Genomic DNA, 72,089 nt, shown 5'->3' on the forward strand with positions numbered 1-72,089 from the left:
CTTGAAACTAGTGGTTTTACTAACCATCAACAATTGATGCTCCTATTTGATTTCTACTTTCGCGGTGTCGCGAATAGCTCAAGGATCATCATATCTATCCCTGATATGTTATAGTTCATCATGAAGCTCTAGTAGCTTGGTGGCAGTGACTTTGGAGAACCATCACTATCTCATCTGGAAGATTAACTCCCACTCGATTCAAGCGATTGTAGTACTCATACAATCTGAGCACATGCTCAACAATTGAGCTTTTCTCCTTAGATTGCAGGCTTAAGAAACTTGTCAAAGGTCTCATACCTCTTGACGTGGGCACTAGCCTAAAATCCCAATTTCAGTCCTTGGAACATCTCATATGTTCTGTGATGTTTCAAAAACATCTTTGGTGCCTCAATTCTAAACCATTTAGCGTTACGCACTGAACTATCATGTAGTCATCAAAACGTGTATGTCAGATGTTCACAACATCCACAACCGACGCTCGAGGTTCAGCACACTGAGCGGTGCATTAAGGACATAATCCTTCTGCGCAGCAATGAGGACAATCCTCAGTTTACGGACCCAGTCCGCATAATTGCTACTGTCAACTCTCAACTAAATTTTCTCTAGGAACATATCTAAAACAGTAGAACAAAAACGTGAGCTACGACATAATTTGCAAAGACCTTTTGACTATGTTCATGATAATTAAGTTCATCTAATCAAATTATTTAATGAACTCCCACTCAGATAGATATCCCTCTAGTCATCTAAGTGATACATGATCCGAGTCAACTAGGCCGTGTCCGATCATCACGTGAGACGGACTAGTCATCATCGGTGAACATCTTCATGTTGATCATATCCACTATACGGCTCATGTTCTACCTTTCGGTCTCTTGTATTCCGAGGCCATGTCTGTACATGCTAGGCTCGTCAAGTCAACCTAAGTGTTTTGCATGTGTAAATCTGGCTTACACCCGTTGTATGCGAACGTTAGAATCTATCACACCCGATCATCACGTGGTGCTTCGAAACAACGAACTTTCGCAACGGTGCACAGTTAGGGGGAACACTTTCTTGAAATTTTATGAGGGATCATCTTATTTATGCTACCGTCATTCTAAGCAAATAAGATGTAAAAACATGATAAACATCACATGCAATCAAATAGTGACATGATATGGCCAATATCATTTTGCTCCTTTTGATCTCCATCTTCGGGGCGCCATGATCATCATCGTCACCGGCATGACACCATGATCTCCATCATCGTGTCTCCATGAAGTTGTCTCGCCAACTGTTACTTCTACTACTATGGCTAACGGTTAGCAATAAAGTAAAGTAATTACATGGCGTTTTCATTGACACGCAGGTCATACAATAAATTAAGACAACTCCTATGGCTCCTGCCGGCTGTCATACTCATCGACATGCAAGTCGTGATTCCTATTACAAGAACATGATCAATCTCATACATCACATATATCATTCATCACATCCTTTTGGCCATATCACATCACACGGCATATGCTGCAAGAACAAGTTAGACGTCCTCTAATTGTTGTTGCAAGTTTTTACGTGGCTGCTATAGGTTTCTAGCAAGAACGTTTCTTACCTACGCCAAAACCACAACGTGATATGCCAATTTCTATTTACCCTTCATAAGAACCCTTTTCATCGAATCCGATCCGACTAAAGTGGGAGAGACACACACCCGCTAGCCACCTTATGCAACTAGTGCATGTCAGTCGGTGGAACCTGTCTCACGTAAGCGTACGTGTAAGGTCGGTCCGGGCCGCTTCATCCCACGATGCCGCTGAATCAAGATAAGACTAGTAACGGCAAGTAAATTGACAAAATCGACGCCCACAACAACTTGTGTTCTACTCGTGCATAGAAACTACGTATAGACCTAGCTCATGATGCCACTGTTGGGGAACGTAGCAATAATTCAAAATTTTCCTACGTGTCACCAAGATCAATCTAGGAGATGCTAGCAACGAGAGAGAGGGAGTGCATCTTCATACCCTTGAAGATCGCTAAGCGGAAGCGTTACAAGAACGCGGTTGATGGAGTCGTACTCGCGGCGATTCAAATCGCGGAAGATCCGATCTAGTGCCGAACGGACGGCGCCTCCACGTTCAACACACATACAGCTCGGGGACGTCTCCTCCTTCTTGATCCAGCAAGGGGAGAGGAGAAGTTGAGGGAAAACTCCGGCAGCACGACGGCGTGGTGGTGGAGCTTGTGGTATTCCTACAGGGCTTCGCCAAGCTCTACGGAGGAGAAGGAAGAGTTGGAGGAGGGAGGGGCTGCGCCAGGGAAGGGGTGCGGCTGCCCTCTCTCTCCCTCACTATATATAGGGGAAGGGGGTGGAGGAGGCGCCCTAGTGTTCCCTAGGGGAGGGGCGGCGGCCACAGGGGAAACCCTAGATGGGTTTGGGCACCCCCACCCCTGGGAAACTTGCCCCCCAAGCCGGGAGGGGTGGCTGCCCTAGGGGAGGCGCCCCCACCTCTCCACATTACTTTTTTTTTGAGAAATCTCCTCTCCACGTTACATGAGAGGGGTTGGGAGGGGCGCACAGGCCCTTAGTGGGCTGGTGTGCCCCATCCCCTTGGCCCATAAGGTCCCCCAATGCTTGCCGGGGCCTCCGAAACACCTTTCGGTCATGCTGGTCGTCACCCGGTACTCCCGGAACAATTCCGGACTCCAATACCCTTCATCCAATATATCGATCTTCACCTCCAGACCATTCCGGAGTTCCTCGTCACGTCCGAGATCTCATCCGGGACTCCGAACAACCTTCGGTAACCACATACTATTTCCCATAACAACTCTAGCGTCACCGAACCTTAAGTGTGTAGACCCTACGGGTTCGGGAACCATGCAGACATGACCAAGACATCTCTCCGGCCAATAACCAACAGCGGGATCTGGATACCCATGTTGGATCCAACATGTTCCACGATGATCTCATCGGATGAACCACGATGTCGGGGATTCAATCAATCCCGTATACAATTCCCTTTGTCCATCGGTATGTTACTTGCCCGAGATTCGATCGTCGGTATCCCCATACCTCGTTCAATCTCGTTATCGGCAAGTCTCTTTACTCGTTCGGTAACGCATGATCCCGTGGCTAACTCATTAGTCACATTGAGCTCATTATGATGATGCATTACCGAGTGGGCCCAGAGATACCTCTCCATCATACGGAGTGACAAATCCCAGTCTCGATTCATGCCAACCCAACAGACACTTTCGGAGATACCTGTAGTGCACCTTTATAGCCACCCAGTTATGTTGTGACGTTTGGTACACCCAAAGCATTCCTACGGTATCCGGGAGTTGCACAATCTCATGGTCTAAGAAAATGATACTTGACATTAGAAAAGCTCTTAGCAAACGAACTACACGATCTTGTGCTGTGCTTAGGATTGGGTCTTGTCCGTCACATCATTCTCCTAATGATGTGATCCCGTTATCAATGACATCCAATGTCCATGGTCAGGAAACCATAACCATTTATTGATCAACGAGCTAGTCAACTAGAGGCTTACTACGAACATGTTGTGGTCTATGTATTCACACATGTATTACGGTTTCCAGTTAATACAATTATAGCATGAACAATAGACAATTATCATGAACAAGGAAATACAATAATAACCATTTTATTATTGCCTCTAGGGCATATTTCCAACAAAGAATGTTTCAAACTCCGACCTTGGTGGTTCGTCCAATGAACCCCAAAATGAAATTTTGAAGTGATTAGAAAATGTTTCTAGATGTATAGTAAACGAATTGTCATATAGTTTAAATGATACTCTGGACTCACGAGGATGGAATTTAAATTCTTTTGTAAATGATTCAGTGAGGCTGAGGTGTTGGTTGCACTTATCTGCAATGTAGGGACCGAGCTCGGCATTGTGAACATATTGCTCAAATTCTTCCTTAATGCCCACACGCGCCATATAATCGTTGCATGGCCATAAACATGATTTGGTGGCGGCATCTCGAATGGCATTTCACTTGGTTCAACATAGGACTGACGAGCGGAGCTGCTACTAGAAGATGCCTCCAAGGACCTCCTCCTCGAAGAACTCCTTCCAAAGAGGTTCATCATATTCGCATACAATTTTCTGAAAAATTTGGGTCACAAATTTTTGTCAACAAAACTTCACAAGATTGATAGCAACTACTCATAGGGATGCATAGAGGCCATATCAAGCATTCAAACTACTTAGAACTCTAAGAATTCAACATGCAGGCTCGTCTACAGCAGCACCAAGAGTCACTAATTATTCTAAATATAAACCACTAAAGAAAAAACTAATTGGACAAATGAAGGAGTCACATACCAATCAACAATCCCCCAAAACAGTTTCGGAAACGGAGCTTCAAGCAAAGAGATCGAAATCCACGGGTTTGAGAGCAAGAACACGAGAGAGAGAGAGAGAGAGAGAGAGAGAGAGAGAGAGAGCAATGGTGATTTTTTCTGGAGGTAAGTGATGATGTGGGACGAAGAGATAAGTGAGGGGGGCCACGTGGGGACCACAACCCACCAGGGCGCGCTTGGGGGTGCTGGCGCGCCTAGGTGGGTTGTGCCCACCTAGAGCACCTCCATCTGATGTTATTTGCACTAAAATTTCTTAAATATTCAAAAAAAAATCGTATTAAATTTCCAGAGCATTCTGAGAACTTTAATTTTTGGGTCATTTTTTAATTGTACGGGAAACTCAGAAAACAAACAAAGCAAGGCACTTTATTTTATCTAACTAATAAAAACAGAAAACAAAAGGTAGGGACAGAAGGTAGTGCTCACTAAATTCATCAACTTCATACCTCTCAAAAATGATTCATTAATAAGGTTGATCAAGTCTTATTAACAACCACTTCTGATTAGCATGAAACCGAAGAACTTTCGCAGAACACTAAGTTACCTCAATGGGGATAAGAATGTCCCCAATGATAAGCATTTCATATTTCTTTTTGGCAGTAGGTAGGTAGTTGAAGACTTCCAATAGTGATTGTCGGAGATTTTTCAATAACATTAATACCATTCACTTGGAATTGTTTCTTCGGAAAGTGCACCGTATGTTCATTACCATTGATATGACAAGTGACCTTGCTTTTATTGCAATCAATAATAGCCCCTGCAGTACTCAAGAAGGGTCTACCAAGGATAATCGACATGTTGTCGTCTCGGGCAGCTCAAGTATAACAAAGTCAGTTAAGATAGTAACATTAGCAACAACAACGGGCACATCCTCACAAATACCGATAGGTATGGCAGTTGATTTGTCAGCCATTTGCAAAGATATTTCAGTAGGTGTGAGTTTATTCAAATCAAGTCTTTTATATAAAGAGAAAGCATAACACTGACACCAACTCCTAAATCACATAAAGCAGTTTTCACATAATTTGTTTTGACAGACAAGGTATAGTTGGTATTCCCGGATCTCCAAGTTTTTTATGTACTCCACCCTTAAAAGTATAATTAGCAAGCATGGTGGAGATTTCAGCTTCCTATATTTTTCTCTTATTGGTGATGATGTCTTTCATGTACTTTGCATAAGGAGGCATTTTTAAGATATCAGTCAAGCGAGTACGCAAAAAGACTGGCCTCAGCATTTCAGCAAAGCGTTCAAATTCTTCATCGTCTTTTTTTTGGTTGACTTAGGTGGAAAGGGCATAGGTTTTTGAACACATGGTTCTCTTTCCTTACCATGTTTTCTAGCAACAGAGTCTCTTTTATCATATCTTTTATTCTTGGGTTGTGGGTTATCAAGATCAATAGTTGGTTCTATTTCAACATCATTATCTGGTTCTTTATTATTTGGTTGAGTATCTTCATGAACCTCATCGTTATCTTTTTCATTATCAGAAGGTGAGTGTTCATTACCAGATTGAGTTTCAGCATCAGAAATAGAGACTTCATTATCATTATTAGGAGGTTTTTCTACTTCATGTTCACTAGAGGCATGCAAAGTCCTATCATTTTTCTTCTTCTTTTTCTTTTTGGAGGGACTAGGTGCATCGGTTTTAACTCTTTGAGGGTCTTGTTCAATTCTTTTTGGGTGTCTCTCAGGATAAAGTGGTTCCCGAGTCATTCTACCTCCTCTAGTCATTACTCGAACAACATGATCATTGATATTATTATTCATTTCATCTGACAACCCTCTTTGAGATTTAGCAACTTGTTCTAGTTGAGTTTGAACCATAGAGGCATGCTTTCCTACATCTCTAACATCATTTGAGATTCTAAATAACAAGTCACTCAAGCGAGCAATCCTATCAGAATTGTATTTCAATTGTTTCATAACATTTGCATTGAAGCGATCTTGCTTTCTAATGTAATTATCAAACTCATAAAGGCATTGACTAGGATGTTTATTATAAGGAATATCACCTTCATCAAACTTTAATAAAGAATTTACCTCTACCACCTTAGGTGGTGGTGGTGTTTCAAGCCCATGTATTTCTTCGATAGGTGGTAAATTTTTTAACATCCTCTGCTTTAATACCTTTTTCTTTCATAGATTTCTTTGCCTCTTGCATATCTTCAGGACTGAGATATAAGATACCCCTCTTCTTTGGAGTGGGTTTAAGTGGTGGTTCATGAAGGATCCAATCATCATAATTTTTCAATATGTTATTCAATAATTCTTCAGCTTGTCCAACAGTTCATTCCCTGAAAACACAACCAGCACAACTATCTAGGAAGTCCCTAGAAGCATCGATTAGTCCATTATAGAAGATATCAAGTATTTCATTTTTATTAAGAGGATGATCAGGCAAAGCATTAAGCAATTGGAGAAGCCTCCCCCAAGCTTGTGGGAGACTATCTTCTTCAATTTGCACAAAGTTAAATATTTCCTGTAAGGAAGCTTGTTTCTTATGAGCAGGAAAATATTTTTCAGAGAAGTAATAAATCATATCCTGGGGACTACGCACACAACTAGGAGCAAGAGTATTATACCAAGCCTTAGCATCACCCTTTAATGAGAATGGAAATAATTTGAGAATATAATAATAGTGAATCTTCTCATCATGAGCAAAGAGGGTGGCTATGTCATTCAACTTAGTAAGATGTGCCACAACAGTTTCAGTTTCATAACCATGGAAAGGATCAGATTCAACCAAAGTAATTAACTTTGGGTCGACAGAGAATTCATAATCCTTATCATCAACAAAGATAGGTGAAGTACCAAACTGAGGATCACATTTCATTTTAGCATTCAAAGTCTTTTCTTTATACTTGCATAATAATTTTTCCAAATCATCTCTATCCTTAAAGCAAGAATGTCTCTAGTTGTCTCCTCATCCATAACATAACCTTGTGGTACCTTTGGCAATTCATATCTAGGAGAACTAGGTGTAAAAGGTGTTTCAAGATTTTTAGTTTCAAGCTCTTCATCAGTTTCAACAATCTCATGTTGTCTTACTCTAGCAATTTGTTCATCAAGAAATTCACCTAGTGGCACATTATCATCAAGCAAGGTACTAGCATCACCAAGAGTAGCATTCATAGCAGAAGTAGCATCATCAATAACTTGAGACATATCAGAATTGATAGCATGTGGTGGTGCTGCAAGTCTACTTATAACAGAAGGTGAATCTAAAGCGGAGCTGGATGGCAGTCCCTTACCTCCCCTCGTCTTAAAGGGAAAAATCTTAGTCTTAGCATCCTTCAGATTCTTCATAGTGATAATTTGATAATAATCCCAAGTGACTCCACAAATATAGCTATGCTCCCCGGCAACGGCGCCAGAAAAAGGTCTTGATAACCCACAAGTATAGGGGATCGCAACAGTTTTCAAGGGTAGAGTATTCAACCCAAATTTACTGATTCGACACAAGGGGAGCCAAAGAATATTTGCAAGTATTAGCAGCTGAGTTGTCAATTCAACTAGCTGGAGATTAACTATCTGCAGCAAAGTCATCAGTAGCAAAGTAGTATGATAGTTTTGATAGTAGTAGCAACAGCAATGGTAACGGTAACAGTGATGGCAATGATTTTGTAGCAAGTGCAATAGTAACAATAGCAATAGTAACTTAGCAAGAACAATATGAGAGAAATTCGTAGGCATTGGATCGTGAATTCGTTGGATGATATTCCTCATATAGCAGTCATAACCTAGGGTGATACGGCACTAGCTCCAGTTCATAAATATAATGTAGGCATGTATTCCGTAAATAGTCTTACGTGCTTATGGAAAGAACTTGCATGCCATCTTTTGTCCTACCCTCCCGTGGCAGCGGGGTCCTATTGGAAACTAAGGGATATTAAGGCCTCCTTTTAATAGAAAACCGGAACAAAGCATTAAAACACGGTGAATACATGAACTCCTCAAACTACGTTCATCACCGGGAAGTGTCCCGACTTCTGTCACTCCGGATTTGCCGGATCATAACACGTAGTAGGTGACTATAACTTGCAAGATCGGATCTATAACATAGATAAAATGGTGATAACATAAACGGTTCAGATCTGAAATCATAGCACCTGCGCCCAAAGTGACAAGCATTAAGCATGGCAAAGTCATAGCAACAACAATCTCACAACATAATGGATACTAGGGATCAAGCCCTAACAAAACTAACTCGATTACATGATGAATCTCATCCAACTCCTCACCGACCAGCGAGCCTACGAAGGAATTACTCACTCCCGGTGGGGAGCATCATGGAATTGGTGATGTAGAAGGGTTGGTGATGACGAAGATCGAAGATCCCCCTCTCTGGAGCCCCAAACGGACTCCAGATCTAGCCTCCCGATGAAGAACAGGAGGTGGCGGCGGCTCCATCTCATGAAACGCAATAATTCTTTCTCCCTGGTTTTTTATTCCGAAAATATGAATTTATAGTATCAGGGTTGAGGTCAGCGGGGCCACTAGGTAGGGACAACCCACCTGGGCGCGCCTGGAGGGGGGCGCGCCCTGGTGGGTTGTGCCCACCCAGTTGCCCCCTCCGGTGGTTTTTGGCTCCAGAAATTCTCTTTTACTGTATACAAAATCCTCGCAAAGTTTCGTTCCAATCCGAGAACTTTTATTTCTGCACAAAAACAACACCATGGTAGTTCTGCTGAAAACAGCGACAGTCCGGGTTAGTTTCATTCAAATCATGCAAATTGCAGTCCAAAACAAGAGGAAAAGCGTTAGGAAAAGTAGATATGTTGGAGACGTATCAATGACCTGCATGGTAGATCTATCCCTGAGTTCATCCTGATCATAAGCATACTGCATTCTTAATGCGAGACAATCTTACTGCATTATATCCAAATCGCAGCTCGAGTGAAGGTCATTGAATTAAAATCTTCATGGTCAATAGATTCCACCCATGATTTTTGTTCCTGATACGAAGATGCTTTTTTTTACAGATATGGATACATCATAAGCAAACCTGATAAAAGCACATATCTTGTTATAAAATTGAAAAGGAAAAATAGTGGCAATTAAAAATTTCCATAGTAACTGTAAACTGAGTTCTACATGAGAAGCCAACCATCTTACTTCTCGCAATTGTTTCAGAGAATCAAAGTAGCCCAAAGAAATACTTTAACTATTCAGACAAAAATCCTACAGATCTTGAGAAAAAAATAAAAAATTCCAAACATCCATGTTTTGAGCAGTATGACCGTGTGTTGCTTATTCACCTTGGCTGACATGGTTTGCTGCTCTAAGGCCGTGCATCCCCCGTGTCCTCCATGGTTTACTCCCCCAAATCCCCCAAGGTTTACTGCTCCTGTGGGCTTCTTCAGGGTAGAAAGTGAGGAAAAAAGAAAGAGAGAGAGAGACGGGAGAAGTGAAAGGAAAGAGACGCGCTCACCTGTGGTCAACCTACCCTGGCTCGACGCGCCAGAAGCGTCTCCATGACGAACAAGGGCCGGCCTGCTTCTCCCGCAAGTCGCCGGTCCCCATCCATCTTGCGAGCAGCTCCACCCCACCAAGACAAGCACTGCCACCGCTGCTTCTTTTCCCTGTCGCCGTGTTCTCCTTGACTCGGGTCGCCCCACCGCAAGCCTCTCCTGCTTCTTCAACCGAACCGTGAAGATCTGGTCATCCCTGCTCTCCACGGATACGCCCGATCTAGAGCGTGTGTGGTCGCGTGGACGATGAAGAAAAGGAAGGCGAGGTGGATCTCCTACGGGAGAGAGGAGGAAGAGGAGGAGACGGTGGCGGCGGCTAGGAGGGAGTAAAAGTGAGGGAGGGGGAAGCCATGTACGTGAGTGCATTAGGTTTTTAGCTGTCCAACCCCAGACTCAGCCACTCGCCGACGCTGTGGGCGCTCAGCCCACCCACTGCTTCTTGGCCCCACAAACGAGCGAGCCCACCGGTCATGCAGTCTCAGCCGAAGCCTGTGCCGCTGTGCATGCAAAAGAGATGGACGGCTGACCAACTGACAACACGGTAAAAGGAGCGACAGTAAATTGATCGTGGGGTGGAACTCAAATTGACGTGCTACAAGTGAGATTCTCAATTGTAAAAAGGGTCTGAAACACTTATTCGGGAAGGGGAGAAATAATACCCTTTTTGTGAAGGGAGCAAATATGATGTAAAATACAATTGCATGAATAGGTATGAACTGAGATAAAACAGTTTTTAATGAAAAGACAAAACTACTTGCCTGGTGCCTTTTCTATGTGCCCATACAGGAAGTGACCACCCAAAAGATTGATCTCTTGTGATCTTACGCCTATTGCACAGGGTCAGTATTTGCATCTGGCTCCATCCATAAGCTGAAAGAAAGCCAAAAGACACTATTTTAACGATCGTACATGAAGCCCTGAACCAATTTGATTACAAGTGCAGAAAAGGATGCTCAATCATTTCTTCTCTTAAAACCATAATGGTAGGACAGATAAATATAGCATGCGAATCTTAATCCTGGTACAATCGATTATAGAAATAACAAAGGGGTGAAGAGCTCAAGAATTAACATGTCACCCTTCAGTCATTCACTACAACGAACAACCGTCTTCATAAACCACAACTTGAAATCCTCTAGATAGTCCCGTTTAAAGAAAGTAAAAATGAACAACCTTCGGATGGCAGAGACAAAAAAATAGCTCAAGTGATGCAGCCATAGTCCGATGTCCATGTATTGTCGCATAGTTGTACTTTTCGAAGCATCTACAGTTCAAACTCAGAAAACCATTTTTTCCCTTTGTCACACATTGGTTGTCACTGTGTAAGTTTTAGCCGTAATTGTAAATGCCATGCCATATAAAAGAAAAAACAAAGAATGTCTAATACCCATCGCTTGTTCAAATCCTTTAACCAAAACAAGAACAAATTTTCTCATCTATGTTACTGCCATCAATGGTCATTTCTATTTAGAATAGCAGAGGCAGACATCCTACGTTGTCAACAAATTTAATAGTTTCGTTTTACACAAATAGCTGATGAAAGGTTTCGTTGCCAACAAATAGAACTTCAGTAGGTAGCAGCGCTGTATCAAAGGATTTATAGAAGCGGGAATAACCAACCAAAATAGAGAATCACATATTCAGCAGATAAATATAAATATGTCTATACAAAACAAATGGATATGGTTCTCGATAGTTCTGGGCACACAGGATAAATTGCAAGCTTGTTTATGTGCTTTATTACCTTTTGAGCTTCTATCAAGAGAATTCTTCAAGTCCTTTGCTTAGAGCAGCACCGTCATCTTGTGCCATATACTCTGAACATTACCATATCATGTCTAAAACAATGCAATTGGATACATGGGTATGTAATTTCGTTGACCAACTTTAATGTCAATAAAACAATGTTTTGTATTAATCTCCACAAACTGCCAGGCTTCCTTGGGAGGAAAGCATAAATTGTTTAGCTCAATCAGAAGAAACAGGTGATTCACTCATGATTAGTGTGGAACACATAACTGCCGAGCAACAAAACCTTGAATAGCTTTATAGGTGCAACAGTCCATCAAAGCCAACAAAATCGAACTACTCGTTGTAGTGGTGGCGCCGGGCTAAAATAAAAGAGGAGAAAACAAACTTGCAAAAGTCGGAAACAACAAGCCAAAAGCTAAACGCGTGCATGTTTCAACTATACGTACCGAATACGACAAAGTTTTCCAATTTTAAATGATGTTCTTAATCTAAACAATTATACACTGCAAGCTCTTGTTTTGAGATCCGATATTATGACGCCTATGCTCGATTTTGTCCGGATCACACCAAATCAAATGCTAGAAGTTTGGAAATAAAGAATGACCACCACATCAAAGATCTGATGTTTCCGATACACACGGAAAAAATTACTTTTGAAGCCACAATTTAAGGTTGCAGCCAGCTCGTGGTATAATTTGACCGAATAATATTAATAAATATGACTACATTGAGATCTAAAGGAATACCGGACCCATAGGTAACTTGGTTAGCGGCTTTTCTACTTCAGCACCCATTTGAAAGGAGCTCAACAAAGAATTTCACAATTTCTCAACACCTTCGAGAAAAAATAGAATGGCTTAAATGGTAATAACACTTGAATGAACAGAATCGCGGAGATAAATATTCAAACTTGGTAAATGGTCAAAAAACTATGGATGTTGGAAAACCATGTACCCACAAAAATATTCCCCAACCTTTAAGAATACCATACCCTCGAAGAAATCAAGAGTAACACAATAGAACTAACTTTATTTATATCTACAAAATGCAAAATTAGCAAGATATTTGTCATGCACATCTCAGAAACTTTCTCTGCATGCCGAGGCCATTTTTCTCAGCAGCCATTCACAACTACAGCTAATTACAGAGTGGCAAGAATGACCTGCATGATAGATCTATCCCTGAGTTCATCCTGATCATAAGCATACTGCATTCTTAATGCAAGACAATTTTACTGCATTATATCCAAATCACAGCTCGAGTGAAGGTCATTGAATTAAAATCTTCATGGTCAATAGATTCCACCCATGATTTTTTGTTCCTGATACGAAGATGCTCTTTTTACATATTTGGATACATCATAAGCAAACCTGATAAAAGCACATATCTTGTTATAAAATTGAAAAGGAAAAATAGTGGCAATGAAAATTTTCCATAGTAACTATAAACTGAGTTCTACATGAGAAGCCAACCATCTTACTTCTCGCAATTTTTTCAGAGAATCAAAGTAGCCCAAAGAAATACTTTAACTATTCAGACAAAAATCCTATAGATCTTAAGAAAAAAAAAATCAAAACATCCATGTTTTGAGCAGTATGACCGTCTGTTGCTTATTCACCTTGGCTGACATGGTTTGCTGCTCTAAGGCCGTGCATCCCCCGTCTCCTCCATGGTTTACTCCCCCAAATACTCCATGGCTTACTGCTCCTGCGGGCTTCTTCCGGGTAGAAAGTGAGGAAAAAGAGAGAGAGAGAGAGAGAGAGAGAGAGAGAGAGAGAGAGAGAGAGAGAGAGAGACGGGAGAAGAGAAAGGAAAGAGACGCGCTTACCTGTGGTCGACCTGCCCTGGCTCGTGGCGTCAGAAGCGTCTCCATGACGAACAAGGGCCGGCCTGCTTCTCCCGCAAGTCGCCGGTCCCCTTCCATCTTCCGAGCAGCTCCACCCCACCAAGACGAGCGCTTCCACCGCTGCTTCTTTTCCCCGTCGTCGGGTTCTCCTCGGCCCCACCGCAGGCCTCTCCTGCTTCTTCAGCCGAACCGTGAAGATCTAGTCATCCCTGCTCTCCACGGAGACGCCCGATCTAGAACACGTGTGGTCGCGTGGACGATGAAGAAAAGGAAGGCGAGGTGGATCTGCTACGGGAGAGAGGAGGAAGAGGAGGAGACGGCGGCAGCGGCTAGGAGGGGGTAAAGTGAGGGAGGGGAAAGCCATGTACGTGCATGCATTAGGTTTTCACCTGTCCAACCCCAGACCCAGCCACTCGCTGACGCCGTGGGCGCTCAGCCCACCCACTGCTTCTTGGCCCCACAAACAAGCGAGCCCACCGGTCATGCAGTCTCGACCGAAGCCTGTGCCGCTGTGCGTGCAAAAGAGATGAACGGTTGACTAGCTGACAACACGGTAAAAGGAGCGACAGTAAATTGATCGTAGGGTGGAACACGTCGCGCGAGCGCAAGTGCGCTAGAACGACGGGCAGCGTAGCCAGGTTTATATGTTCGATTGGCGTACCTATGAACTCAAAGTAATATTAGATCCCTAAAAGCTAGAGAAGTATCCTTATTATTCATAACACTTGATCCTTAGATCTTTTTAGGGGTCAAGAATCATCTTCCAAACTAAGTAAGGTTGGCGTAAATGTTTGGTGAAAGGAAATCCACAAAGAGTCACACGTGCAAAGCTTTCACGGGGACTGGGTAACGAGAATGTCCACATAGTCTGGTTTCTATAAGAACACAGACCATATGTCTGGAACACATTTGAATATGTTGTGATATGCTTAGTAACACAGTAAAATATGCAAACACGACTTCTAGAGATAGCTATGATATTTCAATATGAACTATAGAGTGTGCAGAAGTTGACAACAACTTATTAAACACACTGCAATTTTTTGCTTGCTTATACCTTACGATACATTCGAAACCTCAATATTGATATATTTTTAGATTGTATGTTTTTGATCTCTACCAAGAAGTAACATATATGTGCACCATTCTATTCATTACCATGTACAGAGTATTCACAAGTTGCCAACTAGTCATTGAACACATCGGATTTTCATGTTTGCTTATATCTACTCTAAGAACCTCGATGGGGATATTTGTTCTCTAACAAGATTTTGTAGAGATCTTTAGCGCGAGATGTAACATGTGTGTGTGCGCGCGCGCGCGCAATATAACATTATAACTAATGCATGTGTCACAAATTAGACTGTCGAGGCATGCTTCTTGCATTTAAGGGATTTTGTTTTAACTAAATATATTTTCAGTGGATGTCTTAAAAATGAAAACTTGCATGACTTATATACAAAGTACCATTTTAGTTTGCCATTGTACAAGTGTATATTTAATGATAGACGTTAGAATTGTATAACATGATAAATCATATATTAATATTAACCACAATTGTATTTGGTTAATAATGATAAATAATAGTAAATACAAATTAACAATATTGTCTTATAAAATTAAAATACAAACAAGTATATAGGTTTAATATAAACACAATATTCACTCACATGTGTTTTCAAAAGTTGTGCACAACAGTCGAGCTTGTTGATCTGTTGATGACACACTCAATTACAACTCACTCTGATCAAATACCACTCAGGTATAGGATTTTCAGCGGAAAGGTAGCCTTGCTCACTTCTTTACCCTTGTACGCACAAATCTAGCTCATAGCAGCACTTTCGAGTTCGGTTACTTAAGTACAGAGATTGAACAACTTAGCGCGGGAAGTCTCATATCTTTTCTTAGCGCGGGAAATTTTACAATATTCAACGACAATAATGTCACAGATTTTAATATATCTAACTCTTCAAAAATTGATTGGATTTTCTTAGTAGTCACTGCTACGTAGGCATGAGCTCTTCAACATGGTTGGTGGACGTAAGATCACATGATTAGTAAAATGTGGTTAGAGGGAAAACTAGTCGGCGTTGTTATAAGGTTGGTAGTGTTTTGTAGCTCCCCCGACTCTATTAGAGGGTATCTGTTGGGGGGAAACATGATTATGCATGGTTGACGTCAATCCAAGTGAAGTGCCTTGCAAGATACAGTGGGGAACATGATGAATATGTTAGAATAAGATTTAATAAAGTTAACACCTACCATTTTAGATGGGTTTATATTTCGAGATCAAGTTGTTATAAATCCTAACTTGTAACTTGACATTGTGCAATATATACAAGAGGCATAGCCTGGTTTTTAAAATTAAAAAAAAGTTACTCCATTCTTTCCAATAAATGAAATCAGAAGTAGAGTATGTCCAGCAAAACACACCACCACCTCAAGCATTTTCAACATCATGCAAAATATGCCACCAAAAAAATATTTAGTTCGGTAGCGAGCGACAACCTAAACCCAACAACAAGACAGAGCAAAAGCTTAACAGGACACCAGTATCAATCCTATTCTTTCTTCATGCTTCTCTTGTTGAAAAAAGGAAAGAAGCTTTCATCAGCATCCACATGAGCTCGGGCTTCAACCAGTTAGCCTTGGGATGCATGCCGTCCAACTTCCTCATACTCTAAAATTTCAATTTTGACATACCCCGTAGCTTTGCGCGGTGTTTCAGCTTTAGTAGTTTGTGGACGACTTCCATTGAAGAGAACTCCACAAACTAATCCAGCGTAGAATTCTAAAAGCAACATCAACATGTTGAGAGGGCAATCTTTTATGAAAACAAGCTATATTACGCGCTTTCTGGATTTCATCTCTTCCCATGATGACCTTTACGCCGACCATTGAAACAAGCAACTATGCACATCTTACTATGTTCCAGATCTATTTTGCTAGAGGGCATTCAATGAATAAATGATAAATGGATTCATTTTCGCTGTAGACAAGACAGATTTCCTCGCAAATACCCCCCCCCCCCCCCCTCCCCCATCCAACAATGTCTTAATATGCTTTTAATCAGCACTAACCAGAGAAATGTTTTCACTTGGATGGGGTTTTACAATGTCCAACGAATCCAAAAGGTACAAACCCAACACTCTGCATAGCTTATACCTCCCAAACGTATCCCTAAGTTTTGCTATGTCCATGCTACTTTTATACTACTAGATGACCCGTTGCGCCAATTGGCGTAGAGAGTATTTGAAGGACTTTTTTATCAACTATCCGCAAATGATTATGTTCATAATGCGGAATTTCTCATTTGTTGCAACCGACAAGGCAAAAGCTTCTACCGCTGAGCTTTTTTGTTACCACGACGATTGGCGGAAGTAGCGACCAAGAGGTGGTTCGAAGCAAATGATGTGTTACTGGCAAAGTTAGAGCTGGAACCAGCTTTTGGTTTTGCTACAACCGGGTAAGCCGAAGCTAGAACCAGCAAACGGTTTTGCTGCATCGTCGCAGTGTTATTCTGCGGCGATGACGACGGAGCACGTGATCTATTACAACCGGGAAATCCAGAGCTGGAACCAGCATGTGGTTTTGCTGCAATCGGCTGAGTGATTTTTGCGGCGGCGACGACGGAGCACGTGATCTATTACAACCGGGAAATCCAGAGCTGGAACTAGCATGTGGTTTTGCTGCAATCGGCTGAGTAATTTTTGCGGCGGCAACGTTGAATCCATGTGTTTTGTTGCAACCAGGAACCGCAGAAGTTTCCACTAGTAATCTGTTTTGCTACAACCGGCAAATCCAGAGTTGGAACCGGCATGTGATTTTGCTTCATTGTCCGTTTTGTTTTCTGTGGCGATGACAGCGGACGTTCTCATTTGTTGCAACCGACAAGTAAAAAGCTTCTACCGCTGAGCTTTTTTGCTACCAAGGTGAAATGGTGCCCGATGACGATGACCGCGACGAGTTTCGACGAATAGGATCGGTGCACCAAGCTGCAACGGCGAGATGCATGGGGCAGCTGGACGTGGCGTCCATAGATGCTGGGGGAGGCGAGCTCCCGTGTTGGGACTGGGGCGAGTGCACGGCGTGGCGAGGTCTTGCCAGAGATGTGAGGCACCGGTCTGCTGCAAGCCGCGAGCTCCCGCCAGAGTCGCGTGACAAGCGTCGTCGGCGAGCCTCGATGAGCAGCGTCGTGGGGACGAGGCAAGGAGGAGAGGACGGGAACGGGTGTCGTGGGGCGCGTGGGAGAGGGGCGACTGCCATGTGGCGACCTACGTGCGGAGGAGAAGTCGCGGAGGGGGGCGGCCTGGGTGGATAGAAATACAATGGCACGGCTTGGGACGGGTCAATCTGATGGCCGGCGTGCGACCGGCAGAAACGTTGGGACGCGCGCCAACACCTAGCATTGCCCAGAAATTTCTCTAGCAATGTACTCCCTCCGTCCCAAAATAAGTGTGTCAACCTTAGTACAACTTTGATAAGTGTCTCAACCTTAGTACAAAGTTGAGACACTTATCAAAGTTGTACTAAGGTTGAGACACTTATTTTGGGACGGAGTACGTAGTACTTTCTGTAAAACTCCTCTGTTTCTCATTTGTCCTAAATGGACGTTGATGCTCCCTTTGAGACTTTTTTTTAGGGTCCCTTTGAGACTCTTTGGAAGGTAAAACTTATGGATCACGGGCACTAATAATAGCACGGCACCCCATTTCCAAAGATTTCCTGAAGTTAAACATAGTCCCCACGTTCTGTCCACCCCTTTTCTTTGCCCTTTCCCGCCAGCAATCCCCATAAATACTCCCCGCCGACCAACGGATGCTAGGCTCAACACGCCGAAGGAAAGCGTCCCCGATCAAGTTCCCCAACCGGGATTGATTGCCATCCATGGATGCCCTGCAAACGCAACACGCCGCCGCGGCAGCGTCGCCGGCGGCGAGGCGCCTCCGGGGAGGAGGAGCCGGGCACGCTGCGCCGCGGAGGGTGGAGTTCGGACGGCCGCGGCGCGGCGGCAGCGCGAGGGACGTCCTGAGCGTCGCCGGGCCCGGCCGCTTCTCCGTCCAGGCCGCCGGCGCCGTCGTCCAAGGCGGCACCAAGAACAGCCGCGATGTGGTGGGTGGTGGTGCTTAATTGCAGAATGGGCTTCAACTAATTAAGGCGCGAATTATTTTGACGGTTGGAACGCTGCGTGCATGATGATGTCAGGTGGAGGACGTGGGCGCGGTGCGGCTGTTCGTGGGCCTGCCGATCAACTCGGTGACGGACGGCGCGACGGTGAACAGCGCCAGGGGCATCGAGGCCGGGATGCGCGCCGTGAAGCTCCTGGGCGTGGACGGCGTGGAGCTGCAGGTGTTCTGGTCCGTGGTGCAGCCGGAGTCGCCGGACAAGTTCTCGTGGGCCGGGTACCGCGCCGTGGCCGACATGGCCCGCGACGAGGGCCTCAACCTCCGGGTCTCCCTCCGCATCCACGGCTCGCCGGGCGGCAGCGTCCCCAAGCTCCCGTCCTGGGTCGGCGCCGCCGCCGCCAAGGACCGCGACATCCTCTTCACCGACGGCGCCGGCGGGCGCCACGAGGACTGCCTCTCCTTCGCCGTCGACGAGCTCCCCGTGCTCGCCGGCATGTCCCCCCTCCAGCGCTACGAGGCCTTCTTCCGCAGCTTCGTCGACGCCTTCGACGACCTCTTCGAGTCCACCATCACCGTACGGAATCAATCACGACAAACTTAATCAGCCAATGTCTCCATTTTGTCATGCATTTTAAACTAGTAGGGTCGACCGATGGTGCTCAGGACGTGACGGTGGGGCTGGGGCCGAACGGCGAGCTCCGGTACCCGTCGTACCCGCCGGGGAGCGACGTGACGCAGTTCATCGGCGTGGGCGAGTTCCAGTGCTACGACAAGTACATGCTGGCGCAGCTGAGGCAGCACGCGGAGGCGCTGGGCAACCCGATGTGGGGCCTCGCCGGCCCGCACAACGCGCCGGGGTACAACGAGTCGCCGGACTCGAGCGAGTTCTTCCGCGACCACGGCTCGTGGGACAGCCCCTACGGCGATTTCTTCCTCTCCTGGTACGCCGGGAAGCTGCTCAGCCACGGCGACCGCGTCCTCGGCATGGCGAGCCGCGTGTTCGGCAGCAAGCCGGTGGAGCTGTCGGCCAAGGTGCCGTTCATGCACTGGTGGCACGGCGCGCAGTCGCGGCCGGCGGAGGCGGTGGCGGGGTTCTACAAGAGCAACAAGAAGAACGGGTACAGCCCGGTGGCCAAGGTGTTCGCGCAGCACGGGTGCACCATGGTGGTGCCCGGCATGGACGTGTGCATGAACAAGCAGCAGCGGAACACGGGGTCCAGCCCGGACAAGCTGCTGGTGCAGATCAAGAACGCGTGCCGGCGGCACGGCGCGCGCATCGCCGGCGAGAACGCGTCGCTGGTGATGACGCACACCAGCAGCTTCCCGCGGATCAAGAGCAACATCGTCACCGCGGAGCTGATGCGGCCGACCTTCTTCACCTACAGGCGGATGGGGGCCGAGTTCTTCTCGCCGGAGCACTGGCCGCCCTTCATGGAGTTCGTGCGCAGCGTCGTCTGCGGCGAGTGGGACGAGGACGACGAGACGGCCGCCGCCGTCTCCACCTACGACGAGCTGCCGCAGCCAGTTTGACGCTTTTTTAATCATCCATCAGCCCAGATGAGATGAGATATGAGATATGAATATATGATCCGACCCAATTATTAATAATTGGATCGAGAGTTCAAGTGTATATGAATTTCATATTTTTCTTCATTTGATGAGGCTGCTGTATTATGGTTATACTGTCTCAAGATGAGACTTTTTTCATAATAACTAAGAAGATATAGGTCACTGCAAATGCAAATGCAAATTTGTCAACTGATGTTGGAATTATCATGGGTCGTGTTAATTCAGTTCCCAGTTTTCCTGGCATCCATATCATTCAAAAATGTAATTGCCGCCACTGAATTTACGGTGAACCGAATTGCATCCCAGTTTGACATAATTCTCTAACCTTGCTGTTAAAAACTGATTCCAGATAGCCATAAAACATTAGTACAAATATTTCTATAATCGACAACTCAATGAGGTTGCTGGGTAACCGCAAACACAAAACACAAAAATAACTTGTTTTTTCATCTGCGACGAACCAGGTAGAAAATCATGCTTCTACCTGGGTATTTCCAATGCACATACAACGGGAGTAAAGAAAGTTGACTTTATCAGGAACAAATATAACCACACCCAGCTAGACTGATATTTACATTATGATATCATTTAACAGGACATCAGCCTCTACAACTACCTGTCCCCCTCCAGCTTCTCATATCGAGCATCAAATTCTGGATTATGCCAGCAACTCCCTTCTACACTCTATTGGTTGTTCGACACCTGCAGGTAAAATGGTGCTTCAAAGTCAGGTTTAATATAATGTATTTGTCAGGTAGGTGACACAATCTGCAGGTCAGATATCCTTAACACCCAGCAGAAATGCTGGATTGAAGCTAACTCTTCTTGTGTCTGAAGGTCTCTAGAAGTTCGAAGCAACTCGGATAAGCGTGTGACCAACTTCCAGATGTACCATTAACATATGACTCATCATCAAATTGTTCGTTTGATTGGCATGTCAGTAAACATGACACAAACAAGAAACTAAGAGACGCACCTCTTCATTCGCGCGCTAATTTGGTGTCGAAGCTGCTGAGGCAGATCGCAAATGCCTGAAACGCCGATACCGGGTAACGGTAGTCGAGTGTGAACAAGTCCTTCCCAATCTTACCAAACTGGAGGGTGGTGTCGTCATTCTCCTCGTTAGCTGGAGCACTCTCATCTGAAGCCACCAGCTGAAAGTTTTTCACTGATGCAACCGTCACCCGTCCGTGGAAGTTGAGGCACCAGCACCGCAGATGTTCGTGCCACCTGGGGGACTTGTTCTTAAGCACCAGCTTACTTTCCACTTGACTGGATAATGGAGTAATTGAGCTATCCATTCGAGATGATTTGGGATTGAAGAAAGGAAACGCAGTCTGTGTTGGAGCTGTTCCTCCTTGTTCAATTGCTGATACAGGGATAGATTCCATGATACAGTTCATTCTTCTTGGGCCCCTACAATAAGCAAATATGCCGTAACATAGTGTCTTAGTCATGCTTCTTACATGAAGAAATTTACACTAGTTACGTGATATAATTAGTTAGTCTCATGTGGTTTCGTTTCTCTGAAATGGAACCAGGGGCGAGGCCCCTGTTGATTGGGAAAAAAATAGTTAGTGGTGCTTCATACATGACATAATTACACTACTTATAAATGATAATAAGTACTTCCTCCGTCCCAAAATAAGTGTCTCAACTTTATACTAACTTTAATACGAAGTTGTACTAAGGTTGAGACACTTATTTTAGGACGGAGGGAGTATTAGTTAGTGGTGCTTCACACGTGACATAATTACAATACGTGATAAAAATTAGTTGGTGGCGCTTCCTATATGATAAAATGTTTTCTGTTGCATTATAAATAAACACATAGCTTTGTTTACCCACTACCAAGACATGAAGTCTAAACCTGATTTTACAAGATTTTGTATATTTCAGGTGAAATCACACTTAAGCAGCCCTGCCTCCTATGGTAATCCAGAAAACATCATTATCCCACTGTGGTTTTCGATCTGCTGATCTTCAGAAATTATAGTGCACTTAAATAACATCGTTATTCCTCTTCAAAAAAAATATAATGCATTTAGATAACATCGTTATTCCACTGTGGCTTTGGATCTGCTGATTTTCAGAAATGGTAATGCATTTAAAGTTTATGAAGAGTAAGGCTGTTATCAGCATTGCAAATAGCAGTTACTGTGTTCTCAACATTTTTGGTCAGTAAATGGATTTGTATGCAAATAATATGGTCTTAGGATAACATAAAAAAATATGTGCGCACATCAAATTTACGTAATGGAAGGGTTACCGAATAAGATGGCATACCTAGATCCCAAAACATTCACTTCATAATTAATTTGTATAACTGGATAGTCGCCAGCAGGCCATCTCTTTGAAACCACAGGTCCAGCATGAGGTGGATGCGCATCATAGACAGTAAACTTCGTTCTCAAGAAATTCGATCTGTTCAGAAAAGAGGAAATGTTACTAAATAGGTTTCTCTGCTTCAACATGCTGTTCTGATCTTATGTATGTCGCTGAAGAAACTACGGCAACTCATAATTTTCAGATATAAATGCCAAACAATCACCTTAACTTGCCAACGCAGGTTTGACTCCCCTTTGACATATCAGTCTTGTCAAGTGAAATTAGATATTCGGTGCATGTTGGCCTATGGTATTTGCGTGCAGCAAGTAGGAACTTCCCAGTATCAGCTAGCGCTGCACAAAGAAAAGGAAAAACTATTCATGAACAAAATAAGTAAAATCCAGACTGCATATGCCCAATGAGAAACGCATACCATCAGTCAGTCCAATGTAGAGGAAATATGTCTGAGTAGCCCGGTGCCTCCGAATGAAACATTTGATGGGAGCATCTCTTGGTCCAGGCTACATGTTAGAGAGGTAAAAGTAAGTTCAAAGCAAACAAATCTAGCAACAAAGCCACATGGTTTATAAAACTTGAATTAGGCATCACTGTTCTACAAAGGATGGTCAACTACATCTGAAGTATCTGACAACAAAGCTTTCCTATTAAACCCGTTTGACAACGACTGTTCGAACTGAATAACAGTTGACATTGGACATTTCATACTAAACCAGACAACCAGTCATTATTTACTAATCTGACTTTTCAAGTTTCTTCTCAATATAGACATATTTCTCGGTCTCAACTACTGTACTTTCTAGGATTAAATAAAAAAATAGAAAATGAAACAAACATGACAGAGTAGATGGGGCTACCCAACGTTAGAACTCTTTTCACACAGACCTTTCTTTGACATCTTCCAATCAGGAAAAAAGAAGGGTCGCTACGTTGCGTGAAATGGTGGACATCAAAAGGCGCTCACACAATTCTAAGAAAGAAAAACTGAACGCAATCGCCATAATTGAAGTTTGCGGCCAGACGTTTCATCAACTAATAGCTCTTGATTTACTACTAGACAATAGACAATCTCATCAACAGAGAAAAATTTTGGTGACTAATCTAAGAACTTAATATGAACACCGGGCTGCCATTGAGTAGCAGCTGAATGAACAACAGCATGGATGGTGACCAGGGAGCGAGCGAGAGAGAGAGAGAGGGATTCAGAGTTGCCATGAGCGGCTACCTGCTTGAGAGAGATGGGGAAGGTGAGCCGCCCGGACACCTCGGGAACGCGGACGATCTCCCTGACAACACCCCTCCAGGTCCGGCAGACGCCGGCGCACGCCACCACGTCGCGGCGGCGCGGCCACCGCGGCTCCGACGCCTCGACCCGCGCCAGCACCTCCCGCAGGAGCTCCGGCGGCAGCTCCGCCCAGCAGCAGCCCTGCCGCGCGGCCTCCTCCTCCGTCGCCACCGCCGCCACCCGCCGGACGCCGCGCGCCGACGGAAGCGGCCGGCGCCGGGCGATGGCGTCCACCTCGCCCTTCATCTCCCGGACCATGCTCCTGAAAGACATCGCCTTCTCCGCCCGCCCCCGGCGGCCAAATCCGCCCAATCCCCCACCGAATCCTGCCAAGAAACCGCGGTTCCAAGCAATCCCACCAACTTATGGCACAAAAAAGGTGCCGCTGGGATGTCAACGGATTGCAATTCTCTGCAGCGGCGGCATCAATATGGCATGGACGGATGTGGGTGGGAGATGGTTGCTGCTGCCTTTGGGTAGCGGCTTGGTGATATGCGTGGAGGGAGACAGGGACAAGGATGTGGAGCAGTGAGGGAAAGAACAAGAATGCTCTACGAACAAATTTGTGCTTTGCCCAGTTGGCAGGGAAATTGTGCTGGTAGTAGGAGTGCTAATATACTCCGGCATCTCTGTCAGGACAAAGTGGGAGATTCTGGTAGGAGAAAGTTGGTTATGGCATTTTCCTCTGATGGCTTACCTGGTCAAATATAGTACTACTACTCCTACTAAGGTTCAGTAAATCAGTAAGATAAGACCATTTCTTATTTCTTTTTTTTACGGGAAAAGATAAGCCCATTTTCATGTCAAAAAAAAAAATAGATAAGGCTATTTTCCTTTTCTTTTTTTCTTTTTTGGAAATTTTCCTTTTCTTTATGAAGTGATAAGATCATTTTCCTTTGCTAAAAAATGAGAGAAGAGGGAGGCAAACGTTCACACACGCACGCACAGTGGCGGAGCTTGACAAGGATCTATGTGGGGTTGGGGGGGGGGGGGGGGGGGGGGAGCCAAAGACACATAAAAAAATTAACCAACTGCAACAAACCAGAATTTGCAGCCTCCAGGTAAATTTATATTTATATTATCCATATTGGTCGCAAAATACATACATAATTAGCAATATATACTTCATATAAGACAACAAACTAAACCAAAATGTACGACTTGTCTACATGAATATACCGCTCTACCTGAAGCTCCAAAGACATTCTCTGAGCCAATGAAGAACTACAAAAGGAGTGGTACTACAGATCAGCTTTTCGATCCCTCATGCTCTTGAATTCCGTTCAAATATCCTCAAAGTTGTACTTCTCTACGATTTTCGCTCTATGTGAACAACCAAGTTATTGGCAAGATCCCCATCTTCCATCATTCACCTTCTTCCAATTATCAAAACCATAAATCACAGCCCCCGAGTGACCGAGCCTGAAGTGAGCGTGCGTGGACGATGGTTTGATGGGCCATTAGCCCATTACTTAGATTATTACTAATACCTAGTAAAAAAATTACATCCGGGCTGGGGGGCCATGCCCCCTCAGGTCTCTACATAGCCCCGCCATTGTACACACATACTCTTCACTGCGAACGCACGCACGTGCAGGCCATCTGTATGAGCACCTTCGAGAGACTGAGTCAACAGATGTTGGTATTGACAAATTCACCACAAACGTCTCGTCACCTCCTGCTAAAAGAATATCTTACTTTATGAGACATGCATGTGTCGAAAATCATGGTGTTTAATTTCTTGTGGGGTAGGGGATACATCCACCCTCCTAACCATCCAGCATTCAGATTTTGATCTCTTCTCATGCCCTCAACGTCTCCACCATCCTTCCCGGACATCACACGGTGGGAGGAACCATGGATCAATCTTTCTTTGTAAGGTAGATTAAGTTTCTTTCGTTTTAGGGTCATGTATTGTTTATTTTTATTACCTCTTGTGTTGGAGGCGTTGTCACGCAAGAGTAATACAACCCTCATGGCTCCATTCGTGTAATTGTTTTATGACAGAAAAGTGGTGTCAAGTTTGTTTTGGTCCACGGGTTCGACGAAGCATATGTTGCAAAGGAAGTATCCTGGTCAGAGTGCATTATGGTTTGGCAACCTATGTTGCAAGAGAGGTGTCCTGGTCAGAGTGCATCCAACGATGTATACTTGTCACCACCTATCGGGGTCCACGACACGAAACCGTTAAGGCTAGTCCAGTTTTACCTTTTTCTTTCTCCGCAACCATGGAGAAACCTCAAGATGCAAAAGGCGGAGCTATGTTGGACCATTTCGAATGATGTCAATGAAAATTTTTGGTTTTACCGACAATCTATTATGTTCATATTACCCCTGTTCTAAAATTCCTGTCTTAGATGTGTCTGGATGCCAATGTATCTAACACTAAGACAGAGGATTTTGGGACAGAGGGGGTGCTTGTTACATCACCTTTGGTCTGATATACGACTTGATACGATTATTAATCAACAAGGTCAGATTACTTTCCAAAAGAAAGGTGGTCATTTGGGAGTTGCTACCTAGAAGGTGATCTCTCATTTTCCTATTTTGAGAGGGACTCTACTCTACTTGCACTAGCAGCAACCGGCCACCCGTCGATGAATTCGTGATGAGGAATGATTAGCCTCCCGGTGAGGGTAGTGTCACCATCCCATTGTCCCAAAAAGCATGGACATGCAACCAGTAACCATATCCACATTTATAATGATGTCTCTTCCGAATGCTCACAGCACCGGCCTAACCAGCCAAACCCTTTGGGCTTTCCCGGTATGGGAACTGAATCTGAAACATGCCGCTCTGGGCAACGGACCAAACCACCCAGCTCAAGAGGGAAAGCAGACAATAAATCTTGCAATGTACAGTACATTAACTAAATCTTGCTCAATTTGGCTGCTCCTAGTAGTGTGTTGCTACAAAAGTAGTGTGAAATGGACCTAATTATGCTGCAACAGCAGGCTAACACGAAAAGATATCAAGCTCCTCACAAAAGTAGATTTATATTTTGACAGATTATAACAAATTTTTGGCATCATAACGACAGCCGTCGACGTACAAGAGGCAAATTCAATTCAAGATAGATATAGATAGATAACTTGTCTGAGATGAGTTCTTTGTAGCAACCAGGCCACAAGATCATCACTCATCTGGCACAACTTGGCAGGATACACACCAATCCATTAGGAGATTGTAAGTAAGGGTAGATGCAGGAGGTCAGACGCCTGCCTGCTAGCGGAGATCTCATAGGATACAATTGGCTTGTTAATCTACATACAAAACTGTACAGGCTTTGTCGTAACCGATAAGGCGCTGATGATACTCGCATCACCGTTACTAGGATTCATCTTCCTGTCGGTGCCGTAACCAACCGTTCATCTGAACCATCATCGGAGGGCCGCCTTCTTCGGCCTTCCGAGTCAGCCAAACGCTATAGTATTACCTGAGACTTCATCTTCTTCTGAAGCTGCGACACTTGCTTCTCTTCATGTTACAGTTCAGAGTGTCTCCTGAAGCTGTAGTGGATTCTCCGTTGCTTCTTCGCGACGTTCATTCCACGAGTACGTTCGGATCGGTGGGTGATCCTGGGGAGTAGGGCACAAACCCGCGCCCACCGAACATCGGGCGCATCAGCGCGTCGTCAAACTTGCGCCAGTAGTAGTGGATGGTGTGGGTCGGCTTGGTGATGAGCATCCGGAGGCTGGAGGGCCTCACGATGGGGAGAGGCGCCTCCAGGTCCGAGCCTAGCTGGCTTGTGAGGAGAGGAGAGTGCAGAGACTTCGGTGACGCGGGGTCCGAGGCGGCGCCGTTGCTCGACGCGGGCAGCAGGAACCGGATCAGAGGCTTTGTCAAGATGCCAAACAGCTGGTAAACACGATACATGATGTCAGATGGTTTCCGAACAGTCGACACGTTCAGAATGATCTCGGATGATAAGCTGGTACATTGCATTGGATAGGGATTTGCAACATGAGATGTCTCACCATAGTGCTAAACAGAACAACAGTGATGGTGCTGGTGATCATTATCGCGTTGCCGTGTAGCTGTGTGTGGCCAGATCTTGTAAACTGCAATTCCAAGGCAAAGAGTTAAGCTTGCAGAAAAGAAACTAGACATTTGTAGAGTTAATATGCGAATTTGAGTAAAGCAAGGTGCACAAAGATTCTGGCATCGACCTTATTGTAAGAAAGGGTTTAGAACCAACCTTATTGTAAGCAAGAGCGATCGACACAGCTCCTCTCATCAGCCCAGCCCACCATATTACGATCTATCAAAAGAAATTCAGTTAGCAGATGTTAACTCGATCCAACTGCCAGATAGTCTAATGCAACAAATTACTCACTTGCTGCCTCCAGCTTATTTTTTCAAGCTCCGTCTTCTTTGTCAGGTTGGATAAGAACGAGAGCGGGAAGACGAAAGCAGCTCTTCCAACCAGAACCAATCCGAGCAAAATTGAGCTTATTCCAATGGATTTGCCAGGGCTGCAAGAAGAAAGACTTAGGACCGAATCTTTGGGGGGGGGGGGCGGGGGGGCGGCGGGGGGAAAGGCCATAAATGAAGATTAGGCAATGCAGTTTAGAGGTGACAAGTACAAATCTCTGACCTGTCACTAGCAAATTTCCACTTCTCAATATCCAGTGCATCCATCCCAACATAAAGGAAGAGAAAAGTCTCGGCAATGAAGGACAAGGTTGCAAACGCATGCCTAAACAGAAGAAAAAGGAAAAAAGTTAGCCGGCAGTTTTTGACTGAACAGAAGATTACTTATGTTTAAATAACACAGACTAAGAACTATGATTACTTTGTTGTAACTCTTGAGCTCTCTGTCACGTTATGCCAGGTGTAATGTGACATCACAATACCACAGAAGAATACAGTGAGGATACCACTCAAATCTAGCAGCTGCAAAGATCAGATAAACAGGGTGAGTTCTTAGATTCAGACTACTACTGGTAGTGTAAGTTTCTATGTTGTATCCAACCAGAAGCACACCTCAGCTAGCATATATGAGAGGTAGGCCATGAGCATCACAAGTGCGACCTCACGGTCAGTAGAATGCCTGAAATAAGTTGAGCAACACACCAAGTTAGTATCGCGCATGAAATCGATGCTTGATAAGAAAGAACTCGAGGGTTGAACAAACCTTCCTATGTATAACTTCTTGATGACGTATGCACTAAGCAATCCAGTCTGCCAATTGTGGAAGAAATGTTAAATCCATGTGGCCGATGATCATTTAGTTAAGCAAAGGAGTGCAAAGGTGAGACTCCAGAATGAACTTACAAACACTCCAAGGAAGGTGCTTGACACGAATAAGTAGCAGAAGTTCCCCAAGAACTTAAGAATGACGATCGCGTCGATCTGGTTAGGATCGAAGTTCTGGAGCGCGTTGAAAAGCACGACCGATGTGGCATCGTTCACAACACCTTCCCCGAACACTAGACTGTACAAAAAGGGCGTCTCGTCCTGATTGAGAACCTGTTTTCCAGAAGAAAAAAAATATGGGTAAACAGTGGATTGAGTCATGGTTTTACATGAGCTGCTTATTCAGATAATAATCATGGCAATTACTCTGAAAAAGAAAAGGAGAATCATGAGAAAATTTGTCAACAAACCTGTAGAGTGCAGACAGAATCTGTCGCGGAAAAGATAGCTCCAATTGCTGCATATGGGAAAGAAACATCAGAAAGAGATGAGGTTCACATGCTAATAGCTTCAGCTGCAGGGTGCAGGTCATGTGGAAATGCAATGACGGCTTACCAAGAAAATCTGATACATCCAGTGTCCCAATGTTCATCCTGCTGAATATCGCAATGGCAGCTGAAACGTAGTAATCGACGTCGTCAGAGAAGTCCGAGGTAACCCCGCAGAACAAACATCTATTCATCTACTCTGCCCAAAAATTCCCGCGAAGAAAACAGCGAGCAGATTTTGTGGAGGATGAAAGTGGCATACCAAGAGATATTGTGAAAAACGACATCATCGTCCCAACGGCACCAAATAGTGTGATTGTCATGAAATTCCGGAAGAACTGCTTCTTCTTCACCTGGAAACTGATGAGAAATAGTTATGAGAAACTGAGAACATTCAAATTTGTACTAACATTCAGAAGAGATCCAAATGCTGAACCAAAATTCAGCCTATTGATGATGGGGCAGATTCTTCTAGAGACAATCAATTGCTTAATGGGACAGGATTACTGGCACCCAGCAGTATAGACAAGTGTTAAATGCCATGAACAAAATGGGTGGTCCTACTCGCAGTAAAAAGGCAAATCCTATGGAAATTACACTGGTAAGAACTGCAGATTATTTATTAATGTTCCAGGATGGAACAACAGTCAATATTGCCAATCAGCAGCTGCTGGATCCTAAGAAAAGATAAAATAATAATATACAGCTCCAGCAGCTGCTGCTGGCAGATCCAGATATGCCAGCCAGGGGGACGGTAGAAACATCCATGTTTGGTACTAGGAGAAACTGATATAATTAAGTAAAGAACATAAATTCGTTGAATAAAGAACGCACACCACATGCACAGGCCATTTTTGATACGGTGGGCAGCTAGGCTGGGCCGGGAAGGGACAAGATCGAAAGTAACACACGCGAGAATCGATCGAGATTCGACGGGAAAGCTCCGTGAGCTCGGAGGAACGGATGGTTCCTTCCTTTCCCTTACCCGGCGTTGAAGATGATGGGAGGCAGGAGGTAGATGAAGAAGAGGTCCTCGCTGAAGACGAGCACGTGCGAGCTCTTCCCCTTGGTGGTCATCAGGATCACCACGCCGGTGCACAGCCCCTGTTCGTCCGTCGGTCCAGGGTGAAGAGGAAGGGGGACGAGCATTAGCGACGGCCGCCGGCCGAGCAGAAAGAAATTGGAAGGTTAATCGTTAATGGGAGGGAGCTTACGATGATGAGGGCGGTGATGGACTCGTTGAGCCAGCGGTTCTCCTCGAGCAGGTGGCCGAGGACGATGCAGGCGCAGAGCAGCGCGACGAAGAGGGTGATGGAGACCACGGAGGCGTGGTCCGAGGTGCCCAGCGCGCCGCTCAGCCGCGCCAGCTGCGCCGCCACCACTTGGTACCCCATCCCGCCGCCGCCTGCTCCTCCGTCAGAGAGAGAAAGATTCCGGGGAAATACGCGAGCTTTGGATCAAATCAACCCAGCTCGAGCCGCCCTTGGCTAATCCGGAAACGAATCGACGGGGAGACGAACAACGAAGCTTCTCCTTATCTTCCCCCGCCGGCTCCTCCTGCCCCGTCTCCGCCGCTGCTTCTTCTTCCCCAGGTCCGGGGGTGGGCAGGGAAGAAAGAAGAGAATAGCGCACGGGAAACTCGGGAGAAGAAGAAGAAGAAGAAGATGCGCAGCCGCGGGCTGGGGCGAGCCGGCGGATCCGCGACGGGGAGGTCGGGATTCTTTCTCGGGCTGGCTTTTGGTTTCGCGCGGGCGGTATCGGAAAAGGTTCCGTCGTAATTTGGCTGGCCCGGCTGGTATTTAAAGCCGCCGGAGGAAGGAGGAGGCAGGCTGGGCTGGGCGGGGCGGGGGGACGCGTGGTGGGTGGCCAGGGGCGCGCGACGGTGGTTGGGGTTCGGGGGCGGAGCGGCGGATGGGGGGCTGACGTGTCCGGCGGCCTCGTGCCGATCTGGAGCGCCCAGGTGGGTCGCCGGCGTCCACCCGTGTTCCCGTCGTGACAGGGTGGTCAGTTCCGATTTCGGGTGTCTCCCTTTCCCCTATCCATGGCCGGTGGTGGGGTTCGTTATTGTGTTCAACTTCTTTTCCTATAGCCGAAATAGACTTACTATTTCCTATGAAAATAAGCATTTTTCGTTGCACCGTGTCGAAAACATGAAGAAAAAATGTTGCTGCGTTTTCAAAAACACCCACACAACAAACATTTGTGTGTGCAACCGCTCATCATTGGTCGTAGCAAAATCAGAGAGAGAGAGAGAGAAGTGGGATGTGCGCGGTCTACAGCATGGGCAGGACATTCGAAGCAGGCCCCCCGAGTCATCGCGGCATGGTGTCTGTTCGTATTGGAGCACCCACATCGTTGTAGCCCCGTCGGTATTGGATCAAGCGACACCGAACCAATGCCCTTGTAGGCACGGTGCCTCATCGGAGCTCACTAGCATGAGCTCGAGCTGCACCATGGAGTCACCACGTCGATGGCGCCAAGCTTTTGTTGGAACATCTAGGGCCAAGCTTCCACGGGGACATCTAGGGCGGGCGATGGGGCGTCTAGAAGGAGGGAGAGGGGAGTAGGGTGAGGGGATGCCCGAGAAGAGAATGAAACAGGGGATACATTCATGAGGCAAGAGAGAAGGGAGTGGGGTGTGTGTGGAGATGAGAGGCTCCTGGCAGAACAAGCGGCTCGGTTGATATTAGTTGCTTGATTAGTCAGTTGTTTTGAAAAGTTTTTCTCTTTCTTTCTTTCTTCCTCTTTTCATCATGTATGAAATGCAAATGTTGTATTGAACACATGTGTTCATTTGTCATCAAATGCTTGCTACTATAGGCAGCTTGCCTTCTTAAGATCGTCAAATGTTATCTTAAGAGAAACATATGTGTTGTTAGAACAATTCTAGCAGATTCGTCATTCTCCGTATCGGCAATAGTCATCCACCGTATGGATATGGAGCCTGCGGCGGCTATGCGCAAACACAAATTCACAAAGAAGGCAACCTCCATATTTTTCATACATGTGCATCCCACTTGTTATTTAATATAGTGGTTCTTTCCCAAAATCAGAAATCCAGAACACATATGATCCCATATTAGTTCGATTTTGATTCAGTCGCCACAGCCACAACCGACGTAGAATGTTGGATGGCTTGGAAATGCGCCTCAGCTGGGTCGTCCTAGGCCGGATGTTCATCCACGGTGGCGGGCACGGTGGTCAAATATATTGCTCCATCTGCGCAGCCTCCTCCATGGCCACGTCCATCTGGTTCCAAAAGGGGGGCCAAGGATCTGCAAGCTCCCCCTCTACATCCCAAATTTTAAGACGAAGGGATGCTCCCCCGGGTGCGCCATTGACGAGGAAGCGGGTGATGAACTGAAGGCATGAGAGATGGGAAATAGGAGGCGCCTGAGAAAGGATTGAGCCGAGAGATCAAAGGGCGCCAGACTTTTATAGGCCACCACAGGCGCCATATAGGAGGTAGCCGAAGAGGCGGCAGGCAGGCAAAGGTGTTGTCTCCTGGTAAGAAACACTGCAGCGACCTGATTGGCCACTTTCGGCCTGCTCACATGGGTCTTCCCGGCATGCTAACACGCGAGTCAGAAGATGATGCCACATGACGAACATCCGACGGGCCACAACGAGAATCCAAGGGCGCGGGTGTGGCTAATGGTTCAGTGCCCGTCGCCGGTTGTGTTTGGGAGGCCGGGATGTTTCAAATTCCGTGTGCGCCTCGAAGAGAAAGAAGCTAAAACATCTCTCCCGCGTTAGCGGCTGGATTTGGCATGATCTCCATATTGTCCCTCATCAGCCTCTAAATATGGAGGCTGCGAGCTCGTTTATCGAGCGAGCTCCATAAAATATGACGATCGAGAGCCGCGTCTCTGCTAGAGTGTCACTTTGGATCAGAATCTTTATATTGACGGTTATTCTGGCGATCACTCTTCTTCTAGGGTTCTTGACTCCTTTAACCCCATGCTTATCTATACTTCTATACTAGTATATAGTGTACCAGTTTGAATTGGAGTTGGCCATCAATCCTAACCATTTTATGTCCCAAATCCAATGGCTAAGAGTTGTTGGTTTTGAAGTGAAATAGTGCATGGTTACTACATCCACCATGTTATAGAACGATTGTGTGATCCTTCTCAGAAAAGTGGCCCATACTGATTCTTCTTCGGCCATGTTGCAGCTTGAGGTCGAAGAAGTGTTGCCCCCAAAAAGATGGTTTTGGCAGAGAAACATAAAGTAAAATTAAATTCCAATTTTTTGAATTATTTTCCTTATTAACATTTTTGGGGATTCTTAGTGAAGACAAATAGATTAAAAGTTTTCTCATAAAAAAAATTTCAGTTCCTTTATAATATAATTTATTTATACGCCATATATCAAGAAAAAAAATCCTTGAATCTATTAGCAAGTCTATGTGTTTTTCCTACCAAAAATCACCCCATAGTGTTAAAACGTGCATTGCACGTGCATACAAACTATGAAGTAGTCTCTTTATTCCATAATGTAGTGCGTCTGCGCTTTCCGAGATCTAACTTTCACCGTAAATTTAACCAACGAGACCAACTGCGACGGAAGCAAATTTTTTTACTCCCACAGCAGTTGATCTAGGAAAACACGGGTTCCCTATATTGTGGAATGGAGGGAGTAGTATACCAAAAGAAAAAGAGCGCTGGTGCTAGCAAGCCCTGGAAACTGGTGGGGTTCCATGCACCCCCGCGCCGCAAATTAGAACTCTCTAGCGAAGCGAAGCTTTTCGTGCGTGACCTATCCATGACCCAATGGTGTGCGTGATTACGATAGCGCTAGCTAGCTGCAAATCACAAGAAAGTTGACGGATGGAGTTTCTTTCAGGCAACAAAAACAACTGGTTTTGTTATGTTCGCTCTTACTTTTATCAGTTTTATTTGTCCTGAGCACGGCCACATCATGCATACGTGTCGTGATGGACGATCTTTTCCTTGAAGATCATGCAGTGGTTGAGCACCGGGCGCCTTCAATCCATCCACGTAGCTAGCTACATGGCGTTGCATGGGTTCAAACGTAGTGATCTGGATTAAAAATTATGTCGACGATCTGTCGCTTTGTTGTTCAATCTAAAGTGACGCAGTGATGCATCATGCATTTATATCATCTAGCGAAAGTTCCTATCTAGCGTCACGTAATAGTTTTTTTATGATGATACGTATCTCATTGGTATCATAAAGATTAAAGTACAAGTCACGTAAAGACTGAAGCGACAAAATTAAAAGGATGACAGAACATTTCTGAGTTTGACACCAACATCCATCATCTGCCTCCGACACCACCGAGTGGTTGAACACGGAGCTCCTCATCTGGTGCACGTAGCTAGCTAATGGTACCAAACTACGGTGCATGCATACAATACAGACGTAATCTAACTTGTAATTACTGTAAATCATTGCTTGCCGCTTGTGACGCATCATCTCCGGCCATGGCCATGGGGCACGCGGCACGTGTGCATGATTAGGAACCAACTGAGAGCAGCTTATGTAGCAGATTAGGCGATCGCAGGAGCATCAATTGATTAAATATTTTTCCCGAAAAAATAAAGCGCGAGCATGTACGTACCAGCTGGTTCTAGAATGGCATGGAACGAGATCACACTAGTAGCTACCTGCCTGACCTCTCATTTGACAGATCAGATCTGTCGACATCGTCCTTCGTAATAACCAGGTCCCCTTATCACGTGGGGGCCGTGCCTAGCTGGCTAGTTATGCGCACTCCACATGCGACGTGCAGATCTGCCACATGTGCACATCACATGAGTAGCTGTTGCTAGGCCGATCGAGTAGCGCGCAGCACAAAACAAAAAAGTCAGTGCCGATCGAGTAGCGCGCAGCACAAAATAAAAAAGTCGGTGGTCTATAGTGTACTTCAACCGTAAACTAATATAAAAGCGTTTAGATCATTATTTTAATAATCTAAACGTTTTTATATTAGTTTACAAAAGGAGTACATACGTAGTACTGTAGTACAGTACTCTGCATTATTTCACTCTGCAACCAACTTGAATTTGCTACTCCGAGTACAGTAATACATGTGCGGTGCGTGCGCAAGGGAAGGCTCGGCTTCCTTGTAGGAGTTGTGATCAGATGGTTGATTCTTGATTGATCAGGCAGGAGGAGGCGCACACGCACGCATCATGAGTGGCGGCTTAGCCGTTTCCTGGTACGAGTATGGACTCGGACGTAGAGGACGTGTCAGTCAATGTTGTTGCTCTCGCTAGATGGCTGCTGCGATTGCGTGATACGGGCCTTGTATTATCGTCATCGCCACCCGTCGCCGTCGGAGAGTCAGTGCACAATTCCACCTTGGATGCACCGCTGATGATTCTCCGGCCGCCGCCTCTCGCCCGTCCTCCAGAATGACCCGCGAGCATACGAGGCCAACTCCAACACACGATCCCAGATGGTCCGTCGTGTCCATTTAAGGCCAAACGAACACAAAACACGATCCAACGCATAAGAGCAAACAAGTTTTTATTTTTCGATCCAATTCCGGCCAAAATTTGGGCCGCGTTTCCATCGAGACGAAAAGCGCATGGACGGTCGGGACGCGCGCCCTTGTCCTCCCTTGGCCTTCCCGTCGGTGGCACAAACACCCTTTTCCTCTTCCCCTTCCCCTCCCTTCGCCGCCGCCACCCGTCGACGCCCATTTTCCTGGCCGCCTTCCTCGCTTTCCAGCCAGGCCGTCCCCAAACCACCACCACGCCATGCCATAGCCCGCCCATGCCCGCGTTTCAAAGGGCGTTTTTGTCGCCGTTCGTGGCTCTTTTGGTGCTGCAACCGGTGGGAGAGAAGCTACGGCCGCCGCCGTCGCCCATCGACCTCATCAGCTTCCAACAGGCGCTGCCTAGCCGTAGGGCGCCGCCCCCTAACTTCAACCTTGCCTGCTGCCTGTGAGGGGAGCTCGAGGTGCTCTTCCCGGCCGCTTCTCCACCACGACCGCGAGGTGTTCGACACTATGCTCACAAGGTACCATGGATAGTGGGGATGAGTATTTCTTCCACAACTTTATTTGTTCATCGGATGATCCGTCCTCGGATGAGGAAGACCTTTTGTGAAGGAAATATGCCCTAGAGGCAATAATAAACTTGTTATTTATATTTTCTTATATCATGATGAATGTTTATTATTCATGCTAGAATTGTATTAACCGGAAACTTAGTACATGTGTGAATACATAGACAAACGGAGTGTCCCTAGTATGCCTCTGCTTGACTAGCTCGTTAATCAAAGATGGTTAAGTTTCCTGACCATAGACATGTTGGAAATATGCCCTAGAGGCAATAATAAAATGGTTATTATTATATTTCCTTGTTCATGATAATTGTTTATTATCCATGCTAAAATTGTATTGATAGGAAACTCAGATACATGTGTGGATACATAGACAACACCATGTCCCTAGTAAGCCTCTACTTGACTAGCTCGTTGATCAATAGATGGTTACGGTTTCCTGACCATGGACATTGGATGTCGTTGATAACGGGATCACATCATTAGGAGAATGATGTGATGGACAAGACCCAATCCTAAGCCTAGCACAAGATCGTGTAGTTCGTTTGCTAAGAGCTTTTCTAATGTCAAGTATCATTTCCTTAGACCATGAGATTGTGCAACTCCCGGATACCGTAGGAATGCTTTGGGTGTACCAAACGTCACAACGTAACTGGGTGGCTATAAAGGTGCACTACAGGTATCTCCGAAAGTGTCTGTTGGGTTGGCACGAATCGAGACTGGGATTTGTCACTCCGTGTAAACGGAGATGTATCTCTGGGCCCACTCGGTAGGACATCATCATAATGTGCACAATGTGACCAAGGAGTTGATCACGGGATGATGTGTTACGGAACGAGTAAAGAGACTTGCCGGTAACGAGATTGAACAAGGTATCGGGATACCGACGATCGAATCTCGGGCAAGTAACATACCGATTGACAAAGGGAATTGTGTACGGGATTGATTGAATCCCCGACATCATGGTTCATCCGATGAGATCATCGTGGAACATGTGGGAGCCAACATGGGTATCCAGATCCCGCTGTTGGTTATTGGCCGGAGAACGTCTCAGTCATGTCTGCATGGTTCCCGAACCCGTAGGGTCTACAAACTTAAGGTTCGATGACGCTAGGGTTATAGGGAATAGATATACGTGGTTACCGAATGTTGTTCGGAGTCCCAGATGAGATCCCGGACGTCACGAGGAGTTCCGGAATGGTCCGGAGGTAAAGATTTATATATGGGAAGTCCTGTTTTGGTCACCGGAAAAGTTTCGGGTGCTATCGGTAACGTACCGGGACCACCGGGAGGGTCCCGGGGGTCCACCAGGTGGGGCCACCGGCCCCGGAGGGCTGCGTGGGCCAAGTGTGGGAGGGGACCAGCCCCAGGTGAGCTGGTGCGCCCCCCCCCCACCAGGGCCCAAGGCGCAGGGAAGGGGGAGGGGGGAAACCCTAGGCTCAGATGGGCCTAAGGCCCACCTAGGGTGCGCCCCCCCTCTCCCCCCCTCTCGCCACCCCCCCTAGATGCATCTAGGGCTGGCCGCACCCCTTGGGGGGGGAACCCTAGATGGGGGCGCAGCCCCTCCCCCTCCCCTATATATAGTGGGGGTTTTGGGGCTGCCATACAGATGAGTCTCCCTCTCTCTTGGCGCAGCCCTACCCCTCTCCCTCCTCGTCTCTTGCGGTGCTTGGCGAAGCCCTGCTGGAGTGCCACACTCCTCCACCACCACCACGCCATCGTGCTGCTGCTGGAAGGAGTCTTCCCCAACCTCTCCCTCTCTCCTTGCTGGATCAAGGCGTGGGAGACGTCACCGGGCTGCACGTGTGTTGAACGCGGAGGCGCCGTGGTTCGGCGCTTAGATCGGAATCAACCGCGATCTGAATCGCTACGAGTACGACTCCTTCATCCGCGTTCTTGCAACGCTTCCGCTTAGCGATCTACAATGGTATGTAGATGCACTCCCCTTCCCCTCGTTGCTAGATTACTCCATAGATTGATCTTGGTGATGGGTAGAAAATTTTGAATTTCTGCTACGTTACCCCAATAGTGGCATCATGAGCTAGGTCTATGCGTAGTTTCTATGCACGAGTAGAACACAAAGTAGTTGTGGGCGTCGATTTTGTCAATTTACTTGCCGTTACTAGTCTTATCTTGATTCGGCGGCATCGTGGGATGAAGCGGCCCGGACCGACCTTACACGTACACTTACGTGAGACAGGTTCCACCGACTGACATGCACTAGTTGCATAAGGTGGCTAGCGGGTGTCTGTCTCTCCCACTTTAGTCGGATCGGATTCGATGAAAAGGGTCCTTATGAAGGGTAAATAGAAATTGGCATATCACGTTGTGGCTTTTGCGTAGGTAAGAAACGTTCTTGCTAGAATCCCATAGCAGCCACGTAAAACATGCAACAACAATTAGAGGACGTCTAACTTGTTTTTGCAGGGTATGCTATGTGATGTGATATGGCCAAAAGGATGTGATGAATGATATATGTGATGTATGAGATTGATCATGTTCTTGTAATAGGAATCACGACTTGCATGTCGATGAGTATGACAACCGGCAGGAGCCATAGGAGTTGTCTTAATTTATTGTATGACCTGCGTGTCAATGAAAACGCCATGTAATTACTTTACTTTATTGCTAACCGTTAGCCATAGTAGTAGAAGTAATAGTTGGCGAGACAACTTCATGAAGACACGATGATGGAGATCATGATGATGGAGATCATGGTGTCATGCCGGTGACGAAGGTGATCATGCCGCGCCTCGAAGATGGAGATCAAAAGGCGCAAGATGATATTGGCCGTATCATGTCACTTTATGATTTGCATGTGATGTTTGTCATGTTTACATCTTATTTGCTTAGAACGACGGTAGCATAAACAAGATGATCCCTCACTAAAATTTCAAGAGACGTGTTCCCCCTAACTGTGCACCGTTGCGAAGGTTCGTTGTTTCAAAGCACCACGTGATGATCGGGTGTGATAGATTCTAACGTTCGAATACAACGGGTGTTGACGAGCCTAGCATGTACAGACATGGCCTCGGAACACATGCGAAACACTTAGGTTGACTTGACGAGCCTAGCATGTACAGACATGGCCTCGGAACACAAGAGACCGAAAGGTCGAACATGAGTCGTATAGTAGATACGATCAACATGGAGATGTTCACCGATGATGACTAGTCCGTCTCACGTGATGATCGGACACGACCTAGTTTGACTCGGATCATGTATCACTTAGATGACTAGAGGGATGTCTATCTGAGTGGGAGTTCATTAATCAGATGAACTTAATTATCATGAACATAGTCAAAAGGTCTTTGCAAATTATGTCATAGCTTACGCTTTAGTTCTACTGTTTAAGATATGTTCCTAGTGAAAATTTAGTTGAAAGTTGATAGTAGCAATTATGCGGACTGGGTCCGTGAACTGAGGATTGTCCTCATTGCTGCACAGAAGGCTTATGTCCTTAATGCACCGCTCGGTGTGCTGAACCTCAGCGTCGTCTGTAGATGTTGCGAAACATCTGACACACACGTTTTGATGACTAAGTGATAGTTCAGTGCGTAATGCTAACGGTTTAGAATTGTGGCACCAAAGACGTTTTTGAAACGTCGCAGAACATATGAGATGTTCCGAAGACTGAAATTGGGATTTCAGACTAGTGCCCACGTCAAGAGGTGTGAGACCTCCGACAAGTTTCTTAAGCCTACAAACTAAGGGAGAAAAGCTCAATCATTGAGCGTGTGCTCAGATTGTCTGAGTACTACAATCGCTTGAATCGAGTGGGAGTTATCTTCCAGATGAGATAGTGATGGTTCTCCAAAGTCACTACCACCAAGCTACTGGAGCTTCGTGATGAACTATAACATATCAGGGATAGATATGATGATCCTTGAGCTATTCGCGATGTTTGACACCGCGAAAGTAGAAATCAAGAAGGAGCATCAATTGTTGATGGTTAGTAAAACCACTAGTTTCTAAAAGGGCAAGGGCAAAAGGGACACTTCATGAAACAGTAAATCATTTGCTGCTCTAGTGAAGAATCCCAAGGTTGAACCCAAACCCAAGACTAAGTGCTTCTGTAATGAGGGGAACGGTCACTGAAGCAGAACTACCCTAGATACTTGGTAGATGAGAAGGCAGGCAAGGTCGACAGAAGTATATTGGATATACATTATATGAATGTGTACTTTACTAGTACTCCTAGCAGCACCAGGGTATTAGATACCGGTTCGGTTGCTAAGTGTTAGTAACTCGAAATAAAAGCTGCGGAATAAATGGAGACTAGCTAAAGGTGAGATGACGATATGTTGGAAGTGTTTCCAAGGTTGATGTGATCAAGCATCACATGCTCCCTCTACCATCGAGATTGGTGTTAAACCTAAATAATTGTTATTTGGCGTTTGCGTTGAGCATAAACATGATTGGATTATGTTTATCGCAATACGGTTATTCATTTAAGGAGAATAATGGTTACTCTGTTTATTTGAATAATACCTTCAATGGTCTTGCACCTAAAATGAATCTCGATCGTAGTGATACACATGTTCATGCCAAAAGATATAAGATAGTAATGATAGTACCACATACTTGTGGCACTGCTATTTGAGTCATATTGGGATAGAACGCATGAAGAAGCTCCATGTTGATGGATCTTTGGAATCACTCATTTTTGAAAAGATTGAGACATGCGAACCATGTCTATTGGTATATATGCATGAAGAAACTCCATGTAGATGGATCGTTTGGACTCACTTGATTTTGAATCACTTGAGACATGCAAATCATACCACAGGGGCAAGATGACTTAAAGGCCTCGTTTTCAGTAAAATGGAACAAGAAAGCAACTTGTTGGAAGTAATACATTTTGATGTGTGCAGTCCAATGAGTGCTGAGGCATGCAGTGGATATCGTTATGTTCTTACTTCACAGACGATTTGAGTAGATGCTGAGTGTATTTACTTAATGAAACACTAGTCTGAATTATTGAAAGGTTCAAGTAATTTCAGAGTGAAGTTGAAGATCATCATGACAAGAAGATAAAATGTCTATGATATGATCATAGAGATGAATATCTGAGTTACGTGTTTGGTACACAATTAAGACATTGTGGAAATTGTTTCACGACTAATACCGCCTGGAACACTATAGTGTGATGGTGTGTCCGAACATCATAACTACACCCTATTTGATATGGTGCATACCATGATGTCTCTTATCGAATTACCACTATCGTTCATGGGTTAGGCATTAGAGACAACCGCATTCACTTTAAATAGGGCACCACGCAATTCCGTTGAGACGACACCGTATGAACTATGGTTTAGAGAAACCTAAGCTGTCGTTTCTTAAAAGTTTGGGGCTACGACGCTTATGTGAAAAAGTTTCAGGCTGATAAGCTCGAACCCAAAGCGGATAAATGCATCTTCATAGAATACCCAAAACAGTTGGGTATACCTCCTATTTCAGATCTGGAAGCAAAATTGATTGTTTCTAGAAACGGGTCCTTTCTCGAGGAAAAATTTCTCTCGAAAGAATTGAGTGGGAGGATGGTGGAGACTTGATGAGGTTATTGAACCATGACTTCAACTAGTGTGTAGCAGGGCACAGGAAGTTGTTCCTGTGGCACCTACACCAATTGAAGTGGAAGCTTATGATAGTGATCATGAAACTTCGGATCAAGTCACTACCAAACCTCGTAGGTCGATAAGGATGCGTACTACTTCAGAGTGGTACGTAATCCTGTCTTGGAAGTCATGTTGCTAGACAACAATGAACCTACGAGCTATGGAGAAGCGATGGTGGGCCCGGATTCCGACGAATGGCTCGAGGCCATAAAATCTGAGAGAGGATCCATGTACTTGATGGTCGTAAGGCTGTTGGGTGCAGATGTATTTTAAAAGGAAGACAGACAATAATGGTAAGTGTCACCATTAAGAAAGCTCGACTTGTCGTTAAGATGTTTTCCGGCAAGTTCAAGGAGTTGACTGCGATGAGACTTTCTCACTCGTAGCGATGCTAAGAGTCTGTTAGAGTTATATTAGCAGTTACTGCATTATTTATGAAATCTTGCAGATAGGATGTCAAAACATTGTTTCCTCGACGATTTTCTTGAGGAAAGGTTGTATGTGATACAACCAGAAGGTTTTGTCAATCCTGAAAGATGCTAACAAGTATGCAAAGCTCCAGCAATCATTCTAAGGACTGGAGTAAGCATCTCAGAGTTGGAATGTACGCTTTGATGAGATGATCAAACATTTTGGGTTTATACAAAGTTTATGAGAAACTTGTATTTCCAAAGAAGTGAGTGGGAGCACTATAGAATTTTTGATGAGTATATGTTGTTAACATATTGTTGATCAGAAATGATGTAGAATTTCTGGAAAGCATACAGGGTTATTTGAAAAGTGTTTTTCAATGGAAAACCTGGATTAAGCTACTTAAACATTGAGCATCAAGATCTATAAGGATAGATCAAAAATGCCTAATAGTGCTTTCAAATGAATACATACCGTGACAAGATTTTGAAGGAGTTCAAAATAGATCAGCAAAGGAGTTCTTGGCTTTGTTACAAGGTGTGAGTATTGAGTAAGACTCAAGACCTGACCACGGCAGAAGAGAGAGAAAGGACGAAGGTCGTCCCCTATGCTTTAGACGTAGGCTCTACAGTATGCTATGCTGTGTACCGCACCTAAAGTGTGCCTTGCCATGAGTTGGTCAAGGGGTACAAGAGTGATCCAGGAATGGATCACATGACAGCGGTCGAACTTATCCTTAGTAACTAGTAGACTAAGGAATTTTCTCGATTATGGAGGTGGTAAAAGAGTTCGTCGTAAAGGGTTACGTCGATGCAAGCTTTGACACTAATCCGGATGACTCTGAGTAGTAAACCGGATTCGTATAGTAGAGCAGTTATTTGGAATAGCTCCAAGTAGCGCGTGGTAGGTACATCTACAAGATGACATAGAGATTTGTAAAGCACACACGGATCTGAATGTTGCAGACCCGTTGACTAAAACCTCTCTCACAAGCAGAACATGATCAAACCCTAGTAAACTCTTTGGGTGTAGTCGCATGGCGATGTGGACTATGAGTGTTAATCACATGGCGATGTGAACTAGATTATTGACTCTAGTGCAAGTGGGAGACTGTTGGAAATATGCCCTAGAGGCAATAATTAAATGGTTATTATTATATTTCCTTGTTCATGATAATTGTTTATTATCCATGCTAAAATTGTTTTGATAGGAAACTCAGATACATGTGTGGATACATAGACAACACCATGTCCCTAGTAAGCCTCTACTTGACTAGCTCGTTGATCAATAGATGGTTACGGTTTCCTGACCATGGACATTGGATGTCGTTGATAACGGGATCACATCATTAGGAGAATGATGTGATGGACAAGACCCAATCCTAAGCCTAGCACAAGATCGTGTAGTTCGTTTGCTAAGAGCTTTTCTAATGTCAAGTATCATTTCCTTAGACCATGAGATTGTGCAACTCCCGGATACCGTAGGAATGCTTTGGGTGTACCAAACGTCACAACGTAACTGGGTGGCTATAAAGGTGCACTACAGGTATCTCCGAAAGTGTCTGTTGGGTTGGCACGAATCGAGACTGGGATTTGTCACTCCGTGTAAACGGAGATGTATCTCTGGGCCCACTCGGTAGGACATCATCATAATGTGCACAATGTGACCAAGGAGTTGATCACGGGATGATGTGTTACGGAACGAGTAAAGAGACTTGCCGGTAACGAGATTGAACAAGGTATCGGGATACCGACGATCGAATCTCGGGCAAGTAACATACCGATTGACAAAGGGAATTGTGTACGGGATTGATTGAATCCCCGACATCATGGTTCATCCGATGAGATCATCGTGGAACATGTGGGAGCCAACATGGGTATCCAGATCCCGCTGTTGGTTATTGGCCGGAGAACGTCTCAGTCATGTCTGCATGGTTCCCGAACCCGTAGGGTCTACAAACTTAAGGTTCGATGACGCTAGGGTTATAGGGAATAGATATACGTGGTTACCGAATGTTGTTCGGAGTCCCAGATGAGATCCCGGACGTCACGAGGAGTTCCGGAATGGTCCGGAGGTAAAGATTTATATATGGGAAGTCCTGTTTTGGTCACCGGAAAAGTTTCGGGTGCTATCGGTAACGTACCGGGACCACCGGGAGGGTCCCGGGGGTCCACCAGGTGGGGCCACCGGCCCCGGAGGGCTGCGTGGGCCAAGTGTGGGAGGGGACCAGCCCCAGGTGAGCTGGTGCGCCCCCCCCCACCAGGGCCCAAGGCGCAGGGAAGGGGGAGGGGGGAAACCCTAGGCTCAGATGGGCCTAAGGCCCACCTAGGGTGCGCCCCCCCTCTCCCCCCCTCTCGCCGCCCCCCCTAGATGCATCTAGGGCTGGCCGCACCCCTTGGGGAAGAACCCTAGATGGGGGCGCAGCCCCTCCCCCTCCCCTATATATAGTGGGGGTTTTGGGGCTGCCATACAGATGAGTCTCCCTCTCTCTTGGCGCAGCCCTACCCCTCTCCCTCCTCGTCTCTTGCGGTGCTTGGCGAAGCCCTGCTGGAGTGCCACACTCCTCCACCACCACCACGCCGTCGTGCTGCTGCTGGAAGGAGTCTTCCCCAACCTCTTCCTCTCTCCTTGCTGGATTAAGGCGTGGGAGACGTCACCGGGCTGCACGTGTGTTGAACGCGGAGGCGCCGTGGTTCGGCGCTTAGATCGGAATCAACCGCGATCTGAATCGCTACGAGTACGACTGCTTCATCCGCGTTCTTGCAACGCTTCCGCTTAGCGATCTACAATGGTATGTAGATGCACTCCCCTTCCCCTCGTTGCTAGATTACTCCATAGATTGATCTTGGTGATGCGTAGAAAATTTTGAATTTCTGCTACGTTACCCCAACAAGACATGTGTTGTCATTTGATCAACGGGATCACATCATTAGAGAATGATGTGATGGACAAGACCCATTCGTTAGCTTAGCATAATGAGCGTTTAGTTTTATTGCTATTGCTTTCTTCATGACTTATACATATTCCTCTGACTATGAGATTATGCAACTCCCGAATACTGGAGGAGCACTTTGTGTGTTATCAAACGTCACAACGTAACTGGGTGATTATAAAGATGCTCTACAGGTGTCTCTGAAGGTGTTTGTTGAGTTGGCATAGATCAAGATTAGGATTTATCACTCCGTGTATCGGAGAGGTATCTCTGGGCCCTCTCGGTAATGCACATCACTATAAGCCTTGCAAGCAATGTGACTAATGAGTTAGTTAAGGGATGATGCATTACGGAACGAGTAAAGAGGCTTGCCGGTAACGAGATTGAACTAGGTATGATGATACCGATGATCGAATATCGGGCAAGTAACATACTGATGACAAAGGGAATGACGTATGTTGTTATGCGGTTTGACCGATAAAGATCTTCGTAGAATATGTAGGAGCCAATATGAGCATCCAGGTTCCGCTATTGGTTATTGACCTGAGATGTGTCTCGGTCATGTCTACATAGTTCTCGAACCCGCAGGGTTCGCACGCTTAATGTTCGATGATGATTTGTATTATGAGTTATTTGTTTTGGTGACCTAAGTTTGTTCGGAGTCCCGGATGAGATCACGGACATGACGAGGAGTCTCGAAATGGTTGAGAGGTAAAGATTCATATATTGGAAGGTTATATACGGACACTGGAATGGTTCCGAAGAAGATCAGGGATTTTTCGGAGTACCGGAAGGTTACCGGAACCCCCCGGGAAAGTTATTGGGCCTATTGGGCCATAGTGGAGGAGAGGAGGCAGGCCACTGGAGGAGGCGCCCCCCCCCTTGCCCAATCCGAATTGGACAAGGGGAGGGGGCGCGGCCCCCTCTTTCCTTCTCCCCCTCTCTCCCTTTCCCCTTTCCCTCTCCGTTGGAAGGAAGGAGGGGGGCCCAATCCTACTTGGACTGGGAGTCCAAGTAGGACCCCCCTGGCGCGCCCTCCTTGGCCGCCAGCCTCCTCCTCCCCCCTTTATATACAGGGGCAGGGGGCACCCCAAAGGCACATCAATTGTCCCTTAGCTGTGTGCGGTGCCCCACTCCACAGTTTACCACCTCGGTCATATTGTCGTAGTGCTTAGGCGAAGCCCTGCGCGGATCACATCACCAACACCGTCGCCACACCGTCATGCTGACGGAACTCTCCCTCGACCTCTACTGAATCAAGAGCTCGAGGGACGTCATCGTGCTGAACGTGTGCTGAACACGGAGGTGCCGTACATTCGGTACTTGGATCGGTTGGATCATGAAGACGTTCGACTACATCAACCGCATTAACATAACGCTTCCGCTTTTGGTCTACGAGGGTACGTGGACACACTCTCCCCTCTCGTTGCTAGGCATCTCCTAGATAGATCTTGCGTGATCGTAGGATTTTTTTTTGAATTACTACGTTCCCCAACAGTGGTACCAGAGCCAGGTCTATGCGTAGATGATATGAACGAGTAGAACATAATGAGTTGTGGGCGATAATAGTCATACTTCTTACCACCAATGTCTTACTTTGATTCGGTGGTATTGTTGGATGAAGCGGCCTGGACCGACATTACATGACCGCGTTCATGAGACTGGTTCTACCGACATGCTTCACACACAGGTGGCTGGCGAGTGTCTGTTTCTCCAACTTTAGTTGAATCGAGTTTGACTACGGCCGGTCCTTGTTGAAGGTTAAAACAGCACACTTGACAAAAAATCGTTGTGGTTTTGATGTGTAGGTAAGAACGGTTCTTGCTAGAAGCCCGTAGCAGCCACATAAAACTTGCAACAACAAAGTAGAGGACGTCTAACTTGTTTTTGCAGGGCATGTTGTGATGTGATATGGTCAAGACGTGATGAGATATAAATTGTTGTATGAGATGATCATGTTTTGTAGAAGTTATCGGCAACTGGCCGGAGCCTTATGGTTGTCGCTTTATTGTATGAAATGCAATCACCATGTAATTGGTTTACTTTATCACTAAGCGGTAGCGATAGTCGTAGAAGCAATAGTTGGCGAGACGACAATGATGCTACGATGGAGATCAAGGTGTCAAGCCGGTGACGATGGAGATCATGACGGTGCTTTGGAGATGGAGATCAAAGGCACAAGATGATGATGGCCATATCATGTCACATTTTTTGATTGCATGTGATGCTTATCTTTTGTGCATCTTCTTTTGCTTAGTACGGCGGCAGCATTATAAGATGATCCCTCCCTAAATTTCAAGGTATAAGTGTTCTCCCTAAGTATGCACCGTTGCTACAGTTCGTTGTGCCGAGAAACCACGTGATGATCGGGTGTGATAGGCTCTACGTTCACATACAACGGGTGCAAACCAGTTTTGCACATGCAGAATACTCGGGTTAAACTTGACGAGACTAGAATCCAGATATGGCCTCGGAACACTGAGACCGAAAGGTCGAACGTGAATCATATAGTAGATATGATGAACATAGTGATGTTCACCATTGAAAACTACTTCATATCACGTGATGATCGGACATGGTTTAGTTGATATGGATCACGTGGTCATTTAGATGACTAGAGGGATGTCTATCTAAGTGGGAGTTCTTTTGTAATATGATTAATTGAACTTAATTTATCATGAACTTAGTACCTGATAGTTTTTGCATATCTATGTTGTTGTAGATCAATGGCCCGTGCTACCGTTCCCTTGACTTTTAATGCGTTCCTAGAGAAAGCTAAGTTGAAAGATGATGGTAGCAACTACACAGACTGGGTCCATAGCTAGAGGATTATCCTCATTGCTGCACAGAAGAATTGCGTCCTGGAAGCACCGCTAGGTGCAAAACCCGCTGCAGGAGCAACTGCGGACGTTATGAACATCTGGCAGAGCAAAGCTGATGACTACTCAATAGTTCGGTGTGCCATGCTTTACGGCTTAGAATCGGGACTTCAAAGATGTTTTGAACATCATGGAGCATATGAGATGTTCCAGGAGTTGAAGTTAATATTTCAAGCAAATGCCCGAGTTGAGAGATATGAAGTCTCCAACAAGTTCTATAGTTGCAAAATGGAGGAGAATAGTTCAGTCAGTGAACATATACTCAAAATGTCTGGGTATCATAACCACTTGACTCAACTGGGAGTTAATCTTCCTGATGATAGTGTAATTGACAGAGTTCTTCAATCACTGCCACCAAGCTATAAAGGCTTCATGATGAACTATAATATGCAAGGGATGGAAAAGACAATTCCCAAGCTCTTCGCAATGCTAAAGGCTGCGGAGGTAGAAATCAAGAAGGAGCATCAAGTGTTGATGGTTAACAAGACCACTAGTTTCAAGAGAAAGAGCAAAGGGAAGAAGGGGAACTTCAAGAAGAACAGCAAGCAAGTTGCTGCTCAAGGGAAGAATCCCAAGTCTAGACCTAAGCCTGTAACTGAGTGCTTCTACTGCAAAGGGACTGGTCACTGGAAGCGGAACTGCCCCAAGTATTTGGCGGATAAGAAGGATGGCATAGTGAAAGGCATATTTGATATACATGTTATTGATGTGTACCTTGCTAATTCTCATAGTAGCGCCTGGGTATTTGATATTGGTTCTGTTGCTCATATTTGCAACTCGAAACAAGGGCTACGGATTAAACGAAGATTGGCTCAGGACGAGGCGACAATGCGCGTGGGAAATGGTTCCAAAGTCCATGTGATCGCCGTCGGCACGCTACCTCTACATCTACCGTCGGGATTAGTTTTAGACTTGAATAATTGTTATTTGGTGCCAGCGTTGAGGATGAACATTATATATGGATCTTGTTTAATGCGAGATGGTTATTCATTTAAATCAGAGAATAATGGTTGTTCTATTTATATGAGTAATATCTTTTATGGTCATGCACCCTTGATGAGTGGTCTATTTTTGTTGAATCTCAATTGTAGTGATACACATATTCATAATATTGAAGCAAAAAGATGCAAAGTTAATAATGATAGTGCAACTCATTTGTGGCACTGCCATTTAGGTCATATTGGTGTAAAGCGCATGAAGAAACTCCATGTTGATGGGCTTTTGGAATCACTTGATGCTTGCGAACCATGCCTCATGGGCAAGATGACTAAGACTCCGTTCTCCGGAACAATGGAGCGAGCAACTGACTTATTGGAAATAATACATACTAATGTATGCGGTCTGATGAGTGTTGAAGCTCGCGGCGGGTATCGTTATTTTTTGACCTTCACAGATGATTTGAGGAGATATGGGTATATCTACTTAATGAAACATAAGTCTGAAACATTTAAAAAGTTCAAGGAATTTCAGAGTGAAGTGGAAAATCATCGTAACAAGAAAATAAAGTTTCTACTATCTTATCGTGGAGGTGAATATTTGAGTTATGAGTTTGGTCTTCTTTTGAAACAATGTGGAATAGTTTCACAACTCACGCCACCTGGAACACCACAGCGTAATGGTGTGTCTGAATGTCGTAACCGTACTTTATTAGATATGGTGCAATCTATGCTGTCTCTTACCGATTTATAGCTATCGTTTTGGGGTTATGCTTTAGAGACGACTGCATTCACGTTAAATAGGACACCATCTAAATCCATTGAGACGACACCGTATGAACTGTGGTTTAGCATGAAACCTAAACTGTCATTTCTTAAAGTTTGGGGCTGCGATGGTTATGTGAAAAAGCTTCAACCTTATAAGCTCGAACCCAAATAGGAGAAATGTGTCTTCATAGGATACCCAAAGGAGACTGTTGGGTACACCTTCTATCACAGATCCGAAGGCAAGATATTCGTTGCTAAGAATGGATCCTTTCTAGAGAAGTAGTTTCTCTCGAAAGAAGTGAGTGGGAGGAAAGTAGAACTTGATGAGGTAATTGTACCTTCTCCCGAATTGGAAAGTAGTTCATCACAGAAATCAGTTCCAGTGATTCCTACACCAATTAGTGAGGAAGCTAATGATGATGATCATGAAACTTCAGATCAAGTTAGTACCGAACCTCGTAGGTCAACTAGAGCTCGATCTGCACCAGAGTGGTATGGTAATCCTGTTCTGGAAGTCATGTTACTAGACCATGATGAACCTACGAACTATGAGGAAGCGATGATGAGCCCAGATTTCGCGAAATGGCTTAAGGCCATGAAATCTGAGATGGGATCCATGTATGAGAACAAAGTATGGACTTTGGTTGACTTGCCCGATGATTGGCAAGCAATAGAAAATAAATGGATCTTCAAGAAGAAGACTGACGCTGACAATAATGTTACTATCTACAAAGCTCGACTTGTTGCAAAAGGTTTTCGACAAGTTCAAGGAGTTGACTACGATGAGACCTTCTCACCCGTAGCGATGCTTAAGTCTGTCCGAATCATGTTAGCAATTGCCGCATTTTATGATTATGAAATTTGGCAAATGGATGTCAAAACTGCATTCCTTAATGGATATCTTAAAGAAGAGTTGTATATGATGCAACCAGAAGGTTTTGTCGATCCTAAAGGTGCTAACAAAGTGTGCAAGCTCCAGCGATCTTTTTATGGACTGGTGCAAGCCTCTCGGAGTTGGAATATATGCTTTGATAGTGTGATCAAAGCATATGGTTTTATACAGACTTTTGGAGAAGCCTGTATTTACAAGAAAGTGAGTGGGAGCTCTGTAGCATTTCTAATATTATATGTGGATGACATATTGTTGATTGGAAATAATACAGAATTTCTCCATAGCATAAAAGGATACTTGAATAAGAATTTTTCAATGAAAGACCTCGGTGAAGCTGCTTATATATTGGGCATCAAGATCTATACAGATAGATCAAGACACTTAATTGGACTTTCACAAAGCACATACCTTGATAAAGTTTTGAAGAAGTTCAAAATGGATCAGTCAAAGAAAGGGTTCTTGCCTGTGTTACAAGGTGGGAAGTTGAGTCAGACTCAATGCCCGACCACTGCAGAAGATAGAGAGAAAATGAAAGTCATTCCCTATGCCTCAGCCATAGGTTCTATCATGTATGCAATGATTTGTACCAGACCTGATGTGTGCCTTGGTATAAGTTTAGTAGGGAGGTACCAAAGTAATCCAGGAGTGGATCACTGGACATCGGTCAAGAACATCCTAAAATACCTGAAAAGGACTAAGGATATGTTTCTCGACTATGGAGGTGACAAAGAGTTTGCCTTAAATGGTTATGTCAATACAATCTTTGACACTGATCCGGATGACTCTAAGTCACAAACCGGATATGTATTTATATTGAATGGTGGAGCTGTCAGTTGGTGCAGTTCCAAGCAGAGCGTCGTGGCGGGATCTACGTGTGAAGGGGAGTACATAGCTGCTTCGGAAGCAGCAAATGAAGGAGTTTGGATGAAGGAGATCATATCCGATCTAGGTGTAATACCTAGTGCATCGGGTCCAATGAAAATATTTTGTGACAATACTGGACCAATAGCCTTGGCGAAGGAATCCAGATTTCACAAGAGAACCAAACACATCAAGAGACGCTTCAATTCAATCCGCGATCAAGTCAAGGAGGGAGACATAGAGATTTGCAAAATACAAACGGATCTGAATGTTGCAGACCCGTAGACTAAGCCTCTTCCACGAGCAAAACATGATCAGCACCAAGACTCCATGGGTGTTAGAATCATTACTATGTAATCTAGATTATTGACTCTAGTGCAAGTGGGAGACTGAAGAAAATATGCCCTAGAGGTAATAATAAAGTTGTTATTTATATTTCCTTATATCATGATAAATGTTTATTATTCATGCTAGAATTGTATTAACCCGAAACTTGGTACATGTGTGAATACATACACAAACAGAGTGTCCCTAGTATGCCTCTACTTGACTAACTCGTTAATCAAAGATGGTTAAGTTTCCTGACCAAAGACATGTGTTGTCATTTGATCAACGGGATCACATCATTAGAGAATGATGTGATGGACAAGACACATCCGTTAGCTTAGCATAATGATCGTTAAGTTTTATTGCTATTGCTTTCTTCATGACTTGTACATATTCCTCTGACTATGCGATTATGCAACTCCTGAATACCGGAGGAACGCTTTGTGTGCTATCAAACGTCACAACGTAACTGGGTGATTATAAAGATGCTCTACAGGTGTCTCTGACGGTGTTTGTTGAGTTGGCATAGATCGAGATTAGGATTTATCACTCCGTGTATCGGAGAGGTATCTCTGGGCCCTCTCGGTAATGCACATCACTATAAGCCTTGCAAGCAATGTGACTAATGAGTTAGTTAAGGGATGATGCATTACGGAATGATTAAAGAGACTTGCCGGTAACGAGATTGAACTAGGTATGATGATACCAACGATCGAATCTCGGGCAAGGAACATACCGATGACAAAGGGAATGACGTATGTTGTTATGCGGTTTGACCGATAAAGATCTTCATAGAATATGTAGGAGCCAATATGAGCATCCAGGTTCCGCTATTGGTTATTGACCTGAGATGTGTCTCGGTCATGTCTACATAGTTCTCAAACCCGTATGGTCCGCACGCTTAACGTTCGATGACAATTTGTATTATGAGTTAGGTGTTTTGGTGACCGAAGTTTCTTCGGAGTCCAGGATGAGATCACGGACATGAGGAGGAGTCCCGAAATGGTCGAGAGGTAAATATGCATATATTGGAAGGTTATATATGGACACCGAAATGGTTCCGAAGAAGGTCGGGGACTTTTCGGAGTACCGGGAGGTTACCGGAACCCCCCGGGAAAGTTATTGGGCCTATTCAGCCATAGTGGAGGAGAGGAGGCAGGCCACGGGAGGAGGCGCGCCCCCCTTGCCCAATCCGAATTGGACAAGGGGAGGGGCGTGGCCCCCTCTTTCCTTCTCCCTCTCCCTCCTTTCCCCTTTCCCTCTCCGTTGGAAGGAAGGAGGGGGCCGAATCCTACTTGGACTGGGAGTCCAAGTAGGACTTGAAGGAAATATGCCATAGAGGCAACAACAAAGTTGTTATTTATATTTCCTTATATCATGATAAATGTTTATTATTCATGCCAGAATTGTATTAACTGGAAACTTGATACATGTGTGAATACATAGACAAAACAAAGTGTCCCTAGTATGCCTCTACTAGACTAGCTCGTTAATCAAAGATGGTTAAGTTTCCTGACCATAGACATGTGTTGTCATTTGATGAATGGGATCACATCATTAGGAGAATGATGTGATGGACAAGACCCATCCGTTATCTTAGCATAATGATCGTTAAGTTTTATTGCTATTGCTTTCTTCATGACTTATACATGTTCCTCTGACTATGAGATTATGCAACTCCCGAATACCGAAGGAACACCTTGTGTGCTATCAAACGTCACAACGTAACTGAGTGATTATAAAGATGCTCTACAGGTGTCTCCGAAGGTGTTTGTTGGGTTGGCACAGATCGAGATTAGGATTTGTCACTCCGAGTATCGGAGAGGTATCTCTGGGCCCTCTCGGTAATGCACATCACTATGAGCCTTGCAAGAAATGTGACTAATGAGTTAGTTGCGGAATGATGCATTACGGAACGAGTAAAGAGATTTGTCGGTAATAAGATTGAACTAGGTATGATGATACCGACGATCGAATCTCGGGCAAGTAACATACTGATGACAAAGGGAATAACGTATGTTTTTATCCGGTTTGACCGATAAAGATCTTCGTAGAATATGTTGGAGCCAATATGAGCATCCAGGTTCCGCTATTGGTTATTGACCGGAGATGTGTCTCTGTCATGTCTACATAGTTCTCGAACCCGTAGGGTCCACACGCTTAACGTTCGATGACGATTTGTATTATGAGTTATGTGATTTGATGACCGAAGATTGTCCAGAGTCCCGGATGAGATCACGGACATGATGAGGAGTCTCGAAATGATCGAGAGGTAAAGATTCATATATGGGAAGGTTGCATTCGGACATCGGAATGGTTCCGAGTGATTCGGGCATTTTTCCGAAGTACCGGGAGGTTACCGGAACCTCCCGGGGAAATCATGGGCCTTATGGGCCATGGGAGAGAAGAGGGGACAGCCCACAAGGGGGAGGCGCACCCCCCCAAGTGGAGTCCGAATAGGAAGGGGAGGGGGCGTGCCCCCCTTTCCCTCTTCCCCTCCTCTCCTTCCCCCTTTCCCCCTCTGTAAAAGGAAAGGAGAGGGGAATCCTACTAGGACTAGGGAGTCCTAGTAGGACTCCCCACCTGTGGCGCGCCCCCCTTGGGCCGGCCTTCTCCTCCTCCCCCCTTGATATACGTGGGAGGGGGCACCCCAAAGGACACACAAGTTTCTCTTAACCGTGTGCGGTTCCCCCCTCCACAGTTACACACCTCGGTCATATCGTCGTAGTGCTTAGGCGAAGCCCTGCGCCGGTAACTTCACCATCACCGTCGCCACGCCGGCATGCTGACGGAACTCTCCCTCGTCCTCAACTAGATCAAGAGCTCGAGGGATGTCATCGTGCTGAACGTGTGCTGAACACGGAGGTGCCGTACGTTCGGTACTTGGATCGGTTGGATCGCGAAGACGTTCGACTACATCAACCGCGTCACTAAACGCTTCCTTTTTCGGTCTATGAGGGTACATGGACACACTCTCCCCGCTCGTTGCTATGCATCTCCTAGATAGATCTTGCGTGATCGTAGGTAAAATTTTGAAATACTGCGTTCCCCAACAGTGGCATCCGAGCCAGGTCTATGCATAGATGTTATATGCATGAGTACAACACAATGAGTTGTGGGCGATAATAGTCATACTGCTTACCAGCAACGTCTTACTTTGATTCGGCGGTATTGTTGGATGAAGCGGCCCGGACCGACATTACATGACCGCGTTCATGAGACTGGTTCTACCGACCTGCTTCGCACATAGGTGGCTAGCGGGTGTCTGTTTCTCCAACTTTAGTTGAATTGAGTTTGACTACGCCCGGTCCTTGTTGAAGGTTAAAACAACACACTTGACGAAAAATCATTATGGTTTTGATGCGTAGGTAAGAACGGTTCTTGCTAGAAGTCCATAGCAGCCACGTAAAACTTGCAACAACAAAGTAGAGGACGTCTAACTTGTTTTTGCAGGGCTTGTTGTGATGTGATATGGTCAAGACGTGATGAGATATAAATTGTTGTATGAGATGATCATGGTTTGTAACCATTATCGGCAACTGGCATGAGCCTTATGGTTGTCGCTTTATTGTATGAAATGCAATCGCCATGTAATTGCTTTACTTTATCACTAAGTGGTAGCGATAGTCGTAGAAGCAATAGTTGGCGAGACGACAATGATGCTACGATGGAGATCAAGGTGTCAAGCCGGTGATAATGGAGATCATGATGGTGCTTTGGAAATGGAGATCAAAGGCACAAGATGATGATGGCCATATCATGTCACATACTTTGATTGCATCTGATGTTTATCCTTTATGCATGTTATTTTGCTTAGTATGGCAGTAGCATTATAAGATGACCCCTCACTAAATTTCAAGGAACAAGTGTTCTCCCTAAGTATCCACCGTTGCGACAGTTCGTCGTGCCGAGACACCACGTGATGATCGGGTGTGATAAGCTCTACGTTCACATACAACGGGTGCAAGCCAGTTTTGCACATGCAGAATACTCAAGTTAAACTTGACGAGCCTAGCATATGCAGATATGGCCTCGGAACACTGAGACCGAAAGGTCGAACGTGAATCATATAGCAGATATGATCAACATAGAGATGTTCACCGTTGAAAACTACTCCATCTCACGTGATGATCGATGGTTTAGTTGATATGGATCACGTGATCATTTAGATGACTAGAGGGATGTCTATCTAAGTGGGAGTTCTTAAGTAATATGATTAATTGAACTTTAATTTATCATGAACTTAGTCGTGATAGTATTTGCATATCTATGTTGTAGATCAATAGCTCGCGTATAGCTCCCCTATTTTATTTTTGATATGTTCCTAGAGAAAACTAAGTTGACAGATGATAGTAGCAATGATGCGGACTAGGTCCGTGATCCGAGGATTATCCTCGTTGCTGTAGATAAGTATTATGTCCTTGATGCACCACCAGGTGATGAACCTGTTGCAGGAGCAGATGCAGACGTTATGAATGTTTTGCAAGCTCGGTATGATAACTACTTGATAGTTTAGTGCACCATGCTTTACGGCTTAGTACCGGGACTTCAAAAATGTTTTGAACGCCATGGAGCATATGAGATGTTCCAAGAACTGAAATTGGTATTTCAGACTCATGCCTGTGTCGAGAGGTATGAGACTTCTAACAAGTACTTTGCCTACAAGATGGAGGAGAATAGCTCAGCTAGTGAGCATGTGCTCAGAATGTCTGGGTACTTCAATCGCTTGAATCAAGTGGGAGTTAATCTTCCAGATAAGATAGTGATTGACAGGGTTCTCTAGTCACTATCACCAAGTTTCTAGAACTTCGTGATGAACTATAATATGCAAGGCATGACGAAAACAATTCCCAAGCTCTTCGCAATGCTGGAATCAACGAAGGTAGAAATCAATAAATAAGCATCAAGTGTTTATGGTTAACAAGACCACTAGTTTCAAGATAAAGGGCAAGGGAAAGAAAGGGAAACTTCAAAAGGAATGGCAAGCAAGTTGCCACTCCCATGAAGAAGCCCAAAGCTAGACCCAAGCCTGAAACTGAGTGCTTCTACTTCAAAGGAAATGATCACTAGAAGTGGAACTGCCCTAGATACTTGGCGGATAAGAAGGATGCCAAAGTGAACAAAGGTATATTTGATATACATGTTATTGATGTGTACTTTACTAGTGTTTATAGCAACCCCTCGGTATTTGATACTGGTTCGGTTGCTAAGAGTAGTAACTCGAAATGGGAGTTGCAAAATAAACAGAGACTAGTTAAGAGCGAGGTGATGATGTGTGTTGGAAGTGATTCCAAGGTTGATAAGATCACCATCGCACACTCCCTTTACCTTCGGGATTAGTGTTGAACCTAAAATAAATGTTATTTGGTGTTTGCGTTGAGCATGAATATGATTGGATCATGTTTATTGCAATACGGTTATTCATTTAAGTCAAAGAATAATTGTCGTTCTATTTACATGAATAAAACCTTCTAGGGTCATACACTCAATATAAATGGTTTATTGAATCTCGATTGTAGTGATACACATATTCATAATATTGAAGCCAAAAGATGCAAAGTTAATAATGATAGTGCAACTTATTTGTGGCACTGCCGTTTAGGTCATATTGGTGTAAAGCGCATGAAGAAACTCCATGCTGATGTGCTTTTGGAATAAAAAACTTGATTATGAATCACTTGATCCTTGCGAACCATGCCTCATGGGCAAGATGACTAAGACTCCGTTCTCCGGAACAATGGAGCGATGCTACCTCTTGAGCACTGTGTTGGTTTTCCCTTGAAGAGGAAAGGGTGATGCAGTAAAGTAGCGTAAGTCCTCAGTTTTTGAGAACCAAGGTATCAATCCAGTAGGAGATCACGTACAAGTCCCACGCACCTACACAAACAAATAAGAACCTCGCAACCAACGCGATAAAGGGGTTGTCGATCCCTTCACGGTCACTTACGAGAGTGAGATCTGATAGATATGATAAGATAATATTTTGGTATTTTTATGATAAAGATGCAAAGTAAAATAAACGGCAATAAAAATAGCTAAGTGTTGGAAGATTTATATGATGGAAAATAGACCCGGGGGCCATAGGTTTCACTTGTGGCTTCTCTCAAGAGCATAAGTATTACGGTGGGTAAACGAATTACTGTCGAGCAATTGATAGAATTGAGCATAGTTATGAGAATATCTAGGTATGATCATGTATATAGGCATCACGTCCGTGACAAGTAGACCGACTCCTGCCTGCATCTACTACTATTACTCCACACATCGACCGCTATCCAGCATGCATCTAGAGTATTAAGTTCATAAGAACAGAGTAATGCTTTAAGTAAGATGACATGATGTAGAGGGATAAACTCATGCAATATGATATAAACCCCATCTTTTTTATCCTCGATGGCAACAATACAATATGTGCCTTGCTGCCCCTGCTGTCCCTGGGAAAGGACACTGCAAGATGGAACCCAAAGCTAAGCACTTCTCCCATTGCAAGAAAGATCAATCTAGTAGGCCAAACCAAACTGATAATTCGACGAGACTTGCAAAGATAACCAATCATACATAAAAGAATTCAGAGGAGATTCAAATATTGTTCATAGATAATCTTGATCATAAACCCACAATTCATCGGATCTCGACAAACACACCGCAAAAGAAGATTACATCGAATAGATCTCCAAGAAGATCGAGGAGAACATTGCATTGAGATCCAAAGAGAGAGAAGAAGCCATCTAGCTAATAACTATGGACCCGAAGGTCTGAGGTAAACTACTCACACATCATCGAAGAGGCTATGGTGTTGATGTAGAAGCCCTTCGTGATCAATGCCCCTCCGACGGAGCGCCGGAAAAGGCCCCAAGATGGGATCTCACGGGTACAGAAGGTTGCGGCGGTGGAAATAGGGTTTTTGCTCCGTAGCTGACGGTTTGGGGGTACGTAGGTATATATAGGAGGAAGAAGTACGTCGGTGGAGCAACATGGGCCCCACGAGGGTGGAGGGCGCGCCTGGGGGGGGGGGGGGTAGGTGCGCCCCTACCTCGTGCTCTCCTCGTTGATTGCTTTACGTAGACTCCAAGTCCTCTGGATCACGTTTCTTCCGTAAATCACGTTCCCGAAGGTTTCATTCCGTTTGGACTCCGTTTGATATTCTTTTTCTGTGAAACACTGAAATAGGCAAAAAAAACAGCAATTTGGGCTGGGCCTCCGGTTAATAGGTTAGTCCCAAAAATAATATAAAAGTGTATAGTAAAGCCCATTAAACATCCAAAACAGAATATAATATAGCATGGAACAATAAAAAATTATAGATATGTTGGAGACGTATGAAGCATCCCCAAGCTTGATTCTTGCTCGTCCTCGAGTAGGTAAATGATAAAAACAGAATTTTTGATGTGGAATGCTACTTAGCATAGTTTTCAATGTAATTCTCTTATTTGTGGTATGAATATTCAGATCCGAAAGATTCAAGACAAAAGTTTAATATTGACATAAAAATAATAATACTTCAAGCATACTAACTAAGAAATTATGTCTTCTCAAAATAACATGGCCAAAGAAAGTTATCCCTACAAAATCATATAGTCTGGCTATGCTCTATCTTCACCACACAAAATATTTAAATCATGCACAACCCCGATGACAAGCCAAGGAATTGTTTCATACTTTTGATGTTCTCAAACTTTTTCAATCTTCACGCAATACATGAGCGTGAGCCATGGACATAGCACTATATGTGGAATAGAAGGGTGGTTGTGGAGAAGACAAAAAGGAGAAGATAGTCTCACATCAACTAGGCGTATCAAAGGGCTATGGAGATGCCCATTAATAGATATCAATGTGATTGAGTAGGGATTTCCATGCAACGGATGCACTAGAGCTATAAGTATATGAAAGCTCAACAAAAGAAACTAAGTGGGTGTGCATCCAACTCGCTTGCTCACGAAGACCTAGGGCATTTTGAGGAAGCCCATCATTGGAATATACAAGCCAAGTTCTATAATGAAAAATTCCCACTAGTATATGAAAGTGATATCATAGGAGACTCTCTATCATGAAGATCATGGTGCTACTTTGAAGCACAAGTGTGGTAAAAGGATAGTAGCATTGTCCCTTCTCTCTTTTCTCTCATTTTTTTTCTTTGGGCCTTTTCTCTTTTTTTATGGCCTCTTTTTTCTTTTTTTTTTCGTCCGGAGTCTCATCCCGACTTGTGGGGGAATCATAGTCTCCATCATCCTTTCCTCACTTGGGACAATGCTCTAATAATGATGATCATCACGCTTTTATTTACTTTAGAACTCAAGAATTACAACTCAAAACTTAGAACAAAATATGATTCTATGTGAATGCCTCCGGCGGTGTACCGGGATATGCAATGAATCAAGAGTGACATGTATGAAAGAATTATCAACGGTGGCTTTGCCACAAATACGATGTCAACTACATGATCATGCAAAGCAATATGACAATGATGGAGCGTGTCATAGTAAACGGAACGGTGGTAAGTTGCATGGCAATATATCGCGGAATGGCTTTGGAAATGCCATGATAGGTAGGTATGGTGGCTGTTTTGAGGAAGGTGTATGGTGGGTGTATGATACCGGTGAAAAGTGTGCGGTATTAGAGAGGCTAGCAATGGTGGAAGGAAGAAAGTGCGTATAATCCATGGCCTCAACATTAGTCATAAAGAACTCATATACTTGTTGAAAAAATCTACAAGTTATCAAAGCAAAGTATTGCGCGCATGCTCCTAGGGGGATAGATTGGTAGGAAAAGACCATCGCTCGTACCCGACCGCCACTCATAAGGAAGACAATCAATAAATAAATCATGCTCTGACTTCATCACATAACGGTTCACCATACGTGCATGCTACGGGAATCACAAACTTTAACACAAGTATTTCTCAAATTTACAACTACTCAACTAGCATGACTCTAGTATCACCATCTTCATATCTCAAAACAATTATCAAGCATCAAACTTCTCATAGTATTCAACACACTCATAAGATTTTTTTTACTAATCTTGGATGCCTATCATGATTAAAGCAAATTTCCATGCTGTTTAGTAGGACTCTCAAAATAATATAAGTGAAGCATGAGAGAACAATAGTTTCTATAAAACAAATCCACCACCGTGCTCTAAAAGATATAAGTGAAGCACTAGAGCAAAAACTATATAACTCAAAAGATATAAGTGAAGCACATAGAGTATTCTAATAAATTCCGAATCATGTGTGTCTCTCTCAAAAGGTGTGTACAGAAAGGATGATTGTGGTAAACTAAAAATCAAAGACTCAAATCATACACGATGCTCCAAGCAAAACACATATCATGTTGTGAATAAAAATATAGCTACAAGTAAAGTTACCGATGGACGAAGACGAAAGAGGGGGTGCCTTCCGGGGCATCCCCAAAATTTGGATTTTTGGTGTCCTTAGATTATCTTGGGGTGCCATGGGCATCCCCAAGCTTAGGCTCTTGCCACTCCTTGTTCCATAATCCATCAAATCTTTTACCCAAAACTTGAAAACTTCACAATACAAAACTCAACAGAAAATCTCGTGAGCTCCGTTAGCGAAAGAAAACAAAACACCACTTCAAGGTACTGTATTGAACTCATTATTTATTTATATTGGTGTTAAACCTACTGTATTCCAACTTATATATGGTTTATAAACTTTTTACTAGCCATAGATTCATCAAAATAAGCAAACAACACACGAAAAACAGAATCTGTCAAAAACAGAACAGTCTGTAGTAATCTGTAACTAACGCAAACTTCTGGAACTCAGAAAAATCTACCAAAATAGGACGACCTAGACAATTTGTTTATTGATCTACTTCAATTGGAATCAGTATTTTATCACGTTCTGGTGATTTTAAACAATTGTTTTCGTGAACAGAAAGTTTCTGGAATTTTCAGCAAGATCAAATAACTATCATCCAAGAAGATCCTATAGGTTTAACTTGGCACAAACACTAATTAAAACATAAAAACAAATCTAACCAGAGGCTAGATCAAATATTTATTCCTAAACATAAGCAAAAACCAAAAAAACTAAAATAAAACTGGGTTGCCTCCCTACAAGCCCTATCGTTTAACGCCCCTAACTAGGCATAAAAGCAAGGATAGATCTAGGTATTGCCATCTTTGGTAGGCAATTCTTCAATAAGACCCCTATAACCCCTAGGAGTTTCTTTCTTTTTATTTATCAAACTCCTAGGCACAAAATCAGGAATAACATTTGTAGCAAACGGTTCCTTAATGATAGCAAAAAACTTGGGATGAACACTTATTGATTTTAAATCCGCAGTTTCCTTACTAGAGGATTCACCCTTATTTTTAGGAACATAAACAAGCTTGGCAATTTTGGTAGGAGCATTTGGAGTGTTTTTAACGGAAGAAAAAGTGGACCCTAAGTTGGTGATAATTCCCTCAAGTTTATCGATTCTAGTAGAATCTTGATCTATTCTTTCATTAACTATGGGTTCTTTTTCCGTAAAACTTTTCAGAGTAACTCCCACCTTAGATCCATATTGGGTAATTCGGTTGTGGATCGTTTTATCCAAATTCTCAATCAGCTCTACAGTAGCAACTTTATTTTCAATAATTTCAAGTCTTTGCATCACATTTTCCAAAGTTAACATAGTTCCATTAACCAAAAGAGGTGGTGAGCCAAACAAATCTATCATAGCATTATAAGAATCAAAAGTATGACTACCCAAGAAATTCCCTCCGGTAATGGTATCAAGAATATATCTGTACCAAGGGGTAACGCCTACATAAAAATTGCGGAGAAGAACGAAAGAAGATTGCTTCCTGGTAGATCTATTTTGAGCATTGCAAATTCTATACCAAGCGTCTTTTAGATTTTCTCCTTCCCTTTGCTTAAAATTAAGAACTTCATTCTCGGGAGACAACGGAGAAGATAAGGGACTAGCCATAACGATAAGGTAAGCAAGAAAGTGACGAACGGAAAAGAGAGGGCGAATAAAACGACAAGGGTCAAGTGGGGGGGAGAGGAAAACGAGAGGCAAATGGCAAATAATGTAATGCGAGGGATAAGAGTTTGTGATGGGTACTTGGTATGTCTTGACTTGACTTGAATCTCCCCAGCAACGGCGCCAGAAATCCTTCTTGCTACCTCTTTAGCACTGCGTTGGTTTTCCCTTGAAGAGGAAAGGGTGATGCAGTAAAGTAGCTTAAGTATTTCCCTCAGTTTTTGAGAACCAAGGTATCAATCCAATAGGAGATCACACACAAGTCCCACGCACCTACACAAACAAATAAGAACCTCACAACCAACGCGATAAAGGGGTTGTCAATCCCTTCACGGTCACTTACGAGAGTGAGATCTGATAGATATGATAAGATAATATTTTTGGTATTTTTATGATAAAGATGCAAAGTAAAATAAACGGCTATAAAAATAGCTAAGTGTTGGAAGATTAATATGATGGAAAATAGACCCGGGGGCCATAGGTTTCACTAGTGGCTTCTCTCAAGAGCATAAGTATTACGGTGGGTAAACGAATTACTGTCGAGCAATTGATAGAATTGAGCATAGTTATGAGAATATCTAGGTATGATCATGTATATAGGCATCACGTCCGCGACAAGTAGATCAAAACAATTCTGCATCTACTACTATTACTCCACACATCGACCACTATCCAGCATGCATCTAGAGTATTAAGTTCATAAGAATATAGTAATGCTTTAAGTAAGATGACATGATGTAGAGGGATAAACTCATGCAATATGATATAAACCCCATATTTTTATCCTCGATGGCAACAATACAATACGTGCCTTGCTGCCCCTGTTGTCACTGGGAAAGGACACCGCAAGATTGAACCCAAAGCTAAGCACTTATCCCATTGCAAGAAAGATCAATCTAGTAGGCCAAACCAAACTGATAATTCGAAGAGACTTGCAAAGATAACCAATCATACATAAAATAATTCAGAGGAGATTCAAATATTGTTCATAGATAATCTTAATCATAAACCCACAATTCATCGGATCTCGACAAACACACCGCAAAAGAAGATTACATCAAATAGATCACCAAGAAGATCGAGGAGAACATTGTATTGAGATCCAAAGAGAGAGAAGAAGCCATCTAGCTAATAACTATGGACCCGTAGGTCTGAGGTAAACTACTCACACATCATCGGAGAGGCTATGGTGTTGATGTAGAAGCCCTCCGTGATCAATGGCCCCTCCGGCGGAGCGCCGGAAAAGGCCCCAAGATGGGATCTCACGGGTACAGAAGGTTGTGGCGGTGGAAATAGGGTTTTTGCTCCATATCTGACGGTTTGGGGGTACGTAGGTATATATAGGAGGAAGAAGTACGTCGGTGGAGCAATGTGGGCCCCACGAGGGTGGAGGGCGCGCCTGGGGGGGGGGGGGCGCCCCCCTGCCTTGTGCTCTCCTCGTTGATTGCTTTACGTAGACCCCAAGTCCTTTGGATCACGTTTGTTCCGTAAATCACGTTCCCGAAGGTTTCATTCCGTTTGGACTCCGTTTGATATTCTTTTTATGCGAAACACTAAAATAGGCAAAAAAAACAGCAATTTGGGCTGGGCCTCCGGTTAATAGGTTAGTCCCAAAAATAATATAAAAGTGTATAGTAAAGCCCATTAAACATCCAAAACAGAATATAATATATCATGGAACAATAAAAAATTATAGATACGTTGGAGACGTATCAAGCGAGCAACAGACTTGTTGGAAATAATACATATTGATGTGTGCGGTCCAATGAGTGTTGAGGCTCGCGGCGGGTATCGTTGTTTTCTGACCTTCACAGATCATTTGAGCAGATATGGGTATATCTACTTGATGAAACATAAGTCTGAAACATTTGAAAAGTTCAAAGAATTTCAGAGTGAAATGCAAAATCATCGTAACAAGAAAATAAAGTTTATACGATCTGATCGCAGAGACGAATATTTGAGTTACGAGTTTGGTCTTCATTTGAAACAATGTGTAATAGTTTCACAACTCACGCCACCTGGAACACCACAGCGTAATGGTGTGTCCGAACGTCATAACCGTACTTTACTAGATATGGTGCAATCTATGATGTCTCTTACCGAATTACCACTATCGTTTTGGGGTTATGCATTAGAGACAGCTGCATTCACGTTAAATAGGGCACCATCTAAATCCGTTGAGACGACACCATATGAACTGTGGATTGGCAAGAAACCTAAAGCTGTCGTTTCTTAATGTTTGGGGTTGTGATGCTTATGTGAAAATGCTTCAACCTGATAAGCTCGAATCCAAATTGGAGAAATGTGTCTTCATAGGATAACCAAAGGAGACTGTTGGGTACACCTTCTATCACAGATCCGAAGGCAAGATATTCGTTGCTAAGAATTGATCCTTTCTAGAGAAGGAGTTTCTCTCGAAATAAGTGAGTGGGAGGAAAGTAGAACTTGTTGAGGTAACTGTACCTGCTCCCTTATTGGAAAGTAGTTCATCACAGAAATCAGTTCCAGTGATGCCTACACCAATTAGTGAGGAAGTTAATGATGATGATCATGAAATTTCGGATCAAGTTAGTACTGAACCTCGTAGGTCAACCAAAGTACGTTCCGCACCAAGTGGTACGGTAATCCAATTCTGGAAGTCATGTTACTAGACCATGTCGAACCTACGAACTATGAGGAAGCGATGATGAGCCCAGATTCCGCGAAATGGCTTGAGGCCATGAGATCTGAGATAGGATCCATGTATGAGAACAAAGTATGGACTTTGGTTGACTTGCCCGATGATTGGCAAGCCACAGAGAATAAATGGATATTCAAGAGGAAGACGGACGCTGATAGTAGTGTTACTATCTATAAAGCTAGACTTGTCGAAAAGGGTTTTTGACAAGTTCAAGGTGTTGACTATGATGAGATTTTATCGCTCGTAGCGATGCTTAAGTCTGTCCGAATCATGTTAGCAATTGCCGCATTTTATGAAATCTGGCAAATGGGTAACAAAACTGCATTCCTTAATGGATTTATTAAAAAAAGGTTGTATATGATGCAACCAGAAGGTTTTGTCAATCCTAAAGGTGCTAACAAAATGTGCAAGCTCCAGCGATCCATCTATGGAATGGTGCAAGCATCTCAGAGTTGGAATATACGCTTTGATAAGCTGATCAAAGCATATAGTTTTATACAGACTTGTGGTGTAGCCTGTATTTACAAGAAAGTGAGTGGGAGCACTACAGCCTTTCTGATAAGTATATGTGAATGACATATTGTTGACCGAAAATGATGTAGAATTTTTCTGGAAAGCATAAAGGAGTTTGAAAGGAGTTTTTTCAAAGAAATACCTCAGTGAAGCTACTTATATATTGGGCATCAAGATCTATAAAGATAGATCAAGACGGTTGATAGGACTTTCGATGAGTGCATACCTTGATAAGATTTTGAAGGAGTTCAGAATGGATCACTCAAAGAAGGAGTTCTTGCCTGAGTTGTAAGGTATGAAGTTGAGTAAAGACTCAAAACCCGACCACGACAAAATATAGAGAGAGAATGAAAGTCATTCCCTATGCCTCAGCCATAGGTTCTATAAAGTATGCCATGCTGTATACCAGACCTATTGTGTACCTTGCCATGAGTTTGGCAAAGGAGTACAATAGTGATCCAGGAATAGATCACTGGACAGCAGTCAAAATTATCCTTAGAGGACCAAGGAAATATTTCTCGATTATGGAGGTGATAAAGAGTTCGTCGTAAAGAGTTACGTCGATGCAAGCTTTGACACCGATCTGGATGACTCTGAGTCTCGATCTAGATACATATTGAAAGTGGGAGCAATTAGCTAGAGTAGCTCCGTGCAGAGCATTGTAGACATAGAAATTTGCAAAATACATATGGATCTGAATATGGCAGACCCGTAGACTAAAACTTATCTCAGAAGCAAAACATGATCACACCTTAATGTTCTTGGGTGTTAATCACATAGCGATGTGAACTAGATTGTTGACTCTAGTAAACCCTTTGAGTGTTCGTCACATGGCGATGTGAACTATGGGTGTTAATCACATGGTGATGTGAACTATTGGTGTTAAATCACATGGCGATGTGAACTAGATTATTGACTCTAGTGCAAGTGGGAGAGTGAAGGAAATATGCCCTAGAGGCAATAATAAAGTTGTTATTTATATTTCCTTGTATCATGATAAATGTTTATTATTCATGCTAGAATTGCATTAACCGAAAACTTGATACATGTGTGAATACATAGACAAAACAAAGTGTCCCTAGTATGCCTCTACTAGACTAGCTCATTAATCAAAGATGGTTAAGTTTCCTGACCATAGAGATGTGTTTTCATTTGATGAAAGGGATCACATCATTAGGAGAATGATGTGATGGACAAGACCCATCCATTAGCTTAGCATAATGATCATTAAGTTTTATTGCTATTGCTTTCTTCATGACTTATACATGTTCCTCTGACTATGAGATTATGCAACTCCCGAGTACCGGAGGAACACCTTGTGATGAGGACATCCCGACCATGGATACCACACCAACAATCATCAACGGTCCAATCAAAAGAAGTCGCACAATGCAAATACATGATCAGGTGAACGCTAACTTAAGTTTATCATTTGACCTTGAAAACATGGCTGTTCCTTGACCTCCTTTGTTTTTGGTTGAACTCAGGTGCAATATCGAAGAAGGCCAAACACGTATCAATCCGTGCAAAACAATATTTTATGGCGAAGAAAGAAAGTTAGGAGTTCATGAAGAAATGAGTTGTCTGCTAAGAAACATTGTTCCGATTCTGACGAAACAATGTTTTGCACGAGTTTGGATATCCCAACTTGCGAAAGGTTTCCAAAACTCGGGTTTGCTACTGAAGGAAACATTGTTCAACTCTAGTGAACAATGTTTGGTCGGGAACTGCCAACCACCTCCGACGAGAGATTTCCAGAAGCTACCTCATTAAGTCTTGAAGCCATTTAGTCAAACAAAGCTGGTTCACTTTCACACCTAAGCTGGTTCCAGAAGCTAGTTCTCTTTCACACCTATCCAGGGGGTTGTCCCGATTATAAATAGGCTAGCTCTTCCCTTCGTTGGGGACTTTTGCCATTTCTATCAAAGACCAAAGACATAGACTCCTCCTGAGATTGGAGAGCTCTTGTTATCCTTATTCTCGTGATTCCTTGAGAAATTGCTCCTAATTCGTGCTCCACGACTAGATCGTGTTGTGTGGGTTAGAGTTCATGGTTTCCCTTGTGGATTGCACCTATCCCGTGCTCCACGACTTGAGCATGGTTGTGTGGGGTAGTATTGCGGGTTGTGGATCGACGAATGTTCGGATTGCAAGCTCAAGTGAGCATCCTCCTCGTCGGTGAAAGTGCAACTATCCCTGGGTGGTTTTGGTAATTCCTAACAACATATAGCTCATTGAGCTAATGCTATTCCAAGATGAATATTTCGGGAAAGCTCAATGGTTGGCATGGCATGGATTACAAAGTGGACCCTTCGAAATGCGAAGGACAAAAGATTGGCTTAAGCTCAAAGCACAAGACTCTACATTTTCTATTTTAGTGATTCAAGATCACATTGAGTCCATAGGAAAAGCCAATACTATTAAGAAGGGATGAGGTGTTGCTTAATGAGGTGCTTGCTCAAAATGCTTAGTGATATGCTCCAAAACCCTCCACTACTTTCTCATATCCACATATGTCCCAAACCAAAAGTCCAACTCGGCCCCACCGAAATTTCATATCCGGCGCCACCGAGTTCAGTTGACATAGCCAATGCCAGACACCCTAGTCTTTTTGGTCTCACCGATAGGGATCTTGGTCTCACCGAGATGGGATTGTAATGTCTCTGTTTCCCTTCGTAACGTATCGGTCCAACCGAAATGACCGATCGGTCCCACCGAGATTGCAATGCAAACATTCTGTTTCCTTTTCGTAACGTTTCGGTCCCACCGAGATGAGCGAATCAGTCCCATCGAGTTTGCCTGACCAACTCTCTGTTTGACTATTACCAAAATCGGTCCCACCGAGTTTGTGTAATCGGTCTCACCGAGATTACATTATGCCCTAACCCTAATGATATCGGTCCCACCGAGTTGACATGTCTGTCCCACCGAAACACCTAACGGTCACATTATGAACCAAATCGGTCTGACTGAGTTCTCTGCTTCGGTCCCAACGAGTTTGGTGATTTGTGTGTAACGGTTAGATTTTGTGTGGAGGCTATATATACCCCTCCACCCCTCTTCATTCGTGGAGAGGGCCATCAGAACATGCCTACACTTCCAATACATATTTTCTGAGAGAGAACCACCTACACTTGTGTTGAGGTCAAGATATTCCATTCCAACCACATAAATCTTGATCTCTAGCCTTCCCCAAGTTGCTTTCCACTCAAATATTCTTTCTACCAAATCCAATCCTATGAGAGAGAGTTGAGTGTTGGGGAGACTATCATTTGAAGCACAAGAGCAAGGAGTTCATCATCAACACACCACTTGTTACTTCTTGGAGAGTGGTGTCTCCTAGATTGGCTAGGTGTCACTTGGGAGCCTCCCTCAAGATTGTGGAGTTGAACCAAGGAGTTTGTAAGGGCAAGGAGATCGCCTACTTCGTGAAGATCTACCCTAGTGAGGCAAGTCCTTCGTGGGTGATGGCCATGGTGGGATAGACAAGGTTGCTTCTTCGTGGACCCTTCGTGGGTGGAGCCCTCCGTGGACTCGCGCAACCATTACCCTTCGTGGGTTGAAGTCTCCATCAACGTGGATGTATGATAGCACCACCTATCGGAACCACGGATAAAAAAAATCTCCATGTCAACATTGCGTTTGCTCCCTCAAACTCATCCCTTTACCTTCATATGCAATTGTTTTACATTCCGCTGCTATACTCTTAGAATTGCATGTGTAGGTTGATTGCTTGACTTGTGCTAAGTTGTTAAAATCTGCCAATAACTAAAATTGGGAAAAGGCTAGATTTTTATTTGGTCAAGTAGTCTAATCACCCCCCCCTCTAGACATACTTTCGATCCTACAGTCGGGTCATAATATCTTATTTTCCATTTTCCGGCTGCTTGCAGCTAGTTATCCCCATCCATTTATCGATCCTACACCGTGAATATCGGACCTCCCCTTGTACTCCCTCTTCTTTGAAGACGGGGTCGCATCATCTGGTATTCAGATCAAGGTTTACACAGTAGGATCTATATCTTCATTGCTAGATCTATCCTTTTTAGTTTGGTTTTCCCCGTCCTAAAGTCCAAAGCCAAAAAGCCACAAAAAATCCAAACCTTTGTTGCTGAGAGCTAGTTGTTTACTTTCCTCTTTGTGCTTGCACCAAGTTCTACCCAAAGTTGCTGCTATTTTTGTTTAAGTCTTGTTGTTGGATCTATTGTGTTGCAAAAAAGAGCAAAAAAAGAGAGAGAGAAAAAAAGAGTGAAAAAAGAGCAAAAAGAAAAGAGAAGAGAAAGTGTTGAGCAAGTGTGCAATCATATTCAATTTGGTGAGAAATTTCAGAAGTTGAAGTGGCAAGTGTTGCAGCTCAAATGTGGTGCAAGGATCTACAAATTTTTTTCTTGTTCATTTGGTTTGCATCGATTGGATCTCAGCACTAGCCCTCCCTTTTTACCCCACCCAGATCCACCTAGAAACCGTCAGCTTCCTTCCTTTCATTCGCCCGTCCACTCCCGATATGCTACTTCCGCACAGCCGCCAAGGAATCATTAGAATTTGGGTAAGCAAGAAGGTGAGCTGAGTGTTTTCCACATATATTTTTTCTTTTTCCACTTGTTTCCAAGAGTTAACATGACAGGATCCAACTCGAGTGTACATGGACATCAACATGTGGAAGATGATCTCCCAAAAACTCGCGCAGCACTTGGTGATATGATTGAGGAGAGTATAGTTGCAGCTATGCGAAGGATGTTCGGTGGTCGTCTTCCTATCGCGGGTAATGGGGATCAACATCAACACAGCCCCGCTGCCTCGCTGGCCGCCGACAACCGGCAACGTCAAGGAAACAACGATCGCCATGTTGGTCGTGGAAGAGCGGCAGGAGCTGCTGCCCACGACGCCCATGCTGCTGGTGCTGAACGGAGGCGTGGCAACTTTGCTGTCCCCCCGTGAGGGTGGGCTGCATGGAGGAGATGCTCGCGAGCGAGGCCACGACCCCCGCGGGTTTGCTGCTGATCACCCGCGACGAGCGGCACATGATGGTGATGCCATCTTCCTTGAAGATCTCTCCGAGCATGGTGACGAAGATGAAGGCATGGGGGACTATGAACCCTACTCCCGCCTCGCCGTGGTGCTGTTTTTGGTTGCAATGGTCATCATTACAACCGTCGTGATCAGGATGACCGTGACAACCAAGCAAGAGTGAAGCTACATGTACCATCATTCACAGGAAAACAGGACCTGGATGCATATATTGAGTGGGAAGAGAAGTGTGATCAGATCTTCAATACTCATGGGATTTCTGAAATGAAGAGTGTTGAACTCACTCTTTAGAAGTTCTCTGGCTAAGCACTTTCTTGGTGGAAGCAGTTGCAAAAGGATCATCTTGCTTTGGGAGGTGACTATATCTGCAGCTGGGATACAATGAAAAGAGTCATGAGGCATCGATTCGTTCCATTATACTATGAGAAGAAATTGTACAAGAGGTTGAAGGGGCTTATCCAAGGTTCTCGCACTGTCAAGGAGTACTATAATGAGATGGAGAAGTTGTTGATCCGGACAAAAACCCAAGAGAGGGATGAAGCAAAGATGGAGAGATTCTTACATGGGTTGAATGCTGAGATATCTGATTTTGTGGAGGTGTTTCCTTATGATATGATATCTGATGTTGTACGTCGAGCTATGAGAGTGGAGAAGAAGAACATGTGTAATCGTCGGTCCCAGAATTTCCAAGACTGTCCCACTACTCCTTCATGGCAGCAACCACACCCTTCATCCTCGATGGTG

At 44.3% G+C, this 72,089-nt stretch overlaps 3 protein-coding genes across 4 annotated transcripts; 1 reads left to right on the top strand and 2 right to left on the bottom strand.

The window, feature by feature from the left end:
- The first annotated feature begins 18,268 nt into the window (after positions 1-18,268).
- LOC123051667 (inactive beta-amylase 9) lies at positions 18,269-20,312 on the top strand. The gene is made up of 3 exons (XM_044474626.1): positions 18,269-18,560; positions 18,654-19,148; positions 19,238-20,312. The coding sequence occupies exons 1-3, from the start codon at positions 18,336-18,338 to the stop codon at positions 20,102-20,104; spliced, it is 1,587 nt and encodes a 528-aa protein (XP_044330561.1). The 5' UTR covers positions 18,269-18,335; the 3' UTR covers positions 20,105-20,312.
- A 194-nt stretch (positions 20,313-20,506) lies between these two features.
- Positions 20,507-24,373, bottom strand: LOC123051668 (tubby-like F-box protein 11). The gene is made up of 6 exons (XM_044474627.1): positions 23,715-24,373; positions 22,905-22,992; positions 22,695-22,824; positions 22,430-22,567; positions 21,120-21,559; positions 20,507-20,845 (listed from the first exon to the last, which is right to left on the bottom strand). Exons 1-5 carry the CDS (start codon positions 24,045-24,047, stop codon positions 21,124-21,126), a joined length of 1,125 nt encoding a protein of 374 aa, XP_044330562.1. The 5' UTR covers positions 24,048-24,373; the 3' UTR covers positions 20,507-20,845; positions 21,120-21,123.
- Positions 24,374-26,836: 2,463 nt separating this feature from the next.
- On the bottom strand, positions 26,837-31,422 carry LOC123051669 (sodium/hydrogen exchanger 2). 2 transcript variants are annotated; one of them, XM_044474630.1, is made up of 14 exons: positions 30,676-31,381; positions 30,447-30,565; positions 29,724-29,821; positions 29,529-29,588; positions 29,384-29,430; positions 29,052-29,246; positions 28,912-28,958; positions 28,761-28,827; positions 28,570-28,670; positions 28,372-28,473; positions 28,111-28,249; positions 27,973-28,035; positions 27,752-27,835; positions 26,837-27,632 (listed from the first exon to the last, which is right to left on the bottom strand). In XM_044474630.1, exons 1-14 carry the CDS (start codon positions 30,853-30,855, stop codon positions 27,318-27,320), a joined length of 1,617 nt encoding a protein of 538 aa, XP_044330565.1. In that variant the 5' UTR covers positions 30,856-31,381; the 3' UTR covers positions 26,837-27,317. The 2 variants fall into 2 exon arrangements, with proteins under 2 accessions (XP_044330565.1, XP_044330563.1); XM_044474628.1 differs by having other exon boundaries at positions 28,761-28,958; positions 30,676-31,422.
- Between the last annotated feature and the right edge of the window lie 40,667 nt (positions 31,423-72,089).

This window comes from Triticum aestivum, chromosome 2D, assembly GCF_018294505.1.
Source record: "Triticum aestivum cultivar Chinese Spring chromosome 2D, IWGSC CS RefSeq v2.1, whole genome shotgun sequence".
NCBI lineage: Eukaryota > Viridiplantae > Streptophyta > Magnoliopsida > Poales > Poaceae > Triticum > Triticum aestivum.

Excerpts from the sequence above, each read along its gene's own strand:
- LOC123051668 (XM_044474627.1), bottom strand. The coding sequence starts at position 24,047 with ATGTCTTTCAGGAGCATGGTCCGGGAGATGAAGGGCGAGGTGGACGCC. Across the intron at positions 22,993-23,714 it reads TCCCCATCTCTCTCAAGCAG|CCTGGACCAAGAGATGCTCC; the intron begins GTAGCCGCTCAT and ends TCTAACATGTAG. Across the intron at positions 22,568-22,694 it reads ACCTGCGTTGGCAAGTTAAG|ATCGAATTTCTTGAGAACGA; the intron begins GTGATTGTTTGG and ends TTTTCTGAACAG.
- LOC123051667 (XM_044474626.1), top strand. The coding sequence starts at position 18,336 with ATGGATGCCCTGCAAACGCAACACGCCGCCGCGGCAGCGTCGCCGGCG. Across the intron at positions 18,561-18,653 it reads CCAAGAACAGCCGCGATGTG|GTGGAGGACGTGGGCGCGGT; the intron begins GTGGGTGGTGGT and ends TGATGATGTCAG. Across the intron at positions 19,149-19,237 it reads TCTTCGAGTCCACCATCACC|GACGTGACGGTGGGGCTGGG; the intron begins GTACGGAATCAA and ends GATGGTGCTCAG.
- LOC123051669 (XM_044474628.1), bottom strand. The coding sequence starts at position 30,855 with ATGGGGTACCAAGTGGTGGCGGCGCAGCTGGCGCGGCTGAGCGGCGCG. Across the intron at positions 28,671-28,760 it reads TCTCATATATGCTAGCTGAG|CTGCTAGATTTGAGTGGTAT; the intron begins GTGTGCTTCTGG and ends TGATCTTTGCAG. Across the intron at positions 28,474-28,569 it reads AGCTCAAGAGTTACAACAAA|GCATGCGTTTGCAACCTTGT; the intron begins GTAATCATAGTT and ends TCTTCTGTTTAG.